The sequence below is a fragment of the Procambarus clarkii genome, chromosome 65 (genome assembly GCF_040958095.1).
Source record: "Procambarus clarkii isolate CNS0578487 chromosome 65, FALCON_Pclarkii_2.0, whole genome shotgun sequence".
Classification (NCBI taxonomy): domain Eukaryota; kingdom Metazoa; phylum Arthropoda; class Malacostraca; order Decapoda; family Cambaridae; genus Procambarus; species Procambarus clarkii.
Genome location: NC_091214.1, coordinates 24,503,987 through 24,566,568, shown reverse-complemented (window position 1 = coordinate 24,566,568; position 62,582 = coordinate 24,503,987). Strand labels below are relative to the sequence as shown.

General features: G+C 41.2%; 2 protein-coding genes across 4 annotated transcripts in view; one reads left to right on the top strand and one right to left on the bottom strand.

The window, feature by feature from the left end:
* Window positions 1-8,578: 8,578 nt before the first annotated feature.
* On the bottom strand, window positions 8,579-29,545 carry LOC123771018 (purine nucleoside phosphorylase). 3 transcript variants are annotated; one of them, XM_045763230.2, is made up of 8 exons: window positions 29,340-29,545; window positions 14,887-14,970; window positions 13,791-13,885; window positions 12,869-13,047; window positions 11,366-11,497; window positions 9,672-9,926; window positions 9,059-9,163; window positions 8,579-8,958 (listed from the first exon to the last, which is right to left on the bottom strand). In XM_045763230.2, the coding sequence occupies exons 1-8, from the start codon at window positions 29,450-29,452 to the stop codon at window positions 8,866-8,868; spliced, it is 1,056 nt and encodes a 351-aa protein (XP_045619186.1). In that variant the 5' UTR covers window positions 29,453-29,545; the 3' UTR covers window positions 8,579-8,865. The 3 variants fall into 3 exon arrangements, with proteins under 3 accessions (XP_045619186.1, XP_045619187.1, XP_045619188.1); XM_045763231.2 differs by having other exon boundaries at window positions 14,887-14,967; XM_045763232.2 differs by lacking the exon at window positions 14,887-14,970.
* A 16,984-nt stretch (window positions 29,546-46,529) lies between these two features.
* The window catches only part of LOC123771023 (uncharacterized), an 18,720-nt gene continuing 2,667 nt past the window's right edge, over window positions 46,530-62,582 (top strand). Inside the window, exons 1-11 of the mRNA XM_045763245.2 lie at window positions 46,530-46,687; window positions 48,565-48,738; window positions 49,696-49,795; window positions 50,285-50,380; window positions 53,925-54,199; window positions 54,328-54,417; window positions 55,440-55,539; window positions 57,550-57,645; window positions 58,610-58,884; window positions 59,822-59,923; window positions 60,282-60,380. Of these exons, the coding sequence (XP_045619201.2) occupies window positions 46,661-46,687; window positions 48,565-48,738; window positions 49,696-49,795; window positions 50,285-50,380; window positions 53,925-54,199; window positions 54,328-54,417; window positions 55,440-55,539; window positions 57,550-57,645; window positions 58,610-58,884; window positions 59,822-59,923; window positions 60,282-60,380 (1,434 nt within the window). The 5' untranslated portion in view covers window positions 46,530-46,660. The remainder of the gene's footprint in view (window positions 46,688-48,564; window positions 48,739-49,695; window positions 49,796-50,284; window positions 50,381-53,924; window positions 54,200-54,327; window positions 54,418-55,439; window positions 55,540-57,549; window positions 57,646-58,609; window positions 58,885-59,821; window positions 59,924-60,281; window positions 60,381-62,582) is intronic.

The following is a 62,582-nucleotide window of genomic DNA, read 5'->3' as shown; positions in this document are numbered from 1 at the left end:
AACTCGGGGAGCGAGAGCGTGGCGGCTCGATTGAGATTTGTGAGTGTCTAAACTCGGGGAGCGAGAGCGTGGCGGCTCGATGCGGTCGTAGTCTGCTGTCTGCTCTGTGTCGAAGCTGTAGTGTCTTGGGTTGATTAGGACTGTACACGCCGAGTACTACATTGTTGACTGTGGAAATTGTAGTCTGGTACCAAAAGATGTAGGCAGTGTGTGGACAAGCTCGGTGTAGCAGGAGAGAAGAATGTGCATAATTGTTGCGTCCTTGGGTCGCTGGTGGAGCATTTAGATCCGGGGCGGATGGGCTCGGGCACCAGGACATTAGGAGGTAATGTAGGCACGTAGTTAGGACAACGAGGTAATCACTGCTAGAGCTGAATTGTCCTGGAGGCGACGAAGAGTCGGAAACGCAAGCTGTAAGTCCTGTACTGCGCAAAGTGATTGAGTCGGCAGAGTATCAGAATGCAGTGAACGTGTAGATGAATCTGACGAAAGAGCAGCTTTCGTGGGCGCCCCTGTAGAACAAGCAGTGCCCTGGCAGCGACGGAGAGTCGGCAGGGCAGGCTGTAGATCACACATTATGTAGTTACTGATGAAGCTGCCAGATGAGTGAGTAGTGATCGTGGAGCAGCAAACCGTAGTAGATGAAAATGCAGAGACGATCGCGATGAAAATCATAGCTATGGCAAGGGTGTTGGCAACGTTCCATGACAGGTGGCTGCGGTCCACAGCAAGCAGCAGCAGTGGAGGTCCAGTGAGAGTCCATGTTGTAGTCCATCGTGGCTGGGTATCGTCGAAACTCTCCGGGGTCACCAATGTAACGGTTCTATTGTTACGTAAAGTATGGTGACAATAAACACAGGCACTAAGATACTATATATATATATTTGGTCGAATATACAGAAGTACACCGGTGATACTTTGGTGTGAGTTGAGCGCACTGAGCGTCGGTACAGTATCTCGCAAGTGTCTGCTCTAGACCACACTTGAAAGTAGACTAGCCAATGTTCGCTACACCGCTGCTTATATGCTCGGGCAACACCTCACCGTGTTGCCCAGGCAACGCCTCACCTCATTCATCTCCAAAGGTTGACAGGAATATTAACAATGCATTTGGAGCGAGTATATTATTGGGATACTCTACTCGCTACAAGACCAACACTATTGTTCTATGAAGTCGATTTAACTTCCAGACATGTATTTTTCAATAAGTCTTAAATATTTTCTGGCTAGTTATGTTAGATATTATTAGAAATACGTATTCTACTTGTTAATATAATAAACTAAATTTGCGATCATTTAAGGAGAGAAGTGCGACGACTGGATCACTGTGTACAGAAGGTTGATATGCCAACAAACACTTTCCAGACAACAATATATCTTGGATAAGTCGCTCCACAACATTGACACCTGGACCGTTGACTTCCTATGAGGCCACATATTTACTTATTTCATAATGGAAGTATATTATTTTATAGTAAATATATGTTTTCTCGTGTTCTGCATTAAGCACCAACATTATAGTGAATAAATATACCATATTTCTTCATTATTTAAGTAATGCTAGGAGGCTTTGAGTAGCTTTGGGTCATTAGGTAAACAGAATCTCCAATAGATGGGGCGAGAATCGCGCTCTCTCTCGCCCGAGCGAGAGTCGAAACTTATTTTAGAATTTATATATCTTTGTCCTCCAACAAGATATATTTCCTTTGGTGCACTCACAATAACGAGCATATCTCTGTCTTTCTGAAGGCATATAATATTTTAGGCTTTATAAGCGTATCTTTGTTAATTACACACTATATTGGCAAGTGCGTAGGCTTCTGCATTCCATGACCGACAAGCTACTGAATGCCACTATAAAAACGTATGTATCTTCACTTGAGCTTTATATATGTCTATGTTAAAGTATTTAAAATGAAGCTTATATTTCTATCTTTGAGACATATAAAACATATGTGTTTATTAATGAATTTACGTGAAATAAGCATTGTTCTGAGAGAGAGTTGCTCTGTCGATCAGTCTGTGCGGGGTCGGAGCTCGGCGATTATTAAAACACATGTATCTTCATTAGAACTTTATATATATCTATGGTAAAGTATTTAAATGAAGCTTATATTTCTATCTTTCTCAACACATATAAAAACATTTGCGTTTATTAACGAATTTACGTGAAATAAGCATTGTTCTGAGAGTGTTACTCCGTTGCTCGATCTGTGCGGGATCGGAGCTCGCCGATTAGAAAAATACACGTATCTTCGCTTTAAATACAAATATGCCCATGGTAAGGCATTTAAAATGAAAATTATGTTTCTATCTTTCTTGAGACGTATAAAAATCTTACGTTTATTAACGATTCTGCGTGAAATAAGCATTGTTCTGAGATGAATATTGCGGATTTCCGGCTCTACGACCGATGAAAAATGCAACTTTTATACAACTACAAATATCTTTAGTTTTACTTTAAATTTTGTCCTGAAAGAGTTTTCATATATAGATCCAGTTTCTGCCGTTCTTCTGACATAAAAAGACCTTTGGTTTAATAAGTTATTAAGATGTTTTCAACAATATTACTAGGGCGTTCACCGATTCTAACATGGGCGACCCTTTTGGAAACGCAACACATGGGTTGACCTGATTGATATATGGGTCAGATTCCATTAAGGTTCGGAACATATACGCCCCACAAACGCCACCTTAAGAAACCGACAGTCCGTCGAGACCGGGTTCAGTGACGAAAGGGGGATTGACAATAAAAGGTTCCCCTCGCTCTCGACGTCGGGTACTACAGTTCTACGGGTGCAAGAGTATGCCTCCTCAAGCACCCGGGCGTCGAAATAGAAGAAGTCCAAGGGAAGAACCAGAACGAGCAAAAGGTCGGCAGAAAACGGCAAGCAGATAGGAGAAGAGGGGGGAGAAAAACGAAACAGAAGGAAAAGGAAAAGATGCCCAGCAGAATTGGAGAAGACGGCAGCAGGAGCACAAGGCTAGAAAAGGACAGAGGACTGTCCCAAGGAGCATCACACTCCGGCAGCCGCCCACTAAGCCCCCACACGGCGACAACGAGCTGAGCGGGGAGGGGGGTACAGTTAGTAACTTGGGAACCTGTTGCTTGAGATAACATTGCCATATGCCACTGCATCATCCAGTGATATACAAAAGTATTCATTGTTTTTACAAGAGCTGTTTGAACCAGAGCATATCTGATTGTTCCAAGCAGGCTTGTGGGAATAGACAACTGTCAACTGGTGGCAATGAGTAATGGTCATAAGTGTTAATGCTTATACTTCAGTAGAGGCATTATATTAATGGTTAAACTGCCCAGTTTGCTTGTCAATTAACTTGTGTTTAATAACATTATGATTCCAACTGATCATTGGAATTCTTTCAAATTTAAACCTGTTCGGTTGCACGATTTCTAAAATGTTAAAATACTATGATTGCCAACATAATTTCCACACCCCTTGTATTCGCAGGCTTCACAGCAGTGTTGTATCACAGTGTAATCACATTGTGGTTACACTATATATGCATCAGTTATGTAAAAGTTCAACCCTCAAGGTTTCAGTGAACCTAGAACTTGACCAGCCCACCAGTAGCACTAACTGGTTCTCCAACCATGCCATCCTAAGAAAAGCAAAAGACAGCATTAAGGTAAGTAAAGGTTTTATTTTAATTTTTTATTTCCAGAGATGTATATCTAGTATCCAAGCTGGTTATCCATTTGCTCGTGCCCAACCCCCACAGGCATACAGTAGTCAGGTCTTACTATTTAGCACAATGTATATGAAAGCAAGCATGGGTTGGTGTTGAACTTAAGATCTATTGACAACACAAGAGTTAGGGCCACAACAGCAGCTTAATAACCAACTAGTTAGTATACTTTAATTTAGTTTTTGTACATTTCAAGACTAAACATTATAGGTACAGGGAAGCAGGGTACACCTTTTTATATAGATGAGGCAATCATTAAAAATACCAAAGGCAGATCATTCTGCCTTCTGATTGGCTGAGTGCTGGTTGTTATTGTTAAGTAGTCAGGCCTTCTTTTAATCTATAATATCAAAATCACAAGTGGTGTGGCTCATTTAAGCCAATACACCTATTAAATACTCTTACATAGGTAAGGGATAGTCGACTCATAAATTACTTCTTGATGAATACTTTGACTTAATTTATTAGCTTCAAGACTTTCCCAAATGTGCAAGTACGTATTTACCCAGTGTATTATACACCGAAAATTTACAAAACTTATTTTGTACATAGTCATGTGTACTGAAGTGTCATAAATATACTACTATTGGTGTTGTAGCGAGATCTCTTGTTTTGTCCGGTATTTAAATTTTCCATCAGGACGTTTCGTATTACAGTATTAAAATTTGGAATAGCTGTATAATTGAGGTCATGTGCATAAACATTTAATACATTGTTGAATTACAGATAATGTATGCACCCAGATGCCATTATGTTGAAAGCAATAAATGTTTAGAGATTGGAGAGGTATATGAGAACTAATTTTCTAACACATTAGACAAATATTTAAATTTCTGGGCGATAACTTGTAAACCCGAGTAATTTGAGTAGGCATTTACTAGTAGATATTGGGCTTTCTTGCATGGAGATCCTATTAATGTTCTCATTCATAACCTTGTGATGGAAGTCGGAATATTGATTCAAAACGAAACTGTTTTTAATGAGCATCTTTGTCACTTTGTAAATATATTAAGTAGCTATTTATGTTTTTAATTGTTATTCATTTTTATGGATTCTTTATGAAACTATGCAACTATTCACTTTGTTTTTCCATAATTTGTACATAGGGACAATAATTCAGTGGCTAGTGCATTGTTGTTAATTGTGAAGTCCTCGGCCTTTCCTCATAAGGAAAGTTTTATAGTTTTTTGGATAAATTGTCAGTCTGAACCAAACCTATTCCGGTGTAGTTCTGACAGTAGGCAGGGTCTGCATACAGTACTTGGATTTAGTGGGTTTGCTGAGACCATGTTACAAAATAGTCCATCCATTCCTGCCATTAGCATTACCTCAATTTTTTTTAATGTGTTCATTTGAAGAGTTCTTGCACACTCGTAAATTGATAATCAACATAAAGTACTGCAAGCACACAAGAGATAACCCAGTGATTGGAATTGGACACAGGCACACATGTTAATCACCTATGATACTATGCACTTTATTATGATCATAAACAAGAGCAGCTTAAAACTTTAGGTAATTACTTGGGTAATTACCAAGTGTAGTTACAAGATGAGAACTACGCTCGTAGTGTCCTATTTTTCCAGCACACTGTCACACAACGCTTTGAAACTACAGTACTTACTTTGGCCTTCACCACCTTCTCACCAACTTGTTCCATCTGTCTATCTCTCGGTTTGCAAAAATGAATTTTCTTATTTCTTCGACAGCTTTGCTTCATTGTCAATAATGTCATTGAACAATTGCTACCAGCCTCAATGTCGCTTGTCCTTACGTTCAGGTATGAGATCCAGAACTGGGCATTTCAGGAGCTATTTTTGCAAGTAATACTTAAGGCATGGCAATGCAAGGAGAAACCTAGGCTGTGCTATATTCCTTCTTGGTGATACTGTGCCTCGCAAGAATTTCCTGTTAATCATTAATCATGATTTTAGGCTAATTGTACTGCACCATAATTTAGCAAAGTGGCCACTATGCTCTGAAAAACACAGGCGTGTCAGTTTGGTTTTTGTTCATAATGATGTAAATTCCATGTTTTGGTAGTAAATGTAGGTGTATTAAAAAAACAAAAAATATAGAATAACTTATGCTGCAAAAAATGTCAAAGTTGGGAACAGAATATTTTTTTTTCCTTCTCCATTGTGGTTTAGAATTCTTTAAGTCTTTTCCTTGTGTGTGTTGCTTTTGTCATTTTAGAGGTGGCCAGGGCTAATTCCAGATGGTTTTAAGTTCAAAAGATTTTAGAGGTCAGCCTTGTCATGTCTGTCTGAAAATTTTATCTCCTAAATCTAAACTTGTCCTGCTAAGCTACAGTATATACATAGTACCAGCTTTAATTATATATATGTATATATACAGAAACACTTAAAAGGAGCTCACAAAGTACATCAAATAACTGAAAGGATACAGTTCCAGATCTTTACCTCAAAACTTATTCATCCATATACCAGTTATTTTTAATTAAGAATCTTTAAATACAGCATCTATAATTAAATTATCCTTAACATTGTATGTGCTTGCTTTACAAAAACACTGTTTACACATCTGTGTACATTTAATGGGACATCATATGCAGACAATGAGTCACAATAACGTGGCTTAAGATATGATGACCAAACCACACATCAGAAAAAGAAACCACACAACGTCTTGGTTCATCCTGGACCTTTATTAAGTAGTGTGATGGTCCATCACACTACTTTATAATGGCCCAGGATGAACCAAGACGACGTGGTTCCTTTTTCTGATGTCCCATGATGACCAAACTACCAATCATACTATGCTAGTAATGACATTTGTAGTTTTATATGTATAGCATTTCAGTATAAACAAGAATGGTTCAGAAAGCACTCATTGACATCACCCATTTTTTTTTTAGTGTAGATTAACCATTTGATATCTGATGAGTTTTGTTCCCAAATAATGATCACAATTGAATTATTGATAGTAACATTACTATCATTAACTACAGAGTTTGAGGTTTAAAAAATTCTAAGTATTTTTATAATGCAGTATGAAAGGTTGACTTACAAAATATTTTAGCCATTTGTGGTTTAATCTCCATCATAATCTATTGAAACATTGTATACACAGTACACTGAACAGGATGTGCTTGGCATCATAGTCAATATGAGTCAAGCCATTATCAAAGAGTGGCGCCAAGCTGGGAAGAATATTTAGCACAATGTATATGAAAGCAAGCTAAAGCTAAAGGTCTATTGACAATATAAGAGTTAGGGCCACCACAATAGCTTAATAACCAACTAGCCAGTATATTTTAATTTTGTTTTTGTACATTTCAAGACTAAACATTATAGATACAGAGAAGCAGAGTACACCTTTTTATACAGATGAGGCACTCGTTAAAAATACTAAAATCTATATGCATTACACTTACTAATATTGTATACATTCTACATAAATGTAAAATACAAAAAATCAAATGTTCTACACTAACAAATTAATGACATTGGGGAAACAAGAGGAATGTATCGTGGATGAGGGGGAGACCTGTATATAAGTCTGACGTGTATGAATACACTGACTGTCTGTCCGACACAATGAATTATAATTATATTTACAAAAATAACTAAACCAAATTAGGAATACATTATTGTGGTTCAGTACAATACAGTATTTTAAATTTATACATAATCTTAAAATCAATCGATGAATATTATAGGTTGTGGGTGTTTGAAATGTGTGCTTTTACTGTACATATTTATACTTTAATAGCATTCAAAAGTGCAAACCAAAACCTCAGGAAGTTTTGTTGTATTTTGTCCATACTTCCTGCCGAATACTTTTTTTGGGTCAATAAGCAAATTATTATAAGTGTTTACAGGACAAACTTCTACTAGTGGCCTCGATGAGGACAAGAAGCCTGCGGCTTGTCAAAGATCCCCCCCATTTGCCCAGATCTTTACCAGCTGAATTTTAAAACCCAGCAGTGTTTTGGCATTTACGGCTTTTGGCAGGTGGGCAGTTCCACGGGTTTATAACCCTATGGGTGAAAAAGCATTTCTGTCCTACATTGTGGCTTGTTGAGCTTGAACTGTTGCTCCTCGTTCCTATTGCATCTAACCTTTTGATAAAATTGTTTGGATCTACAGCCTCCAAATTGTTCAGTATTTTAAAGGTTTCGATGAGATCTGCCCTGTCATGCCTGGCCCTGTGGCCCTCAACTGTTCCCGATATGCGAGATGACTAGGTAGGGCTCTGGTATAATTTTGTTGTTTGGTGTTGCACCGTCTCCAGAGCAGCTATGTCTTTCTGATGATGAGGTTTCCATGTCTGGATGCAATAATCCAGGTGGGGGTGCACCAAAGACTTGTACAATTGAATGACTTGCCTTTACTTTCAAGGAAAAGAAAGTATGCTTTATTATTTATTCCCAGGGTTTGGTTTGCTTTTTTTTTTTTTTTACTGCTACTCCCACTTTTTGCAACTTTCAGTGAATGATGTATCCTGACTCTAAGGTCCTTTTCTTTACCTATCTATTGTAAGGTAGTGCTGTCAATGTGGTAGTTGTGACGTGAATTGTACCCCACATGCAAGGTCTTGCATTTAATAGACATGAAAAAGCATTTGCCAGTCATCTGACCATTTGTAGAGTTCATATAGATCTCCTTGAAAGGTCTGTATCACTTTCACCATAGATCTTAGTGTCATCTGCAAATTTGATGTGGTTTGTAAAATTCTCATTATGTCATTTATGTATACGACAAAAAGGATTGGCCCCAAAATGAACCCCTGTGGTACCCGACTTAACACATTTCCTCAGTGAGATTCATTCCCGTTTAGTATGACCCTTTGTTTTCTATGTTTTAACCATTGTTTTATCCATTCAGTATTTTCCCATTTATTCCCATGTGCCTGTAATTTCCTTGCCAGTCTCATGGGGTACCTTGTCAAGAGCTTTAGCAAAGTTCATGTAAGCTACATCTTCCGGAAGTCGTTTGTCTGAATAGCTGGTTACCGTTTACAGAAATGTGAGAAGTTAGTAAGGCAGGATTTAACAAACCCAAATTTAACAAACTTGCATAAAGTACTCTTAGTGTTTTGTCACTTTCTTCCTATTTATCCAGATTTTACATCTTAGGTCAGAACTTAAAAAAAATATGCCATAATATAAAATACTCAGTATTCACCAGTTCAACTTTCCTGACTATTCTTGGACATTTGTACAATAATTCTGTAGGCCAGATCTTGCAAGTCCTTTTTGCGTTTGTTGGCAACTTCTATGACCTGGGGGAAGAAAGAAAATTATATATATTTGTAAATTTAACTTAAAATGCAAAATATGCATTACACATTATACACTAATTAGTAAAGCCCAAATTCTCACCTCCTCATGGTTGGCTTGTGCATCCGTGTCGTAATGGGTGATACATTCGTTTGTGATCAGTGAGAAGGCAAATACTTTCAGTCCACAATGTCGTGCTACCACAACCTAGGAAATATGATTACTTCAGTACATATGAAAATTCGTGGGAAATTATATCAATGTTAGTAAAGCTTTAGTTTTATAATGTATTTCTCACTTTTAAAAAGAAACCTTAAGGCCTTGTATATACATTTATAACTTTGTCTAATACCTTCTCCTGGGTACCTCTCCTTCCTTGCAAGGTGTACCCAGTAGTATATACTACTAGTACTAGCTAATGCCGGAGAAGTGTGAATCGTGCCAATTCACAACCAACACTGGCTTAGCAATTTCAGATTTATGGAGAATAGGGGATAGGTGCTACATCAGGGACAAATTTGCCAACAATCATTCAATGTCTTTACACTAACAGAAGAGACAGTGTCTCCATCTCCCAATCAGCTGCACTAAACAAGGGATAATACTGTACTAATGGTAGTTTCTATGCAAACATTTATTACATAATACCTTAACCCACATCAGTCTTGCAGGATAAAAGTAACTATGAAAAGGTTGCAAACTTGTGGGTACCCACCTCAGGCACTGTGCTCATTCCCACAGCATCCACTCCAAGTAGTCTCAGGAGACGGAGTTCAGCAACAGTCTCATAGGTGGGCCCACCGAGCATGACATAAACACCTTCTTGAACTACATTTGTTAGATTCATTTCAGCAACAATCTTCTTTGCCATCTCACGGAGATTCTTGTCGTACGCATTGTTCATGGCAGGGAAGCGAGGGCCAAACCGTTCATCATTCCTGCCTCTCAGTGGCGAGTCTCCAGCAAACCCCTAGAAGATGTATATCTTATGTGTTAGATCAAAAGGGATGCCTCTAATGCCACATACTTGCTAAACTGGTGGCTACATAATAAAATGACTCAATCTTCATAATTTTACTACAAATTAAAAAAAAAAAAAAAAAAAATTGTACTCTATTTTCCTAACTTAAAACTCCCTTATTCCTAGATTAGGTTTAAAGACAAGGGTATATTTACCTTAATATGATAAACTTGGTTGTTGATAAAGATGCATAAACATTTACAGTAGCAATATTTGATTCTATATATAAAATGGCCTAGTTTGCTTTATGAAATACACAGTACAGATACGAGGCCCCTCATCCAGACTTCTTTTATGACTGAAAAACCACATCACTAACATAATATCTTTCATGTACTATACTTATTCAATTCATATGGGAGATTTATTGTATTTGTACAAAATTTTTTATTTTTCAAGGACCAATGTTAAAGCTGGTCAAATATGCCCATTTTATGGCCATTTTTATAGCAACTGATACAAGTGGAATTGGGATTTTTTTTTTTTTTTTTGGGGGGGGAGGGGTTTATGTATAGAGTGAAATGAGTGATTATTCTCAAACCTTGCTATCGCTTGACTCTGTCGTTTAGAAGCTATGATGAAGTACAAGGAACATTTTGCCTGCTACAGTGCAATTAGAAAAATACCATTTCCCTCCTTATTTACCATTGTTAATATTCCTATTACTGTGTTAAGCCAAATTAACAAATTTGTCAATAATTGAATTAATTAGATTACAGTATATTGAAGCTGTCTTTAATAAGGTTCCTAAAATATTAGGGTAAGTAACGTGTTAAATTTTAATTGTTTTGTCTAGCCTATGTGGATACCAGTGTTGTAGTATATCAGGTTTCCAGTTTTCATTATTACCGATTACTCATTACAGGCAGATGAAAGCAGCACATAAATGCAACCTAAAGGTCTTCTGTTATGTTATTACCAATATGAAATCCATTTTCGTCTATCAGAATTACCACTATAAAACAAATTAAATATAATTTTGTACAATTGCTTAGAGGAAGTAATGTTCACAAATACTGTACACCTTAATTAAGCACACTGGCTACTTTGGCTAAGTATGTACTGTGTAATCAAACCATAGTTTATTACATACAAAACATTTAAATTATCCACTTTTAGTTACTATGATTTTTTTAAACATTAATTATCCACTTTTAGTTACTATGATTTTTTTAAACATTTTTAATTCACGAAGGAAAGAAATATCACACAGTACTCATTAAGTCATGATGAGGTCCCAACTCCATGTAGTAAACTTTGGTAAGAAGTCAAACTTTCAACTATAGCAGCCTACGGTACAAATATTTCCGTCACATTTACTCAAGAATGGACAAACAGAATGATATGAGCGACTGATTTATACTTAAGTCAATCGATTTATTACTTACTTGCATATTGATGTGATCCTTAATAATCATGATGTCACCAACTTTGAAATTTGGGTTGAGGCCTCCGGCTGCATTGGTGACAACGATCTGCTCAACACCCATCAGCTTCATCACTCGTACCGGCATAGCACACTGTAGAGGCAAGATTCTTTGTTTGGAATGCCAGGTAGCTATTAGTCACAGTATTATACTGAAAGCCACAAAACTATTATTCTGACTAACACTAATTATACTAAATTGTCATCCACATTTCCATGGAAATAAACATTTCATTCCCCTGGGCTCTAGGACACTCGAACTGCAGACCCCACGCGTGTGACGCTGAAGCTTTATCAACTGGGCTATTGAGTAGTCTTAATAAGGAAAGATCCCAGGAGTTAATTACAGCTGCCAAACTAGAATTTTCAACTTTCCCTCACTATTACTGAAGCCCAAAGGAAGTGATCTATGCCATATAAAGTAAAATATTCCAGCTTGGCAGCAGTAGTAGTTTCTGGAATCTTTCCTTATCAAGACTATTCAACAGCTCTGTCGATAGAGCTTCGGCCTCCTACCCGAAGGGTACACTGTTCGAGTGTCAGAGAGCTCAGGTGATTAATTATATTATACTGACTAAAAACAATATCTGGACTGCAGCAAACTGGAAATAAATCTGTTTAGATAAATACCCTACAGTATACCACTCGTTTGATTTTATTCATACACCTATTCAACACTTGCATAAACTTTCATTGACCTTCTTGGCTTCTCTATTTAGGACTCCAATATTTACAATTTACTTATACTCTATTATGAATAGTTAAAAAGAAACCTACTTGTATGTGAAATTAGGCTTATGATAAATTAATACCTAAAACCTTTTCTTATACGCACCTCAAAATTTACAAATCAAGAATATACTTTATATAATACTGTTGTATACAATTGATGACAAAGCCTGTTATGCGTATCAAGGTCCTTTCCCCTCCCTCTTTGCCTTGGAAAAGGCTGTCTGTGTAATTGTTCATCAAATTAAAAGGTCAAAACCAAATACATGTATGCTCAACTACTGTACAGTACTTAATTGAAAATTTTAGTGAGGAGTATATTCAAATTCATTAATAAAGGATTTACTATTTCAAAATTACAGTATCATTAATTCAGCAACGCGTGTTTATTATACAATGTAGCTTGCAGGTTTTTAGTTTCCCATTGTCGGAAAGGAGGCTTACTGAACCCCCCTCCCCCCTGCCAGCCCTCCCCAGGGCAACTACTGACCTTCCCCAGAATGCAACCCCACAACAGATGTCTAATTCATGGATACCTATTTACTAACTGGTGAACAGGTACATCAGGTGAAAAAAAAAGTATCCTGCTTAACAGTGTATACAGTATTGTTAGTAATACTACTAGCCATTAGGTTTACCATAATTACATTCAAAATTATTACAAATGTAAAGTGTTTCTCTGAATACTTATTATTAAATGTGGGAAAGAAAACAATTGAGATGAAATGCAGATTACCTTCCAGAGAGGATAACCTTCATAGGAATGGAAGCGTCCCTGCATGCACATGACTGGAACACCAGAGAGACGCCCTATGACCATCCTGCCTGCATGGCCAGCCACAGTTGACTCCGGGAAGTTGGGGATATTCTGATAAGGGAACACGTCCCTATCATCCAGGGTGTCTGCTAGACCACCTAATCAGAGAAAAGTCTTTTATAGGATTTGCAGTTTATAAACCATGTACATAAACTGTACTGTAGGCCTGTAACCTTTATATATTCAGAACATTGTTGTCCTCTATCCTGGACAGAGGGAACAAAGCATTTTGATTATTCTAACTCATTTATGTTTCCATCTTTATTAATTTTCTCTACATCAATAATGTCATTCATCAAGTGCATGTCAACAATGACTGAACTGCTGAGAGATGGCACTGGGAGAAAATGTGAAGCAAACACGTTTAAAGCACATCTTGTACACCCTGACTTGTCAACCTTCTCTAGCATGCTCCTCTTCTTCTCCACTGCCCCCCCCCCTACCCCTCTCCAATGGCTCTCATACTCCTCTCCACTCCCCCCCCCCGCCCCTCTCCACTCGTCCCTCGCCCCTCTCCACTCGTCCCCCGCCCCTCTCCACTCGTCCCCCGCCCCTCTCCACTCGTCCCCCGCCCCCGCCCCTCTCCACTCGTCCCCTGCCCCTACTCGTCCCCTGCCCCCACCCCTCTCCACACCCTCTTTTTCTCATCTTTCTACTTCACACTCCACCCGTTTGTACACAAATTTTTTTTCTTCACATACTTGCTCCTGTTGAAAGCAAGTCAATATACATTTATAAAAACATTTTATTTGACAAAATAAAATGTAGTATTGTAGATATATATTTATCTCCAATACTGTACTGTATAAAAACAAAGCTAATTATATTCTCTCTTGCTCACCAAGACCAGAACCACAGATAACTCCAATCTTGGGCCTGTGTCGAGTTCCAGAAAGCAGGTAGTCGGCACTCTCCTTGATTACTTCGTAAGGGTACCTGGAAAAATTGCACTTATTAAGCCCAATTTAGATTATGCAGGGATAAAAGGGTATAACAAACAGGAAATTAAGAGGCAGCTAAATATATAGATAAAACAATGAATACAATTTAAATTAATCATGGTAATGTACGAAAAGAGCTGGGTAAACAATTTGCAAATAGGGTTGTATATGTATGAAACAGGTTGCCAGGTAACATAAAAAGATGGGGAAGGGGGATGCTGGATTGTGTCAAGCATGGGTTAGACATACGAGTGGATGTGGCTGGATAAAATAGGACCAGACTCCCATGGGTCAATAGGCCTTCTGCAAGGTCTTCTTTCATTTGTTCTGACGTTCTCTCAATGACAACTCAGCTGTCATCAGAGAAGAACTCTTAAGTGAATTTGAAAAAATACTAACCCTTTTGCCATAGCCCACTAGATGGGTATGAGGCTTCAATAAACCAATTGCAGTAAACAAAGCTACAGCAACTCGACCTGTAAATACCGTTGTTGATAAAATACCTGGTAAACTAGTTCACCAATGCTGTAACTTGATTAACTAAAATACCAAAATTCTTTTCCTAAGTTCATTATATATCTGAAAACCTTTTCACTGGGAGTCACGTTATATTCATAGGGTGCATAATAGATGCACGTACTAAACTAAATATTAAATGTCACATCTTGAAGGCTACAAATATCCCTGGAAACTTTGTACAAGTATCTATCATAAAATGTAGTGTAGACAAAGGCAGAATCAGACACTTTTAGTGTTATGTTACCATCATTATAATGAAATGTGTACAGATAAATAAATAAATGTCAAACATCCACTAAGGTCTGACTAAGATCTTTTGCATCCCATTAACAAAATCCAAACTATTGTGTGACACTAAGGTGCTAAAAGACACAGAAAATACAATATTCATCTGTTAGATACAAAAACCTCAACAAAAGCCCATATCAGTGAAACAAATTGCCTGAAATAGTAACACAGAGCAGCAGCATAACTTACGGGATCTCTTCTCCAATGACAACTTGCTCCAGGCACATGCTGCCTCCACCAGAAGCCAGTGCTTGTAGCTGCTCTCGGTTGCTGCTGGGGTAGTAACAGTTGGGAATAAGCTGGGTTAATGCCATTATACATTGTCAACTACTTATATAATTCATCTTTGGTATGGATGAGAAGGTTTTTACATTTTTCAAGACTTAAACTACTTTTAAGATAGAAAGGTTCTGGTAGTACAGTTGGGTTCAGTCTCAATTCACAATCGAGAATTCCTGGTTTGAATCCCAAATGGGACAAATGGTTGGGCAAGTTTCTTATCACTTAGTGCCCCTGTCCACCTAGCAGTAAATAGGTACATAGGAGTTAGTCTCCTTGTTGTAGGGTTGCATCCCAGGAAGGTTCAACTTTGGGGGGGGAGGGGGGCGGGGGCTCAATATGAGCCGAATATGTTCTGTATGTATAAACCGACTGCTGTCCCCAGACACAATGAATTAAATTATAATTAGTGGGTTGGGTGTCCAATGGGTTATAAACCTGTAAACTAAGCTAGATTAGTAGAAAAACTGTAATTAAGATAAACATTTACAGATTGTCTTCTCACGATGGTGTCGTAGCAAGTGGAGACAAGCACATACTGTAGTTTTAAAAATACATTGTACAAATAGTAGCAGTATTATAAATAAATGAATGGGTTAAGAGCACTTGTACACAGAAATGGTATATATAATTGCAATCACTGAAACATGAAAACAGTACCGAATCCATGGAACTACGTATTAGCAAAATTTCAAACTAAGTGTATCTAAATTGTTTCACACTTGTAAATTAATTATATGAGGAAGACTGGAGGGTATAGCAGTCAACCTTTGGGCAAGAATATTTTAATTGTAGCATTAAGAAGATAAAACATGCTTACATTTACAAAATTTAGATTTAATTCAATGAAGCTAATAACAGTTTAATACTGTATTAGGATTTATCTACAGGGCCACCAAACCTTGAGAGAAAGGCAGGAAGGAAGGCTGTTAAGGAAGAAATATTTATGCTATATACTGTATTTGTGTGTTGTAAGTGAATTGCAGGCAACTTAAATGAGTCAAATAAATTGGGCTATGCTTTAAGAAAATGTCAAGACATAGTTTTTTTAAATTACATAAAGACTGCTTTACCTAGCTGCATATTACCAAGTCAACCCAGGAAAATAATACTCTATATCAAACTTAGTGCTAGCTAACAAGATACTTATCAATAAATAAAAAATTTGGAGGTTTTGGTAAAAAAAAATATGGAAATCAGGTTTGTTGTAACATCGAGAAATTATGCAAGATTAAGATAAAACTTTACAAAAATTAAACTAATTCTGAGGGACAAAGTGATGCCTGATAAGTGTTCTGATAAGATAACAAAACAGAAGGTAGACGATCCTCGAGAGCAGATGTGACAAAATGAACATAAATTTGAAAACATATTTAAATAATAGAAAGACACGAACAAGCAAATAAAGAATGGAAATGATAATCTTATACAATGTTTTATCCAAATAGCAAGCATGATAAAGAGGTAAGAAGGAAAAATGCATCATGAATGAAGATATAAAGGAAATCGGCCAAATCTCAAAGGGTTCTTTCAGATACCTGTATAGCACACCAAAAGAGTAATTTTATCTCAAGTCTTTACTAGACAACTTGTCATTATGCTCACAGCTGATAAATATAGAAAATGGATATATATCTAATACTGTACTGTATTAGTAAAAAAAAAAAAAGGAAGGCAAAAAGAAAGACCCAATATACATGTATGAACCCAAAATATTATCGTTCAACTTTATCTTGCCATTGTGAGACTGCATTTGGATTATGAATTACAGTTTTGAACACTTACATAATGGATGCAGGTTCTTTTAAAAGGTAAAGGCTACAGAGAAGAATGACTTAATTCTGGGAATTAAAAACCTTTCATATGAAATATGGCTAAGAAAACTTTGTCTATGGCTTTCTAGAAAGTCTATACAGTATTATGGAAAACCATGATTTAAGCACACAAATGGATTACAGTTTTTAATGAGGAGAGCATTCAGTTAAAAAGAGGGGGCTGAAAATATAAAACCAAAGTTAAAACAAAAAGCACTGGATTTAACTTGGTTAAGTTAAAAAATGCATAGAGAAACACTGGTTAGGAAATAGGCTTTCAAATAAATGGAACAAGTTATACCATATAACATTTTTATAAGTAAATTCAGCAGAAAGGTTCATCAGTTAAATATATGTAATAGTGGCAATGGTTGGACACAAATATATAGGAACGTTGTGCAGATTTCTTATTTGTTATATCCTGAAAGAGGTTATTTTAGTTAATTTATTATCAACCACATTTATAGGAGATTAACTTGAATTCATGTAGGTGGTGGCGAGAGAGAGAGGTTACCTAGAGTCAGTGTGGGGAAGGAGCAGAGGGGGGCTAGACTTGACATATATGGGTATATTATTTAAACATTGTATTTGACATTAATTACTTAATGTGAAATTCGATAATTTCTTGGTTTATGACCTGAATTCATTAACTTCCTGTATCTGCAGTTGTCAATACAGTAATTAGATTTTCCATAGTCATTTTAAAGAAATTCAAAGAAAATCAAAACAAGATACTAATCAGAACGTCCTTCGTGGTTTCAGCAAAGAGAAAGCTTAAATATTATATTAGTTTGATAAACAGTCTACTGAAGTAAACCATAGCAAATATTCTGGAGACAAACCACTTTTTAAAGTTCTGAAAATAAAAGTTAGCTCATTAGCTTTATTATGTATGGTGTTAAAGTGTATACTGTATATGTACACTTATTTACATTGTATTATAGATTCCATGTGTTTATATGTGTTATAAATGATATGAGTGGGACTCTATGGGGTACTGGTACTATTAAGGGGTATAGGTAGTTAGAAGACAGGAGTATCAAATATGGGAGAGCTAAAAGGCCCGGCCCCCAAAATAAACTATCCACAGTAGTAATAACTTGCTACAAGACCAAATATGTTCGTCTAAGGGTTGATCACTGCGCTCCCACCTTGGAAGAAGAGATACTCTGTAATTCATGTTTTCCAATACGTTTCATAGGGGAAGATCTTTAATGTGCTTAGCTGCACGATCAATTAGGCTCCTCCCGGCACCACAACATGAGGGAGGCAGCTGGTGGCTAGCTCGGTCTTCTCTTGGCTGGTGGCGTGAGGTTAAGACCTACTCTGTGGCTGCTCCCCTACTCTCCTTCCTTCTCCTCTTACTTATTTCCCTTACCTGAAGTTCCTGTACCCTTAAGTTAAGTATTATATGGTGTAAGTGTGCCTACTCTGGTAGTAACGATTGGGGAGACCTGGGGATAGTATTTTGCCAGTGTTTGGGTACCCCTAAGTGTTGTGTTTTGTATTAGGGTCCCACGTGGTTTCACTACCCTAAGCTGCATCCAGCTTCAGTGCTTATCCAGTAGTACTTTACCCTAGCTTGTTATTAGTGTAAACCTTGTATCCTGCCTACGTGGACCAAGGCTTTTAACGTAAGATAGTGTGGTAAAGTTATTATTATTATTGTTATTGGTGTGAGTGTAAATGGGGGGTTGTTAAGGGGTTAATAAATAAGTACATGAATTACAGAGTATCTCTTCTTCCAAGGTGGGAGCTCAGTGATCAACCCTTAGACTAACATATTTGGTCTTGTAGCAAGTTATTACTACTGTGGATAGTTTATTTTGGGGGCCGGGCCTTTTAGCTCTCCCATATTTGATACTCCTGTCTTCTAACTACCTATACCCCTTAATAGTACCAGTACCCCATAGAAGCCCCACTCATATCATTTGTAACAATATGGTTTTGTAAAATGAATTTGGGGTAAATTTTTAAACATCCTAGTAGCAGAAAAACTTATGAAATTAGATTTGTAGGAGACAGGAAGCCTGTATAATATATATATATGCATAAACATGTATATAAATTGTCATCCACAATAATGTAGATATGTCTTTGGTCGCAAGGAGCCTCAAGCCACCAACCACAAGAGCGAGAGATGGTAGCTCTATCAACTAAAATACTGAACAGCCACAATAATGAAGGATTCCAGAAGCACCTAACTGCTGCCCAACTGGAACTGTAATCCTTCACCTGGCTGCCACTCGAGCATTGGGTGACCCACGCACCTGTCATATTATCCACGTTTATTGTGGTTGACAATTTACATGACGGGTGTGTCTCTTCCTTCATGCTCGAGTGGCAGCCCAGTGAAGGCTTAAAGTTCCAGTTGGGCAGCAGTTAGGTGTTTCTGGAATCCTTCATTACTGTGGTTGATAGAGCTTCCATCTCTCGCTCTTGAGATTGGTGGTTTGAGGCTCCTTGCGACCAAAGAAATATCTACATTATTGTGGATGACAATTTATTGACATGTTTATGCATATATATATTATACAGGCTTCTTGTCTCCTACAAATCAAATTTCATAATTTTTTCTTCTACTAGGAAGTTTAAATATTAACTCCAAGTTAATTTCACAAAACCCTATAAACACATGGAATCGTCTACCCGCTGAAGCCGTAAATATCAAAACACTGCTGAAATTCAAAATCATTATACAATCATCAGGACAAATCAGGGGGGGGGGAATTTAACGAGCCGCTGGCTTCCTGTCCTCTAGAGATAGTGGCTCTCGGGTGAATTTATTAACAAGCCACTAGGGCAGCTGTCGAACAGGGAACTAGGGCACAATTAAGCTGCTGAATAGGGAAGTGCGCTTTTGATGTCCGAAGGGATTGGAAAGGCTGGGCGAGGTAGAGGGATGCTGCTGCCCATTCAGTGTGAGGGATTACGAAGTATTGGTGAAGGGCTAGCTATATGCACATCTAATATCCCATTAGATGGTGTGTATGTTCGCCCGAATATGTTAAGATCAAATATTATTTCTGCGAGTGAGACGGAGAAGTGGGAGAGAGATGGAAGGGGGAACTGACACTGGGTCCTATAGTATTGACCAACTACGTTCACAATTATTACTTGTTGCGTTTTAAACAATGCCAAACAACCTATAAAAGCTATACAGTGTAGTTAGTTCTGGGGATGATTTTGTTAACATTACTAAAAGTCGACTTGACAGGAACGGTTGAGGGCCACATGGCAAACACTGCAAACTAGGCATGACAGGACTGATCTCGCAGACAAAATATTGATAAATTTCGAGCATATTATTCCAGACCTCTTCTTTAAAAATCATATTAACAAATACACGGGACAACGGCTTGAATTCCAAACTTAACAAGCCACAATATATGACAGAAAACTGATGTTTTTTCCACCCATTGTGTTATAAACCCATGGAACCGCCTACTCGCCGAAGGCGTAAATGCCGAAATATTGCTCCAATTCAAGATACAGCTGGGGGACCTTTTACAAGCCACCGGCTTCCTGTCCTCGTCGAGACCACTAGTGAGACGGTGACTCTCGGGTAAACTCTGGACAACCTATTTTAGGCTACTTTAGTCAAGTACGTTCATAGGTTTTAAATACTGAATAGTTACATATTATAAATATTTGTACTACCGGGACTACCACGGGTCCCAGTAGTACAATCGGATTTGTTCTCGACTCACAATCGAGAATGTCGAGTTAAAGTCCCGGGCGGTACAAATGATTGGGCGCATTTCCTGTCACCTAATGCACTGTTCACCTAGCAGGAAGTAGGTGCCCAGGAGTTGGTCAGCTTGTTATGGGGTTGCATCCTGGGAATGGGGGGGGGGGGGAGAGCATTCGACCTCGGGGAGGGGGGGGGGGCTCGAAATAAGCCTAAGGTGCATAAATACACTCTGGCTGCCTGTCTCCCGACCCAATGAATTAATTACAGGTATTTGTATTTGTTGAAAAATGCAGCAGTTCGCCATGAACAAAAAAAATTGTTGTCGAGATGCTGTTCGCTCAAGCTAGCTTGGCATCTTTGAAGATATAAAAACTAAACAAAACAAAAAAACATCTCCACTAAGCAACTTTAGACTCCTTGTAGACTGAAGATAGCAAATTGCGTCACCACTGCGAACACTTAAACTCTTGTATATTCTACTAGTAGTTATAGTGCCTCGAGCCGGAATGTTAATTCAGAAAACACAATTTTAAATAAATGTTTATTTTCTGTGTTTTGGTCACACTAAACGGCTTCATGTGTGTTTGCAGCGAAGGATCGGGTGCAATAGGTCATAGTGCGGGCCTGGACCCACACCAGCATCACCAAATGGACATTGCCTTAAAACACTTTTTGCTCAAGTAATAAATCCTAACCGCTACGAAACGATAAACACTGGCAGATGCAGCCCAAGTTCTGCTCTGAGTTAGGATTGGCCATCTCTAACATCACTAATTCCCATTAAACAAATATTCACAGATATTTGTTACTGTAATCATTTGTATATGTGTTTTTTTTTATAAAGAATTCAACCCTATAGCACTAATTCTCACGAATTTAAATCACTTAGATAAGTAAAGAACTGTTAAACTAACAATGTGGCTGTAGTTTTAAAAAGTATCAAAACAAAATCAATTCTTAAACGTTATAGGTTCCAGCTGGAGGAAGTCTCATAATTCCGTAAATAATGTTCAAGTTCAACAGAAGTGAACCGTCGATTGAACCATCAATCGACGGTGATAGTGCGACGAACCATCACCATCGTATAGGTGATGGTTCTGGTGTAATTGTCTTTAATGCAACAAATATTTGCCAAATTTTATATAAAAAATATCTGCGTGTTCGTGCAGAGTAACAAATGTAAGCAGGACCGTCAAGGTCGTTGAAGGTTGTATATTCTCCCCCCCCCCCCCCCCAGTACCATTTAGGGGGAGGGAACATCCCCCCCACCCTACATGGAGCTGGTCGGCCGAGCGGACAGCACACGGGACTTGTGATGCTGTGGTCCCGGGTTCGATCCCGGGCGCCAGCGAGAAACGATGGGCAGAGTTTCTTTCACCCTATGCCCCTGTTACCTAGCAGTAAATAGGTACCTGGGAGTTAGTCAGCTGTCACGGGCTGCTTCCTGGGGGTGGAGGCCTGGTCAAGGACCGGGCCGCGGGGACACTAAAAATAGCCCCGAAATCAACTCAAGATAACCTCAAGATAACCCAGGCATACTCTCCCCCATTCCCCCGAGCCATTTAGGGGGGATTCCAAATCACCCTCTACCCTCCCCACTAACCAATTAGATAGGGATGCATCCACCTCCCAGGTATAATCACCCCACTCCCCAAAATACGAGGCAGCTAGTGACATAACTAACTGATCCAGCGAGGTAGGAGCCTCCAGACCAAGAAACCCGTCTAGGCAACAATGCAACAAGACACAGGTCGAGTTAGTGGGGAATACCCCAGCGCCCACCACTTTGCTTCTCCATCCAACCTCTCCTCTTACAAAGAACGTTGCGTTTCGACCATATGCGTTACTCAAGGCCAAAAATTGTCGAATTAAAAACTGGAAGAGGCTCGCGAATGTGATACTGTCACGTTTTCTGTTTTGGGTCCTCTGGTAAGTGAGAGGACACTTTAATTTGAACGTTTTCTTGGCGTTGGGAAACTTTAGGACAGGCTGCTCCATCAACACGACACGGGAAGGTCTTGTTGGGAGCTGTGCTCAGCACTACACTTTTCCATAAACATGACAGGGAGGGTCCTTTTTAGAGCTGCGGCCCCTCAAACAGCTCGTTCTTATTATGTGACCGGTACCTAAGTTGAAGTGGCATTGTCTAACCATAAACCTAAGAACCTTGATACATCCACAACCTAGCGAGTAGTTCGAGAAAGCTTACAAATTTGACTGTATGAAGTCCACTAAACTACCTTAATTTAGACGCTTCTCTTGATAAGTGTTCAAATTGAGGTTGATGTAAGTGATAGGACGGATATGAGAACCTTGGAAGTGGGGACAACGAAAACATCCGCCACCAAGATATATCCTGCTACATTACCACAAATGTTTGGTTAGCTGTGGCCAATTGAAAGCAATATCGGTCATAAGAGTTAGGAGATACCTTTCCCAGAGTAAAGAACTTGATCCATCTTCCCCATTACCACCAGAACCGCTGAAAGAAACCCAATAACACCACAGATAGTGTGACAATCATCTCTCGGGTCAACAAAAATACAGACGACGGCAACTGAGGAGTGATGAGCTCAATTCAATGACCCAATTATCTTCATATATATCGTAATGTACATGATTCTGAAACTGTGTATATAATGTCAATAATATCTCCTTGTAACCCGTTTCATCAGATTTGAACTCGGTGAAAAAAAAGACATTTTATATTTTATCCTTGTCAAGTCTGTATTTCAGACAAAAACTTCCTAGACGTTTTTGTTGCTTATTTGCGTATCCAACTTCCGTTGATGTTTCCTATTTGTCCTCAGAATTTTTCATATTCCTTTCGCGTACACTGGTACTAATTTGTCTATATTCCATACCTCGGCCAGATCTTCATGTTCCAAGGATGTGGGGAAAATTTCAGCAATGTATTTTTTATGTATGGATTCCATGTTGGTGGTGGGTGGGTGTACTTACAGGATGAGAGCTACACTCGTGGTGTTGTCAATACTCTTCGTCATACAACGTTTTGGAATTACTGACGGTTTTGCCCACAATCTTCTCACTTGTTCCCTCTACTACGCTGTTTGCAAAAGTAAAATTTCTAATGTTTCTGGCAGCTTTGTTTCCTTGGTTTGAACCCATGTCCTCTTGACCTTAGAGTTGCAGTTGTTAAACATTTGTCTATTTTGTAGATTCCTGTTACTATTTTGTACCAAATGATAATTTCACCTATTTTTTTCTTCCATCTTCTAGCTTTGGTATATTTAACACCACTAACCTCTCCTCGTAACTCCTATCGTAAAAGATTCAGTACATGTGCAAGTGTAACAAAAAATGTTTACAGCATCTTGATAAAGGCTGTACGTTTCATCCGAAAAATTTGTATTCATAACACACCTGTATTGTTTTTTTTTTCCTTCACCTTCAGTAATAATTTTATAATGGAGTGTTAACTAATTTTTCCTGCTCAGGGAGTAATCATTCCATTATCATATCTATATCCTCTAATGAACAATAGACCTGTGGTAGCCTTATCTCGCTCTTGGGAGCATGATAACGTGAATACTGTTTTAACCCGAGTGGGAGATTCCAAGAGTTTTGGAAACTTTCCTTACGCCACACACGCTATGACGTCAGAAATCTGTGAGGTCACACGTTCTCTCGGGATCTAGAGAAAAAAACCCGAACATAAACGAGATTGAGAGAATGTAAATTACACTCGGAAGAAATATAGACTACGATGACGAAGTGTTTCTTTAGTAACTGTACTGATTATTTCACATAATACAGTTACAGTCATGTCGCATACTTTATGATGACATACCATCGAGAAATATAATTTAATATAACAGGTTATAATCTCGCTAGACGGATTACCCCACTAGCTAGCTAGACTTTTTAAGAAATAATAATACTAATATTTTATTCAGGAAAAGTACATACATAGATGCAGATGTATACAAACAATGTTGGATTAATAGATAGAGCTAGTATATACAATACCTAAAGCCACTAATAACGCACAGCGTTTCGGGCAAAAAACAGCCGTTGGGACTGTTAGGAGTAGGAAGCAGCCTCAACACGCTCCCTGTGAAAAATTTCCCGTCAGCAATGCAATCCCATGGTCCTCCCTCTTGTATCACAACAGACGGTAATATCTTAGAGAAAACTAGCAAAAAATATATCTTAGGACGTTTAGGAACTTTTTAACATCTCTTTAGGAAAATTAACAATTTGTCCAATGGTTTTCAATAATATTTTGCATGCTAGGTGAAATATATAAAAAACAAATCTTTACCGCATATAAAAATCTAACTCGTAAACTGGGAGGAAATTCGCTTGAGGGAATGTATTGGGAACTACTTAATTAGTGCTATTATCTACTCTCTCTATGCATGGTTAGGTTAGGTGAAGGTTATGTTAATATGGTACATCATTGATAATGTGACATATGGAATTCGAAAACTATTAGAGTGTACCCGAAAATTCTGCTTACAAAAAATAAATTTGTCAAAGAAAACGTTTTCAATATACACTTGTTATATCTTAAACCAACTATTAATAATACAATAAAGTTAGAACTTTAGCACAATCTCTGTTTAGGACAAAGATTCATTTGCCAGTGTACATATTACAGGAGCCGTAATACACTTTCAGACTTATCACAAATATCTAAATATTTGTGATATTTCTGAAAGCTATTTTGTACTTTAACAAATATTTGTAAAAGCACCTGGATATAAAAATCCAGGTGCTTTCAAGAGTTGGGTGTGGTTTCTAGGGTGTGGTAATGTATTTGGTCTGAGGATGGGTTAAAAAAAATAAGGCAATTTAGGGGGATTTCATGAAACCTAAAAAAAATATATATATATATACTGACTATATATATATATATCTATGCACAGACTACCCTATTCCAGTAGCTGAAGTTTATAACTTTTCAGACACTCAACCCACCAGGGGACTCGAACACTGGCCAACAAGGTGGCAGTTGCATGCTGTATCCACTACACTATACTTCAAAGCCATAAGAGGGGTAGGAATTCTGGGGTATTTAACCAACCAGAACTCCAATCCTCTCCCAGGCAATGAGATAGTGTGGGACCTCGGATGCTCTTTCATCGGTTCCTGTTATATGGGAAAACTCAGTGCCAAATGCTTAATGCCTATATATATCTATGTAATGGCCTTTTTTGTAGACTTTATGAGGACTATAAAATACGAACTACTAATAATACCTTTTTACCAAAACTTATGTGAACACATTTCTGTCCTCAAGTGTATTTTTCACAAAAAACACTTTTTTTTGTTTGTCTTGACAATTGTATCCGTGTATTGTGTTAGCCTCAATACCTTCTCTCGTGGTGCATTCCACTCACTACTTCCACGATGAATATCTACATATAACACATTAGCATGCATAGCCTTCACTTGCGTCCCTTCCTCTTGGCTCAACCTTTTACAGTCATTAATTCATTTTGTTGATATCCTTAAGTAAGTCACTCTTTTACTCGCCTAGCAATGCTTGCTGGGGTTCAAGCTAGGCTCCTAGCCCCGCCTTAAGAACGTTCTTAGATTAATGTAATAATAATCGTACGTGTGTGTGTGTATTTACATCTGCAGAATCTAGGTATATTAGCTCTTGGACCCCGCCTTTCTTACAAATTTATTTTTCCTCTATGTCTACTACATATATTTCTCTAACACGCGCGCACACATCCCCAGGAAGCAGCCCGTAGCAGCTGTAACTCCCAGGTACCTATTTTTACTGCTAGGTGAACAGGGGCACTACTAATATTGCTTATATTTTATCACGGTAACCGATTGATGTTGTTAATTTATTATGCCCCCCATACAGAGGGGCGATAACATAAGACTGACACAAAACTGAATTATGCTAATATTTTGCGAAATTAAATCCGGGGAACGATTATCAAAATTTAAAATATATACACATGATATACAATGCGGCTTAATGTTGAGTTAAAAAGAGATGCCAATTCTGAGAACGACGCCTAGTTAAGGCGGTAAACAGATGTGATTCCCACAGTTATTTTAGCCATTTGAGGCAATCAGCGCGCCTAGCGGCAACTGCTAGCTAAAAGCGGAGGCAGGATATTCATTAATGATAGGCTGCTGCTGCTGCTGCTGCCGCCGTTCAGGGTGGTCAAGGGCTTAGGGCGCCCCAGGGCTGTTGTCGAGTGCCGAACTTAAATTGTCAATCCTCAGGTGTACGTTATGCATAGATAACAGAACTGTGTTGTATATGCATACAAGAGAATGTCTCGGTCCAAGGTTGGGTTTTCATATGCATGGGGCTTGCCCTGTCCAATTTTTCCCAGACACATTTCTTGGTAGAAGACTGTCATAGGCAGGTCGGGATCGGCCCCATTGTCCCTACTTTAAGAAGGATCAGGTCCTATTGCGACTCCTATGAAGTCTGAAACTGTAGTTCTGTTTTCCCGAGTTTTTAAAGGTTTCCACTTGTTCATATTAACCCAGCACACAACTACACCTTTGTAACAACGTAATAGCATCAAACACTACTTTGGTTTCATATCTGATATCCATGATAACTTTACTCCAGCAGCATCCTTATATAAGATGGCATGGCTACCCAAGCTCGGTTACAAAGGCACTACGGGCTCCCCATAGCCCGTGTTACTTGGAACTTTTTGTTCCAGGTAGCGAATTTTTAACAACAACAACAACCAAGCTCGGTTACTACGGGCTCACCATAGCCCGTGCTACTAGGAACATTTTGTTCCAAGTAGCGAATCTTAAACAACAACAACCAAGCTCAGCTGATACAGCAGGCTGCCCGTATTTATGCCATACTTCACAATCTCACGAGAGGTGGTGCTCTATTTTAATCTTCTGATGCAAGTCGTCAATGAAGTCATGTTTGCAAGCTACGTAATAATGATTGGTGGCGGTGACTGAGAGGTAATTATAATGAGAAAGCACAAAGTCATTACAACTATATAGCATTTGGAAGATGAGGATAAGTATTTAGGATAGGACGGAGGGATGGAATGGTGCCCAATGGCACCTTTCCTGAATGGATGGTCAGGCATTGAACACCAACCTGCAAGAATCGACACTGTCGCTGTATCATCCAGTCCAAGTGGTTGGGCAGTGGTGCCTCTACACCACATTATGAACATTGAAATAAATTTTAAATTAAAGCAAAAGGGAAGGGGGGGGGGGCGGCATGGACCAGGAGGCTAGGTGAGGAATAGGGGGGAGGGGGGTGAGATAAGGAATGGGGAGCTAGGCGAACACTGGGGAGTGGGGGCTAGGTGCGGAGTGGGGGCTAGGTGCGGACTAACGGGCTAGGTGCGGACTAACGGGCTAGGTTTAAAGCATAACAAGCTAGCTTCTTCCAAACACGGGAGACATATCCCGTCACGCAGGGTGCAGTCGCACCTCCACAGATCTCCAGTAGCATCTATTGATACTGGTAATGGCTCAAAAGGGCCACCACTTACGGGCTATTCATGCCCGTGCCACCTTTTGGGTGGCTTAATCTTCATCAATCAATCAATCAATCTTCCAGAAGACAATTTATGGCAAATAACCCCAAACCCGTTCGTCTGATAATTCATACTGTACTCTCAAGGACACGTAACCCAGTTGCCAGGCAGGGGAGATTTTAGGGACTTTTCCTTGCACCTGATGCCTCTGTTCACCTAGCAGTATATAGTTTAGCAAGGGAGTATTTGACTATTCTAGGAAAATAATTGTTGTTTTATACACAAGAAGGTCCATCGGGTTGTGAAAGTACATGTTGGTGATTAAGTGAACATTCTTGCAAAGCCTCTAGCACGCATAGTTTCAAGGTAAACCTCGGTTAGCCAATCAACTTCCTATCCACCGTAACACGACTTTTCTTCATTATAAAAAATACAACATGATGGCAAACTATACAATAATAATATATTAAAATTATAATATTATTATTAAGCGTACAGTGTTGGGAGAGACCGGGTGCATCTACGTATTAAATAAGAAGCTAGCGAGGCTTTAAGTGTGAACTAACACAATGCTCGGATATTTCCGTACCTGAAACGAACTTGGGAGGTTTCCATTTACTCCAATACATTTACATCTTTCACCTCTTTGCCTTAAAATGTCAATGAAAGCATTAATTCCAGTACAGAATTATGAACTAGACATAAAACACTGCAAATACAAAGCAGTGAAAACTGCTTACTGTACTCAACGTCCTATTTCTGGGAGTGACGCGCGCACCAATATCAGTCAGGTCAAGGTAGCACTAGGATGGGCAACAATAACTCGTTCCTCTCCGGCATCCAGGCTCGACTTTCATCTATTTAATCAATCTTAATGTTTCAGGAGGCCAAACTACTACGGAATTTGGTCAATCTGTATGTTGTTTGGCCACTGGTTGAGCAATTTATCTGCAACTTTATTATGTTTATATTTTAAACTAACGATTTATAATACAATAAAGTTATAACTTGATAATCATCTCTGTATAAGACAAGACTATTACTATGTAGACTATTACTGGAACCGTAATATACTTTCATGCCATCATAAATATCCAGGTGTTTTTGAGGGGAGGGGGTTTCTCGTGGTAATGGATTTGTTCTAAAGATGGGCTCCATAATGATAAAAGTTTAACATGTATAAACTTTCGTCATTTCCCGCCAAAAAATCGGCACTAATGAAGCTGTCCGTGAAACGTCAGACGAACCTCATGGAAACTTAACAATCTAGTGCAAACATTCCTAAGAAATACTCGTTCCCGAGGTAATAGTCTAACGCGTTCAAACTCAGTAATCATGCGAGTACCAGACTTGAATCGCCTTAACAAAAAAACAATTATATTGCAGTCATACCTTGCAGGTGCCACATTTTCCGTAGAGTTATTTTGTGTTTGAACGAAGGGACTATTGCTCTCCTTCCCGCCGGAAGATCCCGTCACGATGAGATTGTTGAGAAGAGAACTCATGTTGGTGCGAGCGCAGTTACCCAGGGAGAAGCTGGAGCCGTACGTCCTACCTCGACTGCTGCTACAAGCTAACTGAAGGCCAAATAATAGTGTGGGATGCTTCCCCTTGAGGCACCTGCGGATGCCTACAGTTGCCAGCTTTAATTATACTCAACATCTTTACACCTTCCATTACTACTTACTACAGCCGAAAGACCCTTTTCCTTTCTACAATAGCAAGATGGAAGGACGAGTAAACTAAATTAACTAAAATCTGCGATAATAGTAGAAACAGAGCAACGTGGGAGAGAATTATATGTTCCTATGGAGGACACACCCTCGGAATGCTGGCCTGTGATTGGCTGGTACCCGTCCCCAGTCCTGCAACATGGGGTTTGCCTGTTCAGGATCACGTAGCTAAAAATTTCTTTTATCCGTTTTCCAGGTAAAGGTATCCATGTGACGCATCTGATTTCAAAACTTGTTTTGGGTCAGCCGCAAGAGGCTTACAGTACCCGGTAAAATTGTGCCGACAACGTCAGATATATACAAGGAAATATTCTTCACTGGCAACATCCCAGCTTACCGAAAACTTCCAACAAATTTGGAGAAAGTCTTAAATCATGATGTGCAAACGCTTCTATTTTTTTGTAAGTTAATTCCAATATATTGGAAATCCTTGTATATATATATGAGATATCGTAATATTGAGGTAAACCTTCATAAAATATTGACGTAGCGACTGTCGTAGCCTGTTCATATGTAGTGTCACGTATGACAACTAACGTGTTATACTATAACTAAATAAAATTAAATTGATACCTCCTAGACCATTATCAAGTTGATTATGACTTAATAATGGTCCAGGACGGAGCGAAACGTCATCCTCTCTTAATCTTCAGGTGTGTGATTTAGTCTTCAAATCCTAGCCACGTTATTGTGACTCATCGTCTGCATATTTGTATACATATATAATAGATTTATATATATTCTGAGTGTATACACCGAGTTTACTATTTAATTCTGGACTATATCGAAGAGAGACGTACAGGGGCTGGGTGGTCAGTCCGCTATTGTAGCGGCCCGACTGTGAGGTCATGGGGTACATTTATTTAATTCTTTATATGCAAGATGTTACAATGGGTTATTAAGGTGGCAACACATGCTGGTGGGCGAGCAACACATTCTTGCTAAGCCACCAACACACACAACATTTCTTAATAATGTCTAGAATCTGTTCGACCTTGTTGCACCCGCAAGATAACGTAAGCTTTTAAGGGTTGATAGATGCTAATCTTCTTGTTTGAGGAGCTGTTCACTTGAGACAATTAAGCAAGTCCCAGCTGTGTCTGGGTACAAGTGACAGGATGAACAACCCAGCGGGTTTTCTTCCTATTGGGGGGGTGTTGTACATGCTGCTATGGCGGTGTGTCCACTCACAGGATGAATGGCGCTGCCCAATAAACTCACCCCTAGGGGCAAAATTTAAATGCCAAAAATTCATGTTCCTTTCGCACTGTAATTCATCATATATACACAAGTATCGTAGATTATCCTTATCATTTCGGCACACGTTTCCACTCTGATAGTGATATATTGATTTGTACATCATCTGATTATAAACGCAAACGTACACATTATATTATAATTTGTCAAGTATGCCTACTTGACATCTATTTGCCGACTCATTTTATTTCGAAGTTAATGCTTATTAGGCATATTAGAGTATTTGTAGGAATTTCAAGCATGAAGTAATATATTTTGTTCTGTGTGACGGGAGCGTCATGGGATAGAATTGAACCCCCGACGATAGACCTTACGATTCAAATTGCATGTGAGGATAGTGTCACGTCTCGAGGCATAGGGTTACAAGCCTAACCTACCATGTTATGATTGGTTATACAATTACTCAATGAGGAGTATCCCAGAAGAAAAACAAACACTTTAGCTTGATCCATGTGCTTGAGAAGCAACTTATTTTGACGAGTGTTAAGTGAGAAAGATGTCTCAAGTTCCCCGGGCAGTGACGGAGCTAAAAGTGAACCTTGCGTGCTCTTCCTTCCCTTCAAGGTGCTGTATAGTCATACTGGCTTAGCTCTATCTCCTCATAATTACATTTTTTTTTATATCATCTTCTCCCAAGTTAACTCTTGCGATAACAAGAAGTTAGCTGAGGTGTTGGAAGCTGTAGAAGCTTGGTATTGGTATTGAGAGGTACTGGGAGCTACGGCTGTACCTCTCTTCTATCATATGTACAAAGACCTTTAAGAGGAGCCGTCGATTCCCTCGACCATGGAAGAATAAGAGTGGTACAGTGAACGACCTGTACATTGGCTGTACATAGCCAATATTGCTGTGACCAACCCTGCTCATATCTTGCTAAAGTCGACCACATCGCAGCTGCTGCCTTCACCTCTCTACTCTACCAAGTGTATGACATGTTTGCAGTCACTAACATCTCTGCTGATTGTTGTACCTCCCTTACCACATGGCCCTGTATAAAGTACACGCAAGCAGCATGTACTTTATAGTGTAGCACAAGTACATACAAGTATAAAACACAGACTGTGGGTATGCTTTTCACTTGTATGTACTTGTGTACGTTAGAGTAACAGCTTGTGTGCTTGGATTGGTCTGGCTCCCGGTAGAGGAGTCTCAAGACTATAGGTTGTAAACAACGTCCCTAGGGAGCAGACGACTAGTTAAAAAAAATCCCCAGATTTTCCCTAGGCCTAGGGAATGGAGATGCGAGTTTTCATTACACAATACTCCTTCGGGAGTTAGATTTAGACACTGATGTTATGTGTATGCCATTTTCATATGATATTGTCTCAGCGGTGCCAAGGTACAAGAGTCAATACAATATATATGTTTGTATGGACACTGATTTTCCACAGACTTCTAGTGCTGTAAATTTAACACGTGTGTCCTATCAGTTGTTGTGATTGCATTAGAGACTACACGTGTTTTATGGGATTCGAACCTTGTTAAGCTGACTGCTGTCTAGTCATGTTCATGAAGAACATCAAATGACCCCAGTTGAGCCTGTGCTTTCTTCGGTGGAGCTCCTAACCAATAAGCTTTTCTTAACACTTGAGTAAAGTCGCTCTTCATTCGTTTAAGTAGCAGTGAAAATAATTATAGTAGACCAGGCCACACACTAGAAGGTGAAGGGGACGACGACGTTTCGGTCCGTCCTGGACCATTCTCAAGTCGATTAAAGTAAGTTCAACTTACTTTAGCCACGTTACTGTGACTCATCGCCTGCATAATTATAGTAACTTCAAACTTTTCTATTTACTCCTTGAATGATCCTCTGTGTAATTACTTACACTTCATGAGCGCGGACATCTGTAGGCGCGCCTCACATTGGAGGGACGCGAACAAGGGGACACAGGTGGAAGCTGAGTACCCAAATGAGCCACAGAGACATTAGAAAGAACTTTTTCAGTGTCAGAGTAGTTAGTAAATGGAATGCACTAGGGAGTGATGTGGTGGAGGCTGACTCCATACACAGTTTCAAATGTAGATATGATAGAGCCCAGTAGGCTCAGGAACCTGTACACCAGTTGATTGACAGTTGAGAGGCGGGACCAAAGAGCCAAAGCTCAACCCCCGCAAGCACAATTAGGTGAGTACATTCTTGATGATGGACGTGTTATCAACCGTGTCCAACTTCCGGAGTGACTGAGGGCCACACCCAGTCACAAACGAACGGAATAAATCATTGTGTCTATTACCAGCCTCCTCTCAGGGATGAGGATAGCATAAAGAGGCACAAGACTTCTTGCCTAAGGTTGGCCTCTGCTCCTCCACCCTGGTGATCTCTTATAAAGATCTTATATATGGTTACATACAGTGAAGCCAGCATGGATCTTTTAGGTAGATTGAGGAAAATAATCAATCAGGTTCAACAATGCAGTGCAGATTATTCTTATCACTGACACACGTTATCAGAGTGCAGCATTAACACTATCACTACTGTCAGTCAAATCTACGTTCTCAATGACGTCAAACCTTCCGGTCGTAAACCCGGGCGGCGGAGGGGCCAATAAAAAAAAAAAGTGGATTTGTACGCCAGTCAGGTTTCTGTTAGGGAACTGGTGGGTGAGAGTGGAGCCAGTTTGTGGTCTAGTACGCACAACCCAACCTGACCTGATACAAAGAACGTCGCATTTCGCACGTATGAATTACCTAAAGTGAAAAGCTGTCGTACTAAAAAAAATGGAAGCGGCTGGCGAAAGTGACGTACTGTTCCGTTTTCCATTTTGGGTCCTCTGGTGGGTTAGGATAGGGACACTTTAAATTGATTGTTTTCTTGACGTTGGCAAACCTTATAAGGACGGGCAGGTGACCATCTGGCTGTGACGCATTTACACAAACTGGTAAACAATGAATCAACCAATAACAATACTGTAACGAGATTCCCATCAGCAGATCTCTGCTCGGGTTCTTGCAGTTCAACAGGATTTGTCGAGCACAAACCCGACACTCATGAGTGACATGACCTCGCTAAGCTCCACCATCCACAGTGTTCTCACAATGTTCGGTAATACGTTTATTGTTTGTGATGTGTGTCTATGTATGTATTAACACGATGTACTGAACGGGGTGAGAATAGCTTGAGCTACCTCATTCCTTTGTGTGTATTTTACCTTAAACTTATTTCAATTTCAATCCACAGTGTAAAGTTGTACAGCGGTCACCCCGCACCAACACATTCAGTTATCTGAAATTTCAAAGGCTCGAAAGGCGGGGCTTTGGAGTTGCTACCAGTCACTGTCATTATTATAAGCCGGTAAAGGTAAAGATTAAGCCACCCAAGAGGTGGCACGGGCATGAATAGCCCGTAAGTGGTGGCCCTTTTGAGCCATTACCAGTATCAAGAGCTGATACTGGAGATCTGTGGAGGCGCGAATTATAAGCCTCACATGACCCTTTAGTGTACTGTGCGTGTGTGCGTGTGTAAGCGCGCGAGAGACCGCAGCACCACGCCACAGAGGCTCGGGTTCTGCCAGTGGTCCGTGTCTGTGGCACGGGTGCACGTGACCAGGGATAATGTCGGGTTGTGCAAGCTCACTCGGGATCTCCCTTCAATACTCCAGCATGAGCTCTTATACACAACCTGTCCTCTTACAATGAACGTCGCTTTTCGTTCGTATGCGTTACACATGACCCTGAATTTTTGTACTAGAAAATGGACGCGGCTGGCGAAAGTGACGTACTGTCCCGTTTTCTGTTTTGGGTCCTCTGGTAAGTTACGATAAAGGCACTTTATATTGACCGTTTTCTTGACGTTGGGAAACCTTAGGTTGTTGTTGTTGTTATAGATTCAGCTACTCTGAACAAGTTCCAAGTAGCACGGGCTATGGTGAGCCCGTAGTGGAGTTACCTGGCACAGGAGCGGGGCAAGTAGCACGGGCTATGGCGAGCCCGTGGAAACCTTAGGAGGACAGACTGCTTATATATCGTCGATCACCTAATTCAATGGGTACTAACCACCCTGTTTTGGTGATTTCCCATTTTCCATCCTCGGGCACAAATATGTAGGTTTACCGAGGTCAGTATTGGCCATCAGGTGTAAGGAGACGTACCCAAACGTCTCGTCTGTGAGGGACTCGAACCCGGGACCATTCGCTTGTGAGAACTCGACATCCCAGTCATTCCTCCTTCAGGCTTTCCTTATTACAGTCCTTACTTTTAGGGACGCCTGCTTCTTGCACTGGGATTAACTTGGCAATTTTTCTTTCATTTTTTTTACACAGGCAGCCGGTCGGCCGAGCGGACAGCACCCTGGACTTGTGATCCTGTGGTCCTGGGTTCAATCCCAGGCGCCGGCGAGAAACAATGGGCAGAGTTTCTTTCACCCTATGCCCCTGTTACTTAGCAGTAAAATAGGTACCTGGGAAAATAGGTAGTCAGCTGTCACGGGCTGCTTCCTGGGGGTGGAGGCCTGGTCGAGGACCGGGCCGCGGGGACACTAAAAAGCCCCGAAATCATCTCAAGATAATCTCAAGATAAGGCATTCACCTAGTTGTGCTTGCGGGGATTGAGCTTTGACACTTGTTGAGTCTCTCAACTGTCAATCAACTGACGGAATCAACAGGTTGGTATGGGAACAGATGATTTCTGACTTTTTTACGGGCTATTCATGCCCATGCCATCTCTTGGACGGCTTAAATCTTCACCAATCAAGACTTCTGTTAGCAGGCAGAGATCTTCCCCTTCCCATAGCTCATGGGAACTTACACACACTAGTCTTACACACTAGTTTAGTTTAGTTCATTTATTATGCACCCCATACCTATCTTGTGGGCGGTAGTGGAAAGAATTAGAGGCACATAATGGGCTCAGGGACTGAACCCCACAATTCATTTAGCTAAGCATTTACACACAAGTATTCCCTAGAACACCATCCGCCAGTCGCCTCCCTGGAAACAAACCGAAACTGTCCCTATTTTCCGCTCGTTACAACTTGTAATAAAGTTGTTACATCCTGGCTTAACGTGTTAATGACGTATTAGAACGCTGTTACAACTTGCTATATTGGTTGCTATAACTGGTTAGGAGGTGTTAAAACTTGTTTGAACGTTGTACCAACGTCGTAGTTTCGGTGTGTGTTTGGCGGGCTAACAATTAGGTACCCAGTCATTGCTGAGTGAACAGAGGCGAACAGTTCATGAATGACACGTAGTGAATCCTCTTTCAATTCTCTGTTCACGTTTCAGTCAACTTGGTCCGGAGACCAAAACTAAACTGCCTATTCTAACTGGAACCTAACATGGGTCCAGAAGCTGAAGACTAACATTAGATGTCTTATTGCAAAAGTTAGTTAGTTTAGTTCATTTATTATGCACCCCATACCCATCTTGTGGGCGGTAGTGGGAAAGGGTTACAGAGGCACATAATGGGCTCAGGGACTGAACCCCACAATTCATTTAGCTAAGCACGTTACAATCTTAATGAGCTAGTTACAAAATTCAGTATAACTCCGTACAACTTATATTGTCAGGGACAGGAAGCCTATCCCTTGGTGAACGTGGTCCCGATAGGCCTAAGACCTAGGTGATCTTCCCTATTGACCTAGGAGACCTAGGAGATCTTCCCTATTGATCTAGGTGATCTAAGACCTAGGTGATCTTCCCTATTGATCTTGCCAGCATGCAACCCACAACAATGGCCAAGTATCTGAGCCCCTGTGACCCACTAGGTGAACCTACGTCAGATGAAAGCATACGTGTATCTTATTATCGGCCGGGGACTGAACCCGGGTCCCATGGTTGTGAGTCTCTGACATTTACAACTTAAGATCCCACTAAGCTTGACTCCCAATTTCTTTTCGCATTTAGATTTTGCACTTTAAACTTTGTCCACCTGACAACTGCATCAAACTCCCAACAGTTGTAAATTTCGTGGGGTTATGAGACTGTGCGCGACCCTGTAAGACCATCTAGGAGAGTACATCTAGGCGAGTACATCTAGGCGAGTACATCTAGGCGAGTACATCTAGGCGAGTACATCTAGGAGAGTACATCTAGGAGAGTACATCTAGGAGAGTACATCTAGGAGAGTACATCTAGGAGAGTACATCTAGGAGAGTACATCTAGGAGAGTACATCTAGGAGAGTACATCTAGGAGAGTACATCTAGGAGAGTACATCTAGGAGAGTACATCTAGGAGAGTACATCTAGGAGAGTACATCTAGGAGAGTACATCTAGGAGAGTACATCTAGGAGAGTAACATCTAGGCGAGTAACATCTAGGCGAGTAGACTCACCTTGAGTCAGTAGATCGCAGCTGACCGCCGCCACAATAGAGGAGAATATATCCTACCCCTCACCGGCCAGGGGGCGAGGAGTATAGAGTTACCGGGCCCTCATCTTGTGTGTCCCCTCGTCCTGGTCCCTCACATTGTGTGTCCCCTCGTCCTGGTCCCTCCCCTTGTGTGTCCCCTCGTCCTCGTCCCTCCCCTTGTGTGTCCCCTCGTCCTGGTCCCTCCCCTTGTGTGTCCCCTCGTCCTCGTCCCTCACATTGTGTCCCCCCTCGTCCTCGTCCCTCACATTGTGTCCCCTCGTCCTGGTCCCTCCCCTTGTGTGTCCCCTCGTCCTGGTCCCTCACATTGTGTCCCCCCTCGTCCTGGTCCCTCACATTGTGTCCCCCCTCGTCCTCGTCCCTCACATTGTGTCCCCCCTCGTCCTGGTCCCTCACATTGTGTCCCCCCTCATCCTGGTCCCTCACATTGTGTCCCCCCTCGTCCTGGTCCCTCACATTGTGTCCCCCCTCGTCCTGGTCCCTCACATTGTGTCCCCCCTCGTCCTCGTCCCTCACATTGTGTCCCCCCTCGTCCTCGTCCCTCACATTGTGTCCCCCCTCGTCCTCGTCCCTCACATTGTGTCCCCCTCGTCCTCGTCCCTCACATTTCTTTATTTTTTAATATATACAAGAGTTCTTACAATCTTGCACAGCCACTAGCACGCATTGCGTTTCTGGCAAGTCCTTAATCCTAATTTTCACACACACACATCCCCCAGGAAGCAGCCTGCTGCAGCTGTTTAACTCCCATGGTACCTATTTACTACTAGGTGAATAAGGGCATCAGGGTGAAAGGAACTCTGTCCATTTAATGTTTCAGCCTCCGCCAGGGATCGTACCCGGACCCTTTGGACTAAGCACCCTGAGCGCTGTCCATTCAGCAGTCAGGCACCCATTATTAACCTATTATCTGTGGCAAGCCATATTCTGTGGTAATATATATGTGTGGCAACCCATATTCTGTGGTAATATATATGTGTGGCAACCCATATTCTGTGGTAATATATATGTGTGGCAACCCATATTCTGTGGTAATATATATGTGTGGCAACCCATATTCTGTGGTAATATATATGTGTGGCAACCCATATTCTGTGGTAATATATATGTGTGGCAACCCATATTCTGTGGTAATATATATGTGTGGCAACCCATATTCTGTGGTAATATATATGTGTGGCAACCCATATTCTGTGGTAATATATATGTGTGGCAACCCATATTCTGTGGTAATATATATGTGTGGCAACCCATATTCTGTGGTAATATATATGTGTGGCAACCCATATTCTGTGGTAATATATGTATGACAATCCATATTCTGTTGTAATATATGTGTCGAAGTTCATATTCTGTGGTAATGTGTGTGGCAAGCCATATTCTGTGGTAATTGTGTGTGGCAAGCCATATTCTGTGGTAATTGTGTGGCAGGCCATATTCTGTGGTAATTGTGTGGCAAGCCATATTCTGTGGTAATATGTGTGGCAGGCCATATTCTGTGGTAATATATGTGTGGCAAGCCATATTCTGTGGCAATATATGTGTAGTGCCCCATATTACCGCCAAATAATATGTGGTATCACATATTTGCCCGCTAATATATTTGGTAACTGGTATTTGCACGCTATAATCTCTGTGGTGCCAACCCACTCAACATTTTAATCCCCCGCTGCGCTTATCATTAATTCCGGTAAACTCTGGTTTTCCGTGGTACTGCTGCATTCCCGTCTGAGTGTTGTGTAAACTCAATTGAATCACAAATACAAAATGTAAAAATGCCAATCTTATGTAATCTACCTCACGCCATTTTTAACAATTATTATAGTCTACCTATTTTACTTTCTCTTTTACTACATTGAATACAGAAAACGAATGTCTTGAAGGGGTAACTTACTCCCGATGTTGATTGTGGTCGGAAAATATGTGTCGACGATGTTCTTTGAGAGAATGTGGGAGCTGATTAAGTCTCCCATGTTAAACCTCATGGATACAACTGTGAATGGAGCGGTGTCGTCCCATTTAAATGTTAAATTAATGCCCCGAGGGGCGAGTTTATTGGGCAGCGTCACTCATCCTGTGAGTGGACAACGCACTACGGGCTCACCATAGCCCGTGCTACTTGGAACTTTGTTCCAGGTAGCGAATCTTTAACAACAACATGTGAGTGGACACACCGCCATAGCAGCATGTACAACACTCCCCAATAGGAAGAAAACCCGCTGGGTTGTTCATCCTGTCACTTGTACCCAGACTCAGCTGGGATTTGCTTAACTGTCTCGAGTGAACAGCTCCTCAGATAAGAAGATCAACATCTGTCAACCCTTAAAATCTTGTGGGACCAAAGAGCCAGAGTTCAACCCCCGCAAGCACAACTAGGCGAGTACACCTATATTATTATATACACCTATGGTGTTTCAGTTACACCCAAACATCCAAAAATAATAATTCATTGTGTCGGGGGACAGGATGCCAGAGTGTATTCATATATCCAAGGGATCCTGACGGCTGATTGGACAGCGCTCTGTGTTCGTAGTCCTAAGGGTCTGGGTTCGATTCCCGGCGGAAACAAATGGGCAGAGTTCCTTTCACCTTGATGCCCCTGTTCACCTAGCAGTAAATAGGTACCCGAGAGTTAGACAGCTGCTATACGGGCTGCTTCCTGGGACTGTGTATGTGTGAAAATTAGGATTAAGGACCTGCCCGAAGCGCTATGCCTGCTTGTGACTGTACAAGAATGCAAGAATTCTTGTATATATATAAATAAATAAATAAATAAATAAATAAATAAATAAATAAATAAATAAATAAATAAATAAACAAACGTTAGGCTTATATCGAAGTTCATAATAACAAATAATAATTTATTTGCAAGAAGGTACAAGGGGTTGGCGAGATTACACAAGAGTGTTATTTATAAATTCATGCAAAGCCACTAGAACGCATAGCGTTTCGGGCAGGTCCTTAATCTAACATATCAGGTTAGATGAAAAGGTACATTGTAATAAGGTTTTATATCAACAAATAACTACAATATAAGTTGACAGGTGATTACACAGGTAAGGATGTATGTCTTAAGTACTAATATTGGGGAAGTGGGTAGTACAAGATACAGTGTGAGTTTGAAGCACAAGGTAGGAATCTATGAGGATGAAATTAGGTACTTTTTGGTTTTACTTTTGAACAGGGCATGGGTTGGGCAATTTTTAATTCATCAGGGAGTTACAAAGATTGGGACCCTTTTATTTGCATGGAGTGTTTGTACAGATTTAGTTTGACTCTGGGGATATCAAAGATATATTTATTTCTGGTGTGGTGCTCATGGGTTCTTTAACTTTATTACACCTATCAAGGAAAAGTTTCAGGTTATGATTAGCATTTAGGAACAAAGTTTTGTACATGTAGATAGCACATGAGAATGTGTGGGGTATGTTTAGCATGTTAAGGGACTTAGCCACAGGGGGCTCTGTGTGTTTGAAGACAGAGTTTGTTATAGTTCTGATAGCAGATTTTCTCAGAGTGATGATAAGTTTGAGATAATTTACAGTGGTTGAACCCCATGCACAAATACCGTATGTAAGATAGGGATAGATTAGCGCGTAGTATAATGAGAGGAGAACATGTGGTGGGGAACATAATATCTGATTTTAGAGAGAATACTGACCGTTTTTTAGACTCTGTTTTGATATGTGTTATATGTGGGTGCTGAAGCAGAGTCTCCTGTCCATCTATAGGCCAAGGAACGTACCCTCATTTTTACTACTAATGTTAACATTGTCTATCTGAAGTTGAATGTGATTTTAAGATTTACTACCAAATAAAATGTAGTATTTTATATATTCAGCGTGAGTTTGTTGGTCGACATCCATGAGTAGACTTTGTTTTAATTCATTACCCGATTTTCAGAGCGTTAACTGGCGCCTTATTTACAGAGTCAATGGCTGTTAAATCCGGAATACGGTACCGAGTTGACAGAATCCTACACTGGAGGCCTATAGAGACCTCTATTATGTTTGTTATGGCAACCTTGCCCTCGCTAGACCAGCGGTTACACTTTCCCTTCACAGATTTCACTGGTCCTGTTATGCAGCATGCAGGCAGAGCTCGTCACAGTCGCAAGCAGTCAGATGCACCCATGGTCAAGTCCCAGTCAGGCAGACATTAAACAGTCACACGCCCCAGTCAGACAGGCATTAAACAGTCACACGTCTCAATCAAGCAGGCATTAAACAGCACACGTCCCAGTCAAGCAGGCATTAAACAGGCAGAGGCAGTTAGGCATCCACGTTGTGGTAGCAACCGATCTTAGTTTGTAAACACGAGTCTGATAATGTTTACAGAACACTAACATAATGTACTCACAAACCCATTGTACATCCTTGTACGTACATAAATACAGAAATATATAAAGATGTCTCCGTACCGTATTAACCACGTTCAAGTACGTTTATCGAGACAATAAAACACATCTCAAAGGGATCGAGTAGCTTAGGCTATTTCTACCCCTCCATTAATCCCGTAACGACCGTCTAGACGCAGCTGGAGGGGTGGGGATGGGGGGGGTGATTGTTGGGAGGGTCCTTTATGGGGGATGGGGGAGGTGGGGGGCGGTGTGGGGTGACCGCAACCAGTCTGTCATATTCCGCCCACCCACCCATCCACCAATCCGTCCACCCACCTTGCCCGCGCGCACTAGCCAGCCAATCCATCTGCCTACCTCCACTCCTGCCTGCCTGCTAGTTATCAATTAATCCAGCCAGCCCACTTGCCTGCCTCCCACCATCCATCCTCTAGCTATCCCAAATATGACTAAACAGTTTCCGACATTTTAAAACCATCGGATTTAACGATTCGAATACATGCAAGCCCCCCCATGTAGGTCGTTAAATCGAGTGAATGCTGCATTTACAATATTATTTAGTGTATGAGAGTTGGGGTCAGAATAGACGAAGGTAGTATCGTCAGGAAATAGTATAGGTTTAAGAATGTTAGAAACATTTGGCAAATCATTGATGCAGATGATGTGTCACAGTAACGTGGCTAAAAAATGTTGACCAAACCACACACAAGAAATTGAAGAGACGATGACGTTTCGGTCTGTCCTGAACCATTATCAAGTCGATAGTAATAATGGTGCAAAACGATTCAAGACCTCCTGTTTTGAGCGGTTTGAGACTGTTAAATGTTCGTAGGAACAAGGTCCTTGCCGTGCACTGTGCTGGAATGCTTGACGGCTCCCGCACCCTGACAATGTCGCTGGAGTGTAGTGTATTGTCGTCGGTGTTCGTGTTGGGTTACACGCTCTGCTGCATGTATTAGGGAGCAACCGATACAGGCACACCTGTATCGTGATCACACCTGTTATAGGTGTGATCATGAGGGTCATTTGTCTGCAGCGTGCGACGTGGAGCAACTGATAGGGTGCATATTTTTCTCGCGGAGGATATTCCGCCCCTGTTGCCTTCGGACGGGTCTGAGGGCGGAGTGGGTATTGTGCCCGAGGTGCCTGATTGCCTGTCTGCTGCTCCGCCTGTTGAGGCGAGTTCTACGGCTTGTGCGACACGTCTGGTAACTGCCGTGCCCCTGAGGTTGTTGAGCCAGTGTGTGTGGATGTTGCGCTGTCGGCTGCGCTGCGTGTAGTCGATGATGTCCCGGTGGAGGTCCATGTCCGGCCCCTGCCTGGCCTGTGGATGTGGTCTAGGCTCCTGGGGGCGCAGGTTTTTCAGTTTTGGATGGGGATCTTCGGCCGGGGGGAGGTGCCTGCCATACCTGTGTGTATCGACGACTGCCGTTCTGATGCTTCCATCCCTTTGCAGAAACGTGCGCGCCGGTGTTCTGAGGCTGTTTCCCTGGATGACGTGGACAGTGTGGGCAATGTGGCCTCTGTGGACTCTTCGGTCAGTGTGGGTGTGGACCGTGTGGATGCAGTGATGGTGGCTGTGCCTGCGGAGGGCCCTGCTGGGAGTGGTGTGGTGCGGCCTGTCTCTAAGCGATCTCGGCGGATTCGGAGTGTCTCCCCTTCGTGGTGTGCCTTGGGAGGAGGTGGGGGAGTATGGTGCTCCAGCGTCCCCCAGCCTCGTCGGTGGCGAGGCTGTGAGGGGCTCCGAGTTGCTTCCCGTGGCCCCCTGTGCCTCCTGCTGTTGGATCCCCGCGGCGGGGGGTTGCCCCCTGGTGATCGGGACCTCGTCATAGTGCTGAAGAAGGATGTGCGCCGGGGGGCTTGGCTCCTGTGCCCAGTGGCGGGGCCATTGACGCGCCTGTGTCCCCTGCAGTTCCCCTTCCTTTGTTGCCCTGGTCTGAGGGGGGAGCCTAGTCCCGACTGCCGAGGTCGTGTCCCGATAGGGTCAGGTGTTGGGCTTTTCTCGGGATGCCTGGGTGCTCTTCCATTATCTGGGTACCGCGGGTGAAGGCGTTTGTTTATGGGGTGCCGGATAGGATGCCTCCGCTGACTGCGCCGCTTGGTGGCCGAGCGTCCTCTGCCCATATACTGTTGTGGGAAGCGTGCTGCTTGTGCTTTCCGAGGCGAGAGTTCCCTGGTAAATATTAGTAGACGTCACGGACACAACGTGTCACCCTCCGGTGCGGCACGTCTCCCTCTTCCGTCCACCTCTGTTTTCGTCCCCGCTCCTGTCTATGGCTCCTCGCAACCACCACTTTTGAGTCTTATTCTCAACATACGCGCGTCTCCTAACATCTGTCCTGGTGCAGTCATCGGGAGGACACACCCTTCATGTAAACTACACCTACTATCAAGAAGAGATACACACATAATATTCAGTTCAAATTTAGTATCATAGTTGCACCTGCCTTCCTGGTTGAGCTAATGTGGGCAGTCGAATTCCAGGTATTAAAAGGTCTTGACTGCGTGGTTTCCTAATAATTTCCTGGGGTTTAACTATAACCACTGGTCTGGAGCAGATTTAAAATTCATTTTGCCTCGTAGGGCGAGTTTATTCGACAGCGCCACTCATCCTGTGAGCAAACATACCGCTATACCAGCATGCACAACACTCCCCAATAGGAAGAAAACCCGCTGGGTTGTTCATCCTATCACTTGTACCTAGACACAAGTGGTACTTGCCTAACTGTCTCAAGTGAACACCTCCTCAAACAAGAAGATTAACTTGTTTGCCTGTTTTTCTCAAGGCTGCTTTTGAATCGGTGCAGATCTTCTTGAGGTTATCTTGAGATGATTTCGGTGCTTTAGTGTCCCTGCGGCCCAGTCCACCGCCAGGAAGCAGCCCGTGACAGCTGACTAACACCCAGGTACCTATTTTACTGCTAGGTAACAGGGGCATAGAGTGAAAAACTCTGCCCATTGTTTCTCGCCGGCGCCCGGGATCGAACCCGGGACCACAGGATCACAAGTCCAGTGTGCTGTGTCCGCTCGACCGACCGGCTCCCTCTGTGGTCCAGATCACTACACCTTTAGCACTTCTTTCAGGGAATCTTAGAGGCATAACAATAGCAGTTAGCTCTGCTTACGTTGCCGAGTCATAGTTCCCAATACGTGCCTTTTCTTCATTTTTATCTTGAAAGACTTGCTTCTTTATAAATTTCCTCAAGGTGTTTATCCCTCATTTCTTGTGGTATCATGTGTTCCTTTACTGTTGCTGGAACTATTATTATGCTAGCAGAGATCGGCACTAACAGAGATCAGAACTATAACTTTTTTTTAAATTTTGCCCCGAGGGGCGAGTTTATTGGGCAGCGCCACTCATCTTGTGAGTGAACGTACCGCCATAGCAGAATGTACAACACTCCCCAATAGGAAGAAAACCCGCTGGGTTGTTCATCCTGTCACTTGTACCCAGACACAGCTGGGACTTGCTTAACTGTCTCAAGTGAACAGCTCCTCAAACAAGAAGATTATCATTTATCAACCCTTAAAAGCTTACGTTATCTTGCGGGTGCAAAATGGGGAAATCTTTTAAGAACAGTATCAATATTTGACAAATAGTGTTTTCCTAACTCAAACAATGTGGGGTTTATTAATCTACACATATTCCTAATGTCTCGCAGGTAACATGTTGTAGTATTAAAACAATCGTGCTACACCGAGCAGTAGCCTCGTGCCGTCATGTAGAACAGTACAGGTATCCCCGCAATACACAGTTGCTACGAGTGCCAGACACACCTGTGTAACTATATACTAGTTACAGACCAGTATGCACAGGTGTATAACGTTTCCATCACCTGTTGTTAACTCGGAGTTTATTGGAGTTCAGACTGAAAAGCAATTATTTTTAACATATGTGCAGGTGGGGTTTCAGTGTTCATGTTTATATCTAGATACAAGTGTCTGTCCCAGATACTGGCGTGTTAACGTACAAAAATGTACATTCTAAACTTTTTACCCTTAACGCTTCTTCACAATACAGGTAATCTTAGGGACGATATTTTTCATAATATTAAAATCCATGAGTTCAACCTATCCTCCTGAAATGACTGTATAACAACTATTTGGTCGAACGTACAAAGAAACTGTTGTAGCCACAATGTGCACGTTTCTTCCTATTCATTGTTGTTGAAGGTAAGAACAAAAAAATTAAGCAAACCCCAAACTTGAACATTCCTAATGTATGTATTATTGCAAGCACATGTTAGTTTTTTTAACAAATAGGTACAGGAATAGACGACTGTCGACTCTAAGTTAGTAGGCTGAGAGCTTTCCCTTCCCATAGCTCTAAATATATATGCTGGTTAGCATTGTAAATGTGTGGCCACGTCTGTGGTAGAAAAAAAATAGCTCTAAGCCTTACCCACTAGTTTCCCCCTGGAATACCATCCACCAATCGTTTAACAACCAGTTTACCCAATTACTAGTGAAGAGATATACAGTTCGTGCCAAATCAATCCTCCCAGATTACAATACCAATCTTGGCCAAATGACTGGCGAGTGTTACCACTGCGCCACAGGGAGGCAATTTTTTTTAACATGCTATTTGGACTAATTCAATAATACAAGACGAACGTTGTTTGGGGTCACCAGTCAATTTCTGTATCTTTGACCAAACAGTTCCTGTAAGTAGCATTATTGCAGGATGGTGATCATTCATCACTAAACAGTAAGCACTAGTATACTAAAGTCCTGTACATAGTCCAGAACCAAACTAAACTCTCTGCGTATACACTGAAATACACCTCCCAACATACCCTTATATACACCTCCCAACATACCCTTGTATATAGTAAGCAAGCCTTATCACTGCGGCCACTAATCAGTGGCGCAGACTTTTCACAACGGGGTTTTTAGTATCAAGATAATATTGTTTCAGAGACGATAACAACTTTCCCTCAGTTGCCTGGCTAAGGGTGGAGAGTGCGCGTGTGTGTCCAGGCGCACCCGAGCTGAATTTGTTCCATCGAATTTACTGGAAAGTCTTGTTGACATGTGGAAGCGCAGGTGAACAGAAACCATGGGGAACAACTCGTCCAACCCGCAGGTAGGAACAGTTGATAACGCAGCAGAAGCTGAAGAAATAAACTTTGCTGTAATTTCTGCAGCCCGTCCTCATAAACTAAGGCAAAAAAAAAGTGATTCCATGCACTCGCTAAACCCCCCTATTTATGAATGAAAAGCAGGTTTACACACGACTCACCAGATGACGTTCGAACACATCTCGAACAATGCTTAGCTGACGACTTGTGTTTGAACCATAACGCTGTAAGCAGCCTGTCCTCCAAACAAAGATCCAAAAGTGATTCCATGCATCCGCCAAACCCCCTGTTTATGAATGAAAAGCGGTTTAGACACGACTCAACTGCTGACGTTCGAACACTTCCGGAACAAGTGCTTCACTGACGAATTTTGTTCGAATCACAACGCCATAAATGCTTCACCCACGTACTACAAATACAAATAATCGCCAACAGAACCTAAACACCTCACCTAACCTATCCTATGCCTATATATACAAAATATGCTAATACTACAAATACAAATAATTGCCAACAGAACCTAAACACCTAACCTATGCCTATATATGCACAATATGCTATTATAATAATTAATATTTGAGAAAATTCCCGTTTTGAATGAACAGCATGTAAAAATTTGTGAATGCGTCTGTGGGGTCGACCGCTGGAGGTAATGGACTAGAGTCGAGGACGGGTTGCAACGCTGCATACGTTTTGTTTCTCGTTGAAAGCTACAAGAAATGTTCAGTAGAAAGTGAAATAACGTTATAGTGTTCCGTTATTATAGTTCAATATCGAAACAAAATACATTATTATTCGATTTGTTAATTGTTGTTCGGTAAAGATATAAGCAACGTACCCACCGATGAGTTGTTATATTTGCAAGTGGCACCTGCTTCAACACATACAAGCCACATTGTACCTCTTCTCTCCCACAACCCTCCCCCATCTTCCCTACCACATCTTTACCCCCTATTCCTCCGCCTCTCCCATTATTTCCCAACCCTCCCCACCTGCTACCTCGTAGACACACATTACCATTTACATATTTATAGAAGAGGTACATGGATGCACCCGGGTCTTTCCATTCCCTCTCGTTTCACCATTGTTCCTCTCTTTTCACACTTTTTCCCGATCTTCTCCTTTGACCCCCTCGTCCCCAGCCCTTGAAAATTGCCTGGTGGTGTCCTTACATGCTAATAGTTCTTAAAGAATTTAACTTACTACCCCGACCAACATATGCACGTCCCATAGCCTAGCTTAGCCCTTTCCCCCTTACAAATTTAGGCGAGGCTAGTCTTAATCGTCTGGCATTGGAAACTTGGACAGATTGTCCGTCTGTCTGACAAACAGGCGCATTCTTATAGATATATATTTATCAATGTGTGGCCTTCGCAGCGTGGAATTCAATATGGCGGCCGCGGACGTATCTATATATTTTATATTTTGGAATGTACAATTAATATTACGTTCGATTTGGGTGCGTTAGCGCTATTTTCTTACACCGTAGAAACATGGGTCAGTGCATTCGCTGGGGCGAATGACTATAACGTAATCCTTTGATTTCATGAATAATATTAATCAAATTTGATTCTTTAAGATTTGGGAAGGCTGACCGCATCGCCGATCTAGCTTGGTGTTAGGCTATCAACAGATGCCTCACCAACCAGCAAGTTTACCTCCGCCTAGAATATAGTCCATATTACTGTAATAGGAAACGCGTGTGTATAAAGCAATAATTTTGTGCGACATTAACATTTTACTGTACATTGTCTTTGTTATAATAATTGATTTCCTATTTGTGCACGTTAAATAAATCATCATCATCCACCACACCATCTGGTTTATAACATGCTCTTAACATATTTTGAACATAATGTGTTTCCGTTTTACAACATTTCAGGAAAATCGGATGAGCAGAAGGCTATCCAGGACTTTTCTTACTAGTGTCAGTGGCAGTAGTGGTGGCAGCAGTGTTAGTAGTGGTGGCAGTAGTGTCAGCAGCAGTGGTGGTGGTGTGGCTAGTGGCAGCGGCAGAGGACGCCTATCCATAGTCCATCCCAACTCCTCCAACTTGGTAAGACATTTACGAGACTGCTTCTACCCAGGAAGTAACGTGTAAACTGATGTACTAAATCGCCCGAATCCTAACCTAACCGATGACCCACGAATAGAAAGCGGGACATTAATTTTGTGAGCCGCTATATGATTTTTAGTACATCAATGTATGGCGTTCGGAGATATATATATACGTCAAAATGCGATGTACTGCTCTACTGGATGGGTTTGCTCTTGTCCAAAACTCTGTGTGGATCGGGTTTCCCCTCCACATAGTGGTAGAGAGTGTGAGAATGAGAGAGAGAGTGAGAGAGAAAGTGAGAATGAGAGAGAGTGAGAGAGTGAGAATGAGAGAAAGAGAGAGAGAGTGAGAGAGTGAGTGTGTGGAGGGGGGGCACCATTTCCTTACGTATATTCCTCTACAAACAACGTGGCTTTTATTTTCTAAGGAACGGGAAGCCGGTTTGGCATATAAGAGGTCCTAAGCCTACTACTGATCTTTCACAGGATGTGACCCATATGCTAGTTACCTAACTCACGGTTACTTATTTATTGGTAGGTGAATACAGTCATTCGGTGAAAAGAAACGTTACCCTAACGTCTCAGTCTTACCTCAGGAATGGGACGCGGGACCTTTCGGTTGTGAATCAACAGCGCTAAATACTGGGTTACAGAACCCTTTATATTTATGTAGTTGTGCATGCAACCTGTCCTCCTACAAAGAACGTCGCTTTTCGTTCGTATGCGTTACACAAGGCCAAAATTTGTCGTACTAGTAAATGTAAGCGGCTGGCGAAAGTGACGTACTGTCCCGTTTTCTGTTTTGGGTCCTCTGGTAGGTTAGGAGAGGACACTTTAAATTGAACGTTTTCTTGACGTTGGGAAATCTTAGGAGGACGGGCTGGTGTGTGAACTGTAACATATGAACGCACGCGCGTGAATGACGACTTCTCTAACATGTTAATGTGATAAACAGCTGCTGGAAGCCGTTTCTGTGGGAGACGTGGAAACCCTTCGACGGCTAGTGGGCGCCGGAGCCAACCTTGAAGTCTGCAGCCACCGACAAGGCGAAGAGGGTTAGTAGTGTCTGCTTGCCTGCTCTCCCCCTCACATACACACACACACACACACACACACACACACACACACACACACACACACACACACACCAGAATAATCTAGATCTTGCTTTCATTATCACTTCGGTCTACTTTCACCTTGTCAGCTCCTGGCCTTATTACGGTAGCTGCTATGTCGTGATTGGCTATATAAACTATGTACTAATCTACACGGCTTTTGTTTGCATCACATTATTTCATGTTACATTAGTATTTTACATTCAACTGTGCAAATAAGCGAGTGAAAACTTATGAGAAAAACCTAAATAATTTGTATTTCAATGCCTAATATAAATCTTAAATACTAGACATTATTTTATATTTCATTAAAATGAATATATTAATCTGGCATGTTTGGAATTACAACTACCTGTCAAAATGTAATTATCCAAGAAGTTACTCCAAGAGCCACCTAGTTCGTTGAGCTTATACTACGTCTTCCGTCAGACATGCGGTGCCTACATCTTGCTAGCTGGGGCGGCCACGAGGACCTCGTTCGCATCATCCTAGACAGTCGGGCGGAACGCGAGGCTGTTGCTCAAGGTAACCCACTCATTCACCTCACATTCACCTCACTAGTGACACCTCACATTCACCTCACTAGTGACACCTCACATTCACCTCACTAGTGACACCTCACATTCACCTCACTAGTGACACCTCACATTCACTAGTGATACTCGTCATCACATGCTCAATCTAACGCGTCAGAAATTGGTTCAAGGATGCATGTATTAGTCTTCGCTCGTGATTGGCTCATATCGATCACTGCTGGTGATCGATATGAGCGGTTTATCACTTATTATGGGCGCTAGTGGAGAGGGTTACAGAGGCACATAATGGGCTCAGGGACTGAACCCCACAATTCATATAGCTAAGGATGTTACAGTCTTGATGAACTAGTTACAAAATTCAATGCACATCCGTCACCTCAACAATGGGCTCGAGACAGACCTCAAATACAGTTTCTAATTTAAACAACCGAGATATGTGGAGAGCTAGTGTCCCAATTGATATGTTTATCCTACACATCACTCCCCCCCCTATCCAATGGACTGCGGTGGATAGGTTGCAGGCGATGAGTCACAATAACGTGGCTAAAGTAAGTTGACCAGACCACACACTAGAAGGTGAAGGGACGACGACGTTTCGGTCCGTCCTGGACCATTCTCAAGTCGATTGACATAGATAGGTTAACTGCGCAAATGAAAAGATTAATGTTATCACCTTACAGTATCAGCAGAGAGAGTTTTGCGACTCCTCCGTTATCACGCAAGCACCAAACTTGTTTTATTAAGTGTTGTTTATCTTTAATAATACGTTACTGCCATAACTAACCCGGAGGACCCTTTACGTCAATGACGTGCTTTCACTATCTCAAAGCCACTCAGAACAAGTGCAAACACCGATATGTGATAGATTACAACTTCTATAGCGGACAATATTTTATAAACCGACGAATATTTCGTACTTACGATCACCAGCATTCTCAGCCGCCAAGATCGACGTCCCACACACACACACACAATCCTCCCGGGGACATGCGAGCCCTTTGTTCGGGAATTATAGCCTCTCCTCGACAGGGACGGACGTGAGACGTCAAACTTAAATTTCATCACACCGGTACACGACCACTGGCTAGAGGATTATCAGCTAGCTGCCAGAGGCTTCGATAATGGAGGTAGCTGGTTATACACTGGGTACCGAAGCAAGAGGACTCAACCTCAGGCCGGGAAGCGCAACACACTGACATGGACACTTTCATAGAGGAAACAACCGCGGACATACTTATCCAATCAGCAACAGCCGGCCGCTTCAACCTGTCCTCAGGCCAGGCTCCTTGAAAGCTGCTGCCGTCCCGCCAAAACGCGTTGATTAATTTTAACGTATATTAAACATAGGTTTGTTCTTAGTTATATATTAAAGTTTTATGTATAACCGGGCGCAGGTTAGGTTCTGTTGGCGATTATTTGTGATTGAAGTACCTGGGTGAAGCATTAACAGCGTTGCGGCTCGAACAGAAGTCATCAGCAAAGCGCTGTTCGAGAAGTTATCGAAGTCATCAGTTGTGAGTCGTGGGTAAACGTTTTTCATTCATTAACGGGGGTTTGGCGGGTGCATGGAATCACTTTTGGATCTTTGTTTGGAGGACGGGCTGTATTTGTAAAATGTAGGCGAAGCATTTACAGTGTTGTGGATCGCACAAAAGTCGTCACTTGTTCCGGAAGTGTTTGGATGTCATCAGTTGTGAGTAGAGTGTAAACCGTTTTTCATTCATAAACAGGGAGTTTGGCAGGTGCATGGAATGGACTTTGGCCTTTGTTTATGAGGACGGGCTGAAAACCCGTTGGTTGAGTGCACATCTTGTGGGCTCTCATTGGTTCTTTCAAATAAAGCCTCTCCTAGTTGGTCGAATGTTATTCCGAAGCATCCCAGACATCGACTGGTTCGTTTACATTTTATATTCTAAAACATTTGCAAGGGGGCCTGACAGCTGAGTGGACAACGCTTCGGATTCGTAGTCCTGTGGTCTGGGTTCAATCCCTGGTAGAGGCGGAAACAAAGTCCCCCTGATGCTCGTGTTTACCTAGCAGTAAACAGGTACCTGGGAGTTAGACAGCTGCTACGGGTCGCTTCCTGGGGGTGTGTAACGAAAAGGAGGCCTGGTCGAGGACCGGGCCGCTCGAACGTTAAGCCCCGAAATCACCTCAAGATAACCTAAAGATAAGAAGATCCCCTTAACAAACTGACTTTCCAACACTAAAGCTTAATATTAATCATAGTAATTATAATTATATTGTCTTTACTTACAACCGTATATGAAGAAAAACTGAATAATTAAAAAAATAATATAATATAGGTATTTGCACTTGATGAAGAACAAGGCTGATAAAAGCATTGATAACAATCAAATTGATAACAACGATTGATAACAAACGAAGCTTAAACACACTGTTTTATTAACGCAACAAATATTTTAACATTTTCACACAGCGTCATCCCAGTTAATTTATAATGCGAAATTTACAAAGCTTGATAATACCTGGATCTTACCAGGGTAGGGTCTCGAGAGTTCTTCTACTCCCCGAGCCCGGCCTGAGGCCAGGCTCGACTTGCGATAATTTGGTCCAACAGGCTGTTGCTTGTAGCTGCCCGCAGGATCACAACCCGTCCTCTTAAAAATAACGTCACTTTTGGCTGGTATGCGCACTATGGCCAAATTTGGACGTAATTTGAAATGAAATCGACTCACAAAAGTGACGTACTGTTCCGTTTTCTGTTTGAGTCGTCCGGCCCTCCTCGGACAGCTTAGAAGAGGAACATTCAATTAACGTTTTTCATAACTTTTGAAACTTTATGAGAATTTCCTGCCCACCTAACCTATCAGAGGACCCTTAACTTACTGTTGTTGAAAAAAAAATCCCAAATTTATTTTGATTTTTTTTTTCATTTTCAAATTACGTCTATATTCGGCCATACGGGTAAACGGCCAAAAGCGACGTTCTTTTTACGAGGACAGGTTGCACATATATCCACTTCAGCACGGTTGGTCCGGCACTTCTTGCAAGAACTTAGCTAATGGTTTCTTGAAGAAGTTCACCTTCATTCCGGCAATAAATCTAATGCTTGTTGGGAGAATATTAAACAACCGTGGACCTCTGCTTGTGCCTACGGCACCTCTATTCCTCACTGATTCTATTCTACATTTCCTTCCTAATGGTCCAGGATGGACAGAAACGTCGTTGTACTATTATGTATTAGCGATAAGACCTACCATTAATGTATGATGACTTACTGTAAATATGTAGCTCTTGTAATAGCACTTTCTCTGTAACTAGCTGACATTGTAACTATATGGTGTGAAGCATAGATGAAATTGTTTATGTAATAATCTAAGATGAGGTCTGATAAAGACCTTTTGTGCCCTCTGTAATGCTTTTTGCGCTACCGCTCACAGGATGAGTATGGGGTGCACAATAAACTAGCGGCCTTCGGCGACAACAAATCAAATCAATCGTTGTTTCGTCGCTTTCTGATATGTGGTTTGGTCAACACATAACGCGAAATACTACAATATTTTCTACAGGTCGTCGAGCCGTTCACTGGGCAGCGGTTGGTGGCCACGTGCAGGTGTTGCAGGTGTTGCAAGGCAAAGGTTGCCACATGGCAGCTCTGACGAGTGAGGGCTCGACTGCGCTCCACCTGGCGGCTGACTACGGCAACCTGGCGGCTGTCAAGTGGCTAGTCCAGCAAGGACTAGACCCAGGCCTCAAGGATATGAAGGGCTGCACCGCCACGGATCTAGCTAGGGCAAGTCGTCATACTGACATCTGTGAGTTCCTGCTTACGGCACATATACAGGTGAGGAAGCAGCCTACTAATCCTTACACTGCTCAGTAATTAATCCTTACACTGCTATATATAGCAGATATCCTACCACTATCCTATATATATAAATGCCTAACAGGCTTTTTGTTTACTGTTGACAGAGAACAGGTCGGTTGTATGTAGGAAACCAGGACGCTTATTTTGCTTCCCCTGTGCACAATAATAGAATTCAACCCGACGCCGCCACACAGGTATGTGTCCACTCTTCCTATATTGCTATATTTAGCTGTTTATGCTAACACACATATCCCGCCGCTATTTGAAAATATAAATTATATTGGCTGACTCTGTATATGCAGTTGTGGTAGTGGTAGGATAGTGTAGCAGTGGTAGTCGTAGAACAGGTTCAATAGTGGTAGTCTCTCAATAGTGGTAATAGGTAATAGTCTCTCAATAGTGGTAATAGTGGTAGTCTCTCAATAGTGGTAATAGGTGGTAAAAATTTGTACATCCTGTCCCATTTTTGAACAAGTTCAGTAGTGGTAGTCTTAGAACAAATTCAGTAGTGGTAGTCGTAGAACAAGTTCAATAGTGGTAGTCGTAGAACAGATTCTACAACTATCACTACAAATTTAAAAAATATCGAGTTTTTTAAATATCGTTTATATGTCATGCTGAACCTAGTAATTCAAATTCCTTAATTAATGTCAGATTTGAATTAATTCATTCGGTAATTAATGTCAGATTAACTACACACACACACACACACACACACACACACACACACACACACACACACACACACACTTTACATCTGTTTCTATCACTCATCTTTAATCAGTATGCAGGAAAGTTACTGCAGAGATGTTGCTTCTCATTGAAATTTTGATGTAATATGCAAAAAAGATTTGGTACTGGGGTAGAGCATTTGAAACTTTAAGGGACCTATATTTTGTCTTTTCATATTTACAAATTTGCACTTTTGAAATGTTTATAAGACAGATTGCATAAAAAAATGCAGAACAAAAGATAAATAAAAAATGCAATATTATACAAAAGATATGTCTGCAGTTCCTTGCACCATCAGTAATTTCAAGAACAAGATGCAAGTTATTACCCAAATTACATCTTTTGAAATCTCATGCTTAGTCAATCCGAAGAAAAAAATCTCTGGTTAGATTTATGACAATTCAAATTTTAATAATCAAAAAAATTAAAATTAAAAAATGTAATACCTCTTTAATTATTCTTTGTGATCCCATGTTGGAGGCAGATGTTTGCCGCGGCCACAGACGGAGACCTGGCCACCTTGGACAGACTACTGGACGAAGGTGTGGACCTGGGGGTGAGCAGCACCAGACCTGGAGAAGAAGGTAAGAGTCGTAGGTCATCCAACGTTGCAGTGACGTTATTATAACCTGACAACAACGTTGCAGTGACGTTATTATAACCTGGCAATAACGTTTTAGTGACGTTATTATAACCTGACAACAACGTTGTAGTGACGTTAATATAACCTGACAACAACGTTGTAGTGACGTTATTACAAAATGACAACATTGTAGTGACGTTATTACAACTTGATAACAACGTTGCATTAACGTTGTTATAGCCTGACAACAACAACAACCTATATTGTAGGTAAGTTGACGAAATAGTATTAATACTATCATTTTAGGAGGATAGACTATCGCAACCCGTTCTCACGAATTTAAGCACATTTTACCATATAAATCGCATTTTGACGTATAAATCCCCCAAAGGCCACAAAAATAATGTGCTAGAAATCACAGCGTCTGCCAAAATTGACATGAAGTTCTGTTTTCTATTCGTGGGACCTTGTTTACGTTAGGTTTGGACAATTTAGTACACCGGTTTAGTGACGATGTGAACGCTCGAGAAGATAGGCTGTGATATCTTGTGTATTACTGCCTCCTTCTATTCCATCCTCTTCCCCCAGTTTATTGCCCTTCCGAGTACTATATAATCATTAGGGCTTATCCCTTTCTCCTCATAATTATCTTGCCTTACATTGCTTATTATGAAAAGGAAAAGTTTATCAGGCCTCTCCAAGCAACAGCCTGTTGGACCAAGCAATCACAAGTCAAGCCTGGGGGAGTAGAAGAACTCCCAGAACCCCATTAAACAGGTATCGTGTAATTTAATTATCAGGAGAAAGCACTAATCCCTTTCGACTATATATATATATATATATATATATATATATATCACTTGGACAGGAAAAAAATAATGATTTACGATAGGACGGAGGAAAGGAATTGTGCCTAACAACTTGGACGGTCGGGGATTGAACACCGACCCGCAAGATGCGAGACTGTCGCTCTACCGTCCAGACCAAGTAGTTGGAATTTATCATGTAGCGTTAGCTGCCAACAATTCCCTGAGAAACAATGTTAGAAGGTGGTTTCATTATGACGTCATGTTCCACGATAACTGAAGATCAACAGATTATGATTATTACAGACTGAAGATTAACAGTCTCCGTGGTGTAGTGGTAAGACACTCGCCTGGCGCTCCGCGAGCGCTATGTCATGGGTTCGTATCCTGGCCGGGGAGGATTTACTGGGCGCAATTCCTTAACTGTAGCCTCTGTTTAACGCAACAGTAAAATGTGTACTTAGATGAAAAAACGATTCTTCGCGGCAGGGGATCGTATTCCAGGGACCTGCCCGAAACGCTACGCGTACTAGTGGCTGTACAAGAATGTAACAACTCTTGTATATATCTCAAAAAAATCTCAAAGATGTCTTGTGATAGTTTCGGGTTATCGTTAATTTATAGTCGATAGCTTATTAGTAATTTGGATATATTGTTATTTCAAATATTGAGCCGTTTTGCAATAAATCACTAGGAAGGCGCAAGTCAAGGTGTTTCGTTAAAATAAATTATGATATACAACTGACATGTGTGTTAGTATTATAAATTTTATTTGAATTTGTGGTATAAGGTTGTATAATCATACACCTGGAGGTACACTCTACTTCTCGATGAATATGCACTTGTTTACTTTAGCTCTGCAATATGTTCAGGACTAATATAGATTTGCTGGTTGATGAGTATAAGCTATAATGGTGGTCAGAGGTTGACAGACCTGAAGCCTAACCCCAAAATATATCATTATAAAATTTAAATCCATCATTCAAAATAATATGCCACCCAAAAAACTTTGACAAGTATCTCAAGTTTACAGACTGTGGGTAATTATATAGGAAAACGCTGTAATTATCCCATTACAAATGTAAATTGCTTAGTTTTAAACTACATTAGTGTCAATTTCCCGCCAACAGCATGGGAATGCGAGTGTATTACCAACGAGTTAAAGTATATATATGTTGACAATTAGATTCTTTTAATGCTTGCAGGCCTCTGTCCGCTACACATAGCCTCATGGGGTGGCCATGCTGGATTTGCGAGGAGAATACTGGAGAGTAATGTCGACCGCGAGGCTGAGGCGAGAGGTGAGGATGGCTGGTGTGATGTCAGGCGAGGATGGAATGCATGATGTCCAGACCACACGTCAGAAAGTAAAGAAACGACGACGTTTCGGTCCGTTCTGGACCATTCATCATCAAGCAGTGTGATGATGGTCCAGGACGGACCGAAACGTCGTCGTTTTTTTCATTTTCTAATGTGTGGGTTTGGTCATTATATCTTCAGCCACGTTACTGTGACGCATCGTCTGTGACAGGTGTTGACACTAAACACATTTATTTATTTATTTATTTATATATATATATACAAGAAGGTACATTGGGTTTGTGAGAATACACATGTGTGGTGCAAACATATGTTTGCCAACGTGACTCATTCTATTCTAGTGGTACCTGTCAAACAGGTGTTTGACAGGTACCACTCATGACAGGTACAGATCTGGATGACTGTAAGCTTATAAGAGACATACTATCTTATAATTATCAGTCAATCACTTTAACCTCAGTACTTAATAAATTCCTGGTAAGAATTTTTCTAGATTAAATTGTACAGCATTTAAAGTCAATAACCAGTTTAAAATTCCAAGCCTACATTTTTCTTTTGTAAAAATCAGTAATATTAAAAAAATTATACTTACAAAAATTAATATGGATTTTTTTTAGTAATCACATCTTTAATGTATATTAAATAAGACTAGGCCATTCTGAGGCCTAAATGATTATACTGAAACATTAACTGCCCTCACAAACCACCTGGATAATTTAGATATTTGTAATGGCCTGAAAAGCATACATTATGGATCCAAGCGAGTACTAGGTATGTATATTCGTGGGTAATATTTGCAACCTCTATAATTTATGTAATCTATAACCTTGTAACTTTTGTAAAGTTTGTAATTTCATTGTAAGGCTAAAATATTCCACTGCAGGTCAACATGGCCGACCTTGAGTATGTGTTGAGTGACTAGACGATTATAACACCCTTCTGCAGGTCGTCGAGCCGTTCACTGGGCAGCTGTTGGTGGCCACGTGCAGGTGTTGCAGGTGTTGCAAGACAAAGGTTGCCACATGGCAGCTCTGACGAGTGAGGGCTCGACTGCGCTCCACCTGGCGGCTGACTACGGCAACCTGGCGGCTGTCAAGTGGCTAGTCCAGCAAGGACTCGACCCAGGCCTCAAGGATATGAAGGGCTGCACCGCCAAGGATCTGGCTCATCAGGCCAGATACACTGATATCGTCGACTTTTTAAGGATTAAGGAACCTCTGGTAGGATGTGTGTGTGTGTGGTTGAAAGTTTCCTCTCCTAACCTGTCTGCGTAGGCCGGAGGACTCAAACAGAAAACGGAAGAGTACGTCACTTTTGTGAGTCGATTTCATTTTAAATTACGTCCAAATTTGGCCATAGCGCGCATACGAGCGAAAAGTGACGTTATTTTTAAATGGACGGATTGCAGTGTGTGTGTGTGTGTGTGTGTGTGTGTGTGTGTGTGTGTGTGTGTGTGTGTGTGTGTGTGTGTGTGTGTGTGTGTGTGTGTATACTTTCCCAGTTTGCACTTGCAGTTGCGTGCCATTTGTTCAATACAGTGACATGTTTCACTCGTTTTCCATATCATATTTACCATATTTATCAAGCTGTGTATCTAATTGGCTTCGAGAACTTCCTCATCTAGTTCCTACCACTTAGTTACGACTCTTAGACTGACACATGCAGGTCGGCGTTCAATCCCCGACCGTCCAAGTGGTTGGGCACCATTCCTCACCCCCCTCCCCCCGTCCCATCCTAAATCCTTACCCTGATCTCTCTTCCAAATGCTATATAGTCGCAATGGCTTGGCGTTCTCTCCTGATTTATATTATTGTTTTTAGACTGACGAAGTTCCTTCTGACATGTTGACCAGACCACACACAAGAAGGTGAAGGGACGACGACGTTTCGGTCCGTCCTGGACTATTCTCAAGTCGATTGACTTGATCGACGGGTAATCGACTTGAGAATGGTCCAGGACGGACCGAAACGTCGTCGTCCCTTCACCTTCTAATGTGTGGTCTGGTCAACATACTTTAGCCACGTTATTGTGACTCATTTCCTTCTGACATGACTCGTTGTGTTTCTAACTTCTAATTATGTTAGTCGGTGCCTTTAAACCCTCATTTATGATGCGTTAGCAGAGAAATCTAATTTTTATTAATTGCCTCCCTGGAAGCCCCAGTACGAGGACTTCACCACCATCAAGTGGCTCGGGGAGGGCAGCTTTGGACAAGTGTATATTGTGACTAAACACGGCAAGCTACAGGTCCTCAAGGCGGTGAGTTGCTACTATTAATAATGACAAAAACTTGTAACGAAATAAGGACACATCATTCCTGGTAGATTTTTTGTTATATTCATTTTTTCTTAAGATTTTGGGTAGATGGGTTGTTAAAAGGGTAAGTTTGTATCTGCTATTTAACTGTCCACTTTCTCAAAGTTTGATGTGGTCTTCTTAACTTTTGAAGTGGTCTTCTCCGCAATTAGTCACTTTTTTTCCTTAGTGCACCTCATTGTGTATATTTAAATGACCCTCGTCTCTACAAATGAAGGAACTCCTTTTGTACACTATTCAATACTAAAAATAAATCAGATACATCAATATTTGTCCATTAAGTGGAAGTGATGGTGTTCAGATCAACATGGGGCGCCTGGCGGGGACGCTGAAGGTGGCAGCCGAGCAGGAACTTCAACTCCTTCAGACAATCCGTCACCCCAACATCGTCACATACATGGTGAGATCTTCTCTCTCCTCCGAGATGGAGGTATACCGCGTGCGAGTCCAGCAAAGGGCGATTTCCAAGTGTAGTAGAGCTTTTTTTATTATTTTATTTTTTATTATTTTCTACCACAGACGTGGCCAGACATTTACAATGCTAACCAGCATATATACATTTTCTTCTGTCCTCCATGGACAGGGTGAGAGAAGTGTTAAACATATAGTTCAAGGGTTTATTGAACACTCAACCACAGAAGGTGATTTGGTGCTTTTAAAATGCTAAGCTAACCTACATACGTAAATACATAGATACACAGATTTACGTATGCCCTACATAAAGTGTTTGATGTGTCTTTTACATAGTGTCATTAATGTACATTCACAAAGGTGAAATGTAATTCTGATCAGCTTCCATATATACTTTATACCCATACATATACATACACACACACACATATACATACATATATACACACACATGCATTCACATACATTTGTCTTATTTACTCTGACAGGGTGAGATAGCTGATAAAGAAACTAATGTGCAATTAAGCACTTAATCACTGAAGGTGATGAAGGTGCTCTTACAAGCTCAGGTTATATAGTTACATCATACATATACATTGTATAATTGATATATTACATGGTCAATCTTGGATACAAGTCCAATATATCATCAAGTGTTCCAGTACTCATATAGTAATTACAGAGTTCAGCATACCTGAGCTCAGGAGGGCGAAAGTCGGTCACCAGGTCGAGCTTTACACGGAGAGCTGGATATATATGGCGTTGTATTCTAAGAGTTGGATACATGGCGTTGTATTCTAAGAGTTGGATATATGGCGTTGTATTCTAAGAGTTGGATATATGGCGTTGTATTCTAAGAGTTGGATACATGGCGTTGTATTCTAAGAGTTGGATATATGGCGTTGTATTCTAAGAGTTGGATATATGGCGTTGCATTCTAAGAGTTGGATATATGGCGTTGTATTCTAAGAGTTGGATATATGGCGTTGTTTTCTAAGAGTTGGATATATGGCGTTGTATTCTAAGAACTGGCTGATTGAGGTGGTTGTCCTGTTGGTAATCTTTACTACTGTGGGTGAGTGTTGCTTTAGATTTAGCTACTCAGAACGAAGTGTCCATGTAGCACGGGCTATGGTGAGCCCGTAATGTCGGGGGATTCTTCCCTCATTATGATATTTGATCCCAGTGGGTGAGGGACTGTGGTGATATTAATATTAAAGCGACTTGTACGAAGAGCGTTTTGAGCATAAATGTGTACCGGTGGTGAGCATGGAGAGGACCTGGTGACCAGGTCAGTCTGTTGAGGGGTCAGAAAGTGCGCCTTGTAAGCCTGATTAACGTGAAGACAGATTATTATAGATTCATGGTGGAGGTGGAATCCTTCATTGTGTGGCATCATTTATCTGACGGCGTTGTTAGGACAATCTGTCCTTTCAACTAGTAAGTCGTTAGGGTAATATATGGTAACCAGCGTATCAAATGGGGCCTGGTAGCCTGGTGGATAGCGCGCAGGACTCGTAATTCTGTGGCGCGGGTTCGATTCCCGCACGAGGCAGAAACAAATGGGGAAAGTTTCTTTCACCCTGAATGCCCCTGTTACCTAGCAGTAAATAGGTACCTGGGAGTTAGTCAGCTGTCACGGGCTGCTTCCTGGGGGTGGAGGCCTGGTCGAGGACCGGGCCGCGGGGACACTAAAAAGCCCCGAAATCATCTCAAGATAACCTCAAGAAATGCAACGTGCTATGAGATGTTCGTACGTTTCTAATCAGGTTAGGGTGTGGGATTTTACACGTGGTGGCAAATCGGCAAATCAGAGTGTATTAGAAGAGATATACATATACCTATTATTATTTTCAATGAGGTACCATATGATCTAGGTTGACCAAACTATACACACTAGAAAGTGAAGGGACGACGACGTTTCGGTCCGTCCTGGACCATTCTCAAGTCGATTGTGGACTTGAGAATGGTCCAGGACGGACCGAAACGTCGTCGTCCCTTCACTTTCTAGTGTATGGTTTGGTCAACATATTTCAGCCACGTTATTGTGACTCCTCGTCTGCACATGATCTAGGCTTTTAGGATAAGACAATTACCGATTCAGTAAAGTAATAAGCTGTTCCCCAGACTCAAAAGCAAAACGTAGCAGGGTTAATTAGGTTAATTAACACAGTTACATACATATTTGTTA

What these genes read in the sequence shown, in the direction of transcription:
- LOC123771018 (XM_045763230.2), bottom strand. Translation starts at nt 29,452, where the DNA reads ATGAGTTCTCTTCTCAACAATCTCATCGTGACGGGATCTTCCGGCGGG. An exon ending in GAATGAGCACAGTGCCTGAG is followed by an intron (nt 9,164 to 9,671) that starts GTGGGTACCCAC and finishes CATATTTCCTAG; the next exon opens with GTTGTGGTAGCACGACATTG. An exon ending in CACAAGCCAACCATGAGGAG is followed by an intron (nt 8,959 to 9,058) that starts GTGAGAATTTGG and finishes TTCTTCCCCCAG; the next exon opens with GTCATAGAAGTTGCCAACAA.